The sequence below is a fragment of the Lithobates pipiens genome, unplaced genomic scaffold (assembly GCF_037356315.1).
Source record: "Lithobates pipiens isolate NorthernLeopardFrog02 unplaced genomic scaffold, aLitPip1_a1.2 Scaffold_1, whole genome shotgun sequence".
In the NCBI taxonomy this organism is placed as follows: domain Eukaryota; kingdom Metazoa; phylum Chordata; class Amphibia; order Anura; family Ranidae; genus Lithobates; species Lithobates pipiens.
The window spans coordinates 230,241,559-230,313,647 of record NW_027507685.1 but is presented as its reverse complement, the minus strand read 5'-3'; the positions used below and the strand labels follow the sequence as shown (position 1 = coordinate 230,313,647).

The window sequence follows — 72,089 nt, the reverse complement described above, 5'->3', positions numbered from 1 at the left end:
GGAAAACCTCTGCTTACTCCGAGGTCTGAGCCTAGCTGCTTCCTTGAAGAATTGTATGACAGGAAAGATGCCAAAACACCTGTGAAGGCTGATAAAGCTGACACTTGAACTGCGAGGGAGCTGACCGATAGAGCCAGAACTAAATCTGACTGGAAGCAGCCTAGAATATCTAAAGCGTCTAGATCACCACATGATCTGTCAGCAGCAGACATGTATTGAACAACTTTGACCAGATACTCCTGTCAACTTTGCATTCATTCTTTTAGTATTCAAGAGAGCAGAGATGACACTGGAAGAGCAGCCGAGGACCTCTAATCTCAAGAACCACAACCTCTATTCAGAGTCTTCATAGAAAACTCAAGGTTGACCAGGACTGAAAGAAATGCATAGGTCCTACTGCATTTCCAAAGATCCACCAGGGCATCTGCACCTGAAAAACTCTATAGAGACCATTTGTTGTGGACTCTGGAAAGAAAATACGCCGCTGAGCTGTAGTCTAAATTCTTCTGAGCCCAAGACATAATTGGCTCCCCTTCCTGTAATAGAGAACAAGCTGTGATTCCCCAGGCTGTCTTTTAACATAGGAGATCGCCGTAGTGTTGACTAACCTAAGAGCACTTACAGTCTCCCTTGTTATATGGTGAAAGGCCTAAAATCTGCTTCCTAGCTCCCGCTGCTGGAGAAACCCCTTGCCTTCCCCAGCTTGTACTTGATCCTCGGATCCGTAGGTGCCATAGTGCCAATCATTTTAGACACTGAAAGGCACGCAGGTGAAAAGAAGACCGGGCCAAGAGTATTTGGATCCAAGACATCGGGATCCAGAGCCAAGGCAAGGATCCAAAATTATATTGAACAGAGCCTCGAGGCCCCCAAGAGACTGAGTGGGCTCCAGGTGTCTCCTTGCCAGATTCAGCAGAGAGACGAATTTGAGGAGCATAGAAAAGACTTGGGCTCCAACTGTGGCCCGAGTTATGGTGCTATCCAGCTTGCCAAAAGATAAAGCTCCCTAAAAAGGAATGCTACACTACGCCTATTAGAGGCAGGAACAGCAACCCCCAGCCATAGCATTCACTTTGCCATAACTGACGAGAGCATATCCCGTGCCACTATGCGGCTGATGTCATTTGGAGCCTTATCATGGAAACCGATACCAGCTCTGAAATTGAACTACAGAGTTTCTGAAAAAGCTCCTGTATACTTTGTCCACATTCTCCACCCACTTTTCCATCCTTTTAGATATGGCCACAAGAGCCCAGGTGCCTTTCGAGCTATTTACTGCATCTTCCAAGGTAGAGCGACTTCAAGGCCTCAGGCCTCAGCCATTTAGAGAGGCAGCCTTTAGATGCTTCACATCCTTATATCTGAATGGATAGAGCAGCGTTTTGCCGGTGGTATTGCAGTGCTGCCCCATTGATTTCAATAGGGAGCAGCAGTAAAGTAATAGTGACTTTACTGCTCCTTCACTAAAGAAGCTGCTGGCTTTTTTTCTGACACCCTGCCAGCGCACCACTAGAGTGTGAAAGTCCTTGGGCTTTCACACTGGAGTGCATGGAGCAGCTGTATAAGGAAATTTTGCAGGTGCCATTTTTAACGCTATAGCGCCTGCAAAACGCTCCAGTGTTAAAGGGGTCTTAGGGAAACTGTTGCAAGCTGCCTACAGAGTACTGACTGCCGATTGAATTTCTCCACTGAAATGATGCCCCCACTGCCCAAGCGCTGGGCCCCTGGGCAGGAGAAACCCAGGGACGCCCAGCCAGAAGAAAAAGCAGCAGCTTGGAACGCAAATGCGCTCCATCTGCCATAGACTGGAAGATATTAGAGCCAGAGAAGAAACAGACAAACAGAAACACACAAACTGCTGCCATGGAATATGTAATATAAGAGTATACATCACCGCACACGGCAACTTCAATCCTGCTTCCGCGATCAGACCGGGCCAGGTAGTTTGAACACACCAGGCTTGGGGCAGATAGGGCCACCCACTAACAGCTGGTCTATCTGGCCATTGCACCGCTTGCCTGCCAATGGCCAGGCTTTAGCTCTTCCAGCGCCTCGTTCACTTGCCCACTCCATACCCTGCTAAAAGCCAAGGCTTATTGGAGTATTGTGTTCTCGCCGCCAGTCTTGATCGCAGAGAGAAAAAAACTTCAGGTAGATGAATAACCAACCTTAAGAGGAGCACAAAAAAGGAACACGGCTGCTGGCCTGGAGCAAAGATTTATGGGAGAGGGGTCCTATATGGGAGGAGCGGAGGCGAGGTTAACCCACACGTATGCTGCCATGGAGTCTGTCAGGAAAACTATATTCCTAAAGAAAAAAAAATCAAAATCCCATTTAAAATGACTCGCGGTTACAATTGCTGACACCCGGCTATTGAAAAAAAAGAACAAAACGACATGGGGTCCCCCCAGTCCATACCAGGTCCTTTGGGTCTGGTATGAATTTTTGAAGAGGAACCCCATGCCAAAATTAAAAAAAAAAACTGTGTGGACTCCCACCCAAAATCCATACCATGACCCTTAGCCGAGCATGCAGCCATGATGTCACATGACATCAGAAGAGGGGGGTGCTACCGGGTGACGTAGCTGGGTGACCCTGCCTATATAAGCACTGTCAGAACAAGTGCCGATTCGGCATACGGCAGGAGACCTCCCAGGAGGTAAAAGGACTTTTCAAAAAAGTTTCTTGTGGTTATTACTTTCTGCCACTTTTTTGGTGAATGGATAGGGGTACGAAGTATCCCATATCCATTCACATGGGGGGCTGAGATCTGGGGGCCACCTTGTTAAAGGGGACTTCCAGATTCCGTTAAGCCCCCCGCCCCCAGACACCGATAACCACAGCCCAGGGTTGTTGCAAAAAGGCCCTTGGGACATGGCGCTTTGGGGTGGTGGGGCGCTCACCCTTTTCTGACCTGCCAGGTTGCATGCTCGGATAAGGGTCTGGTATGGATTCTGGAGGGTTTTTTTTTATTCGGCTGTCAACGGGGAAACCGGTTGATAGCTAATGACTCATCAGTTATCAAGGATGCCGTAGCCGGCTTCCCAGCACCACTCATTTGCCAAATCTTCACTGCTCCTTTGCACAATCATGGTGCACAATGTACTGTGCAGCCCTCAGTGCATTGCAGGGTGTTCGTCAGGACGGACACCCTGTAACTTCGGCCAGACATACAGGCAAATGTTTGGCCTGAACTCATGCTCAGGCAAAATGTTCATCCATCCCTAATAACAAGTGGATAAGTGCAAGTGCAGCCTAAGTCTTCATTCACACTGGTGCGATTCGTCATGCAATCTGACAGTTCCAAATTGCATGGCAGGTTGAACCCCATTGTCGGCAATGGAACCGTTCAAACTGCCACGACTCATGTCACAGCGACTTTGAAAAAGGTTCCTGCACTACTTTTTTCCAATCATATTGCACCGTGCATTGCCTTCTGTTAAACAAAGTCACAATGAAATCGGAGGTGCAAAACGCTCTGATCTGCGGCTTTGAAATAGCACTGAAGCAGCGTGATTTCAAAGCCGTGTGAACCAGGGCTAATAGGGTTTCTGTTTCTATATTTAACTTTTTAGGAGAGGATCTTAGCTTTAGGTGTGTATTCTAATACAGGGTAAAAGGGCCAGCTGCCCCGGGCCCAATCGTTTTTGAGCCCAAAGCAACTTCCTCTTGAGCCTGCATAAGTGTTCGAACCAGTGGTTCAAAGGCGGCAGGCTCCATTTGCCAATGTTTAGCCTTACTGAACCTGAAGGAGGGAGGGCGGGGCTGTGGTGCGGTTTCTGAGAGTGGGCCTGGAGTCATCATCAGGTAGTGGCAGTGGCGAGGCGATCGCGGCCTTATCTGACACATACACTGGAGAATCCTGGGCACATTTTTTATTTATTTTTTGGTTAGAAGTAAAAGCAATTTATCTGTGTAGCCAACATTGGACTACAGATACTTTGTTCCACAGACCTCCCAAGTCATTCTTCACCTATTCCTGTGTCCCTCTAGTGCTGGGCTCCAATAACTGACATCATATCTTTGAGCCAAGCAGGGAGGATTGTGGGACTAGTAGTCTCTTGAGTAGATCTTCTGATGCTATGGAACGACCACTGGACTACACATCCCAGGGGGCCCTCTGCAACACCAACAGACCTCCGGGAGGAACTATGAAAGGACCAGCAGCTCTCTTCCTCCTGGGCCCCCCCAAGTGAGCACCTCTCTTTGGTCTGCAAGATGGCTGCGGCCTACCATGCAGCAATCCAGTGGCTCCAGCCCATCCCCGGATGGCCCCACTCTGCTTGCTGTTAGCGAGACATCACCGTGGCACCACCTTGTCAGACGGATACAACAACCGCCCGTGTCCAGCAGCTGATCAGTTATCTTTGTTCGTCTCACAGAAGGACATCTTATGCAGGATCGCTGTTTGGGAGGTTCCTATCCTGTCCTGCAGTCGGTGAGATAGCAGTCACCCATTGTTCACAATCTATACTTGGCTATCTTGTTTGGACACTGTGTACAGAGACACCTTGCCCATGGGAACATTTATTGCATAACATATGACGCTTTTTACTAGCCAGTTTAGGCTGTCCTGCTTACCTTAGCCTCACTGTGCCATATCTTGGTTATAATTGGATATAATTGAAACAAGCTACAACTGCTGGTAAAAATTACTGCAGGCCTGCACTCTGGACATTGCTGTTACTATTGATTAAATGGCCCTTATGCTATTCCTATTTTATATGGTTTCTCATTCGGTCTTAAAGGTTTAATAGGCCGGCCTGAGATTTCCCTTTAGCGTGGTATCATACTGCATTAACAAGTAGGTTCTTTATAATTCTCTATTTGATTCTCTAATTGGTATTCCACTTTACATATGTATATCCTACGTTTGTGTTATTGAACTATAATTAAGCTGTTTCTTTGGGGATTCCTCATCTAAGTCTTGGTTGCTATCCAGGACTCGGTTGAGCAATAATTCCCCTGTATACATATTCTTATGCCACGTACACACGATTGGAATTCTCGTCGGAAAAAGCTCTGATGGTTTTCCCGACGGAATTCGGCTCAAGCTGTCTTGCCTACACATGGTCACACCAAATTCCGATAGTTTATAACGCGGTGACGTACAACACTTACGACGGGACTAGAAAAAGGAAGTCCAATAGCCAGCAGCTTCTGTCTTGTAGTTCAGTCTGAAGCATGCGTGATTTTTGACGTGTCGGAATTGCATACACACGATCGGAATTTCCGATAGAAAGTTTTTCCGTCTGGAAAATTGAGAACATGCTAGCAATTTTTGGCTGGCGAAAATTCGGACAGCTAAATTCCGATGGAGCATACACACGGTCGCATTTTCCGATGAAAAGCTCTCATCTGTCTTTTTCTGGCCCAAATTCTGATTGTGTGTACGTGGCATTACTTACAGTAAAACCTAAAAGCAGGGGTGGACTGACAACTCATGGGGCCCCCGGGCAATAGGAGATTATGGGGCCCCCAGACAATCAGAGATTATGGGGCCACACAGTATACAATCACACAGTATACACAGACATGTTTCTATTGGCTGAGAAGGTACTGGAGAGGTGGGGCAGCTATAATCTCTGGATTTTTAGACCAAAAGGATGTCGGTAAGGGACATTTCAGAGACAGATGTGAAAAAAACACACATTTTTACATACTGTCCCTGGTTTTACTGAGGCTGGCAACCCTGATGGGGCCCCCTAGTGGCATGGGGCCCTCGGGCAGTGCCACAAGAACCTCTGCCAAACTGGGAACATGGGTCAAGTGTCCCTGTCGGAGGGCGGAGAGGAGGTTGGTGCCATTGTTGCAAACCACCATTCCTGGCAGAAGCTGGCATGGCATCAAGCACCTCTGAGTCTGCCCCTGCAGAGCTGACAGAATCTCTGCCCCAGTGTGGCTCCTGTTCCCTAAGCAGACCAACTCAAGTACCGCATGTCATCTTTTTGTGCTTTGCGTAGCCCATTGAACGCCTACAGAGCACTGCTGGTTCCGAGGACAAATCTGCAGAGAAGGAGGCCATAGAGGAAGAAGAAGAGGAGGTGGCGGAGAGAGGTGTGGCGGAATCACCACTACTAGCATTTGACTAGCATTTGACTTGTCAGCAATTGTCATTGTGTGGTCGCAGAACAAGCTCCAACAATACTGCACCCTGTCCTGCATCCTTCCCAGCTGCCAGCAGAGTTACCCAGTGTGCTGTGAAAGAAAGGTACCATGGACCACGAGTCAGCGGTAATATGCATGTTACCGCTGACCGCCCTGTCCAACAGGGCCAAGACATTGCCTTCCACATGCCGGTAGAGAGCCGGAATGGCCTTCTGTGAAAAGATATGGCGTTTGGGAACCTGCCACTGAGGTACCGCACATTCCACAAATTCATGAAAAGGGGGCAGAGTCTACTAGCTGAAAAGGCAGCAGTTGGAGTGCTAGTAATTTTAGCCAATTAAGCCAAGTAGTAATTTAAGCCAAGCTAGCATTCAGCCGCTGAGCATGTGGGTGGCTGGGACCAAATTTCTTTTGACGGTTTAGCAACTGGGGTAGCGAAGTTTGCCTGCTACAATCGGATTTTGGTGTAGCGATATCAGATTGGCCGCAAGTACTTGGCACACCTAATTCTACACCTTCATTCCTCTCAGTGCAGGTTTCTGAGAGGACTGAAGTTATAGTGGGGTTGGAGATTCCAGCTGATGAGTAGCAAGGAGAGGTCCGTCTTGTTATTTGGTGTGGGTCTTTTCAGTACTGTTGCCAACAGACTGCATGGGAGATCGACATATGTCTGGACAAGCATATGGTGTGCAAGCGGCTGCTGTTTTGGCCACGCTTGATACGCTTCAGACATATGTTGCAAACAGCAATGGTGCGATCTGCTCCACATGTATCAAAAAAGGCCCACACCAAAGAACTTTTATTTGTTCAAAGTTAAAAAAGCTATAAACAATAAGAGAAGAGCTTTTAAAAAATATAAAAATGAAGGAACACTAGTGTCATTTAAATGATGCAAAGATTCAAAACGAACGACAGATTGCAAAAGATAGTAGGACAAACCCCCAAAAATTATTCAAATGTATAAATAGTAAAAGGGTCAAGTCTGAGCATGTAGGTCCTTTACAAAATAATCTAGAGTGGGTGACTGGGGACAAAGAGAAGGCTAATTTATTAAATACTTTCTTCAGCTCTGTGTATACAAAAGAGCATGGGGGAGCTCTTGTCCATAATGGGGGTGGTATTGGCACAGCCCCGAATGATCCACAATGGCTCAAAAGTGATATGGTCCAGAAATATTTAGACAGAATAAAGGTGGATAAAGCACCTGGCCCTGATGGCATTCACCCACAGATCCTAAAAGAATTGAGCTCTTTCATTTCAGAGCCATTGTATCTAATTTTTAGGGACTCATTAATGACAGGAATAGTACCACTGGATTGGCACAGGGCGAACGTGGTGCCTATATTTAAAAAGGGATCAAAGTCTTTACCAAGTAACTATAGACCTGTTAGTTTAACTTCTATAGTCAGGAAGATACTGGAGAGATTAATAAAAGACCACATAGACGAGTTCTTTAAAAACATTTTAAGCAACAGACAGCAGTTGTCAAACAAACCTGATTTATTTTTATGAAGAGGTAAGTAAAACCTTGGACAGAGGGGTGGCTGTGGACGTGGTATACTTGGATTTTGCAAAAGCGTTCGACATACCGTATTTTTCCGTGTATAAGACGCCCCCATGTATAAGACGCCCCCCACTTTTGCAACCCAGAATTAAGAAATCCATATTTTAAACAGGTAAAACAGAACACAGTTTTATTTAGTAATTAAAGTTTACATACCAGTATATTATGCATCATATCACTTTATTCAACCTCTGTTGCATCTTCTTCATCACTAGTTCCAGACAGAATTTCTTCAACTTCTTTTGCATCACTGCTGTCTTCTGAGTCACTGTCTAAATATGTGAGATCATCCTCAGTTCCGTCCATTTCATTGCTGATTCCACATTTCTTGAAGGACTTCACAATCACCTCTTGTTTGACGCCATGCCATGAGTTTAGGACCCAATTGCAGACCTCGGTAATGGTTGGTTTTTTCACTCTTCCTGCCGGGGTCAAGTTATCACCTGCTTTTTGCATCCATCTGCTCCATTCTTCTCTCATCAGGACCTTAAATGGCTTGTTGATTGAAACATCTAGTGGCTGTAGCTGACCTGTAAGTCCACCAGGAATAACTGCTAGGTGTGTTCGCAAATCTGATGCAACCCTTTTAGTCTTTTCTGTTAAATGTGCTCGGAATTGATCAAAGACAAGCAGAGCTGGCTTCTTTAAGAGCCCTCCAGGTCTTCTGGACCAAACCTTTGCAAACCAAATGGCCATAATGTCTTCATTCATCCATCCCTTCTCTTGAACTTGCACAATAATGCCAGGTGGTATGGTCTCTTTAGGATAGGTTTTCCTCTTGAAAATAAGCATAGGAGGCAGTTTAGTACCATCTGCACAGCATGAAAGCACAGCAGTATAGTGTGTCTTTTCATGGCCACTTGTTTTTATTGGCACTGTTTTGATTCCTTTCACATCAACAGTTCTGTTGGAAGGCACATCAAAATTGAGAGGGACCTCATCCATGTTTGCAATCTGACTTGGTTCAAAATCATATTTTTTCCGAAGTTTTATGACATAGGAGTGAAACTGTTGGATTTTATCCTCGTAAACTGGTGGCATTTTCTGAGCTAACTTTGTTCGTGTTCTCATGGCCAGCCCTTCTCTCCTCATGAAATTGAAGCACCATTTTGCCTTTCCTGTAAAATCAACAATGTTCATTTCGCCTGCAAACATTCTTGCCTGACATTGAATAAGTTTGGTTGACACACATAAGCCACTCTGGCGCTGCTCCAAAATCCAAGTTTTAAGCCTCTGCTCCAAATTTGGCCATTTTGCTGGTTTTCCCCTTAAGGCCTTCTTCTTTTTTGGCATCTTAAGGAGTTGCTCTTCCTGTTTTCTCCACTGTCTGATCATACTCTCAGTGGGGGGAGGTCCAAACTGTCTCTCTGCAGCTCTATTCCCATGCTCTTTTGCATAGCTAACTACACTGAGTTTGAATTTTGCAGAATAAGACAGTCTCTTACTTTTATTGCCGGTATTCTGTGACATCTTGGGCTCAAAACACTCCGCTCTCTGCATCTGCGCAGTCTCCACGTCGAACGGGATCGCATCTGCGCACTCTCCACCTCCGCCTCTACCTCCAGCTGACGTCACTAGCATACAGCTCGTGATTGGAGGAAGCCGTTCGTAAGCTACGCACCATCTACGCACCCGTGCGGCTCTCTCCCAGGCTGACTGACCGTGTATAAGACGCTGCTCGAATTTCAGCCTAACAATTTAAGGATAAAGTAGCGTCTTATACACGGAAAAATACGGTAGTTCCCCACACACGGCCCATGTGTAAGGTAAAGTCTACAGGCCTGGAAATATCAGTTTGTAAATGGATAGAAAACTGGCTAAAAGACAGAATTCAGAGAGTAGTGGTTAATGATTCTTACTCTGAATGGTCTAAGGTTATCAGTGGTGTACCCCAAGGTTCAGTGCTGGGACCCTTACTTTTTAACATCGTTCATTGGGTCTGGAATCAAAAGTAACATTTCTGTCTTTGCAGATGACACCAAGCTATGCCTGCTATGTCTAATTGGGTGACTATGTGGCCCAATGAGATTTAATGTTGAGAACTGTAAAGTTATGCACTTGGGGGCTAAGAATATGCATGCATCATACATACTAGGGGGAGTACAACTGGGGGAATCCGTGGTGGAGAAGGATCTGAGGGTTTTGGTAGATCATAAGCTCAATAATAACATGCAATGCCAAGCTGTGGTTTCCAAACCGAGCAAAGTCCTTTCTTGTATTAAAAGAGGTGTGGAGTCCAGAGAGAGAGATATAATTTTGCTCCTGTTCAGATCATTAGTAAGACCTCACCTGGAATACGCAGTTCAGTTTTGGGCACCAGTTCTCAAAAAGGATATCGGGGAAATGGAGAAAGTGCAGAGAAGGGCAACCAAACTGATAAGAGGCATGGATGAGCTCAGCTATGAGGAAAGATTAGAGGAACTGAATTTAGGGGGGATATGATCAACATGTTAAAATATGTAAGGGGTCCATATAGTGAACTTCGTATTGAGTTATTCTCTTTATGGTCTACCCAGAGGACACGGGGGCACTCTTTACGTCTAGAGGAAAAGAGATTTCATCTTCAAATATGGAAAGGTTTCTTCACATTAAAAGTTGTGAAAATGTGGAATAGACTCCCGCCAGAGGTGGTTCTGGCCAGCTCAGTAGATTGCTTTAAGAAAGGCATGGATACTTTCCGAATGTACATAATATAACTGGGTACTGACATTTATAGGTAAAGTTGATACAGGGAAAATCCGATTGCCTCTTGGGGGATCAGGAAGGAATTTTTTCCCCTGCTGTAGAAAATTGGAGCATGCTCTGCTGGGAGTTTTTTTTTTCCTTCCTCTGGATCAACTGTGGGTATACAATTGGGTATATTGGATTGTACCTTATTTTTTATTTTATTTATTTATTGTTTTGAAGGTTGAACTGGATGGACTTGTGTCCTTTTTTACACCTGACTAACTATGTAACTATGTAAAATAGGTAGGGAGTCAGCAGCGCCCTGCACATGTGGAACATGACTGCCAGTTTCTTGCCCTTCATGGGAACCCCCTTCTCTCTGAGTATCCGACAGACCAAGTTTTCCAACTTGTCTATAAAATTTTCCGACAAGATGATCCGATCGGACTTTGTCGGATCATGTGTAGAGAATTCCGATCGGACAAAGTGCCACGCATGCTCAGATCAAATTCCTAAACCAAAGCTATTGGCTACTAGCCTGAACACAGTCCCGTCCTAACAAAATAACGGCATCACTTTAAGTACGATCGGATTTTCTGACAACTTTGTCCGACTGTGTGTATGCAACAGTTTCGGACAAAATCCGTCGGACAAAATCCGACGGATTTGGTTGTCGGAATGTCCGACCGCGTGTACAAGGGCCAAGTATAAATCTTTTCTCCTGAGGAGAAACACCTGGGCCAGACATGATTAGCAAAGAGCCCCTCATAATAAGCAGCCCCAGGAGGAAGTCAGCACAGCACAGGGATGGTGGGAGCCCCTCATAATAAGCAGCCCAGGAGGAAGTCAGCACAGTACAGGGATGGTGGGAGCCCCTCATAATAAGCAGCCCCAGGAGGAAGTCAGCACAGCACAGGGATGGTGAGAGCCCCTCATAATAAGCAGCCACAGGAGGATGTCAGCATAGCACAGGGATGGTGGGAGCCCCTCATAATAAGCAGCCCCAGGAGGAAGTCAGCACAGCACAGGGATGGTGGGAGCCCCTCATAAAAAGCAGCCCCAGGAGGAAGTCAGCACAGCACAGCACAGGGATGGTGGGAGCCCCTCATAATATGCACAGCAGAGGTACAGCCCCAGGAGGAAGTCAGCACAGCACAGGGATGGTGGGAGCCCCTCATAATAAGCAGCCCCAGTAGAAATATGACACCGCTCAACCTCTTCAAACAGGAGGGTACGGGCATATAGTACGGTGTGCTTTTTTTGGACAAGGAAGTGAGCCAAATGAAGAAAGAAGGTCTGTGTGCTCGATTAAAAAAATCGTTTATAGACATATACATGGTCTACTGGTCACATGTGTTGAATTCCTCCGAGATCCATGCCTCATTAATTTTTAGAAATGTGAGGTAGTTAACACTGTCGTGAGCTAGGCGAGTACACTTATCGGTTCCGATCCCCCCTGCTGCGCTGAACGTCCTTTCGGACAGGACACTGGACGAGGGGCAAGCCAAAAGTTCAATTGCAAATTGGGCAAGCTCTGGCCAGAGTTCAAGCCTGCCCACCCAGTAGTCCAGGGGTTCATCACTCCTCAGAGCGTCCACATCGGCCGTTAACCCGATGTAGTCGGACACCTGACGGTCTAGGCCAGGGATCCTCAAACTACGGCCCTCCAGCTGTTGCAAAACTATACATCCCATGAGGCATTGTAAAACTCTGACATTCACAGACATGACTAGGCATGATGGGAATTGTAGTTCCTGAACAACTGGATGGCCATAGTTTGAAGACCCATGGTCTAGGCGTTCCCTGATGCTGGATCCGGGTGACACCTGTCGATGGGTCGGCTGAAAGAATGACCTCATATCCGAAGTCACCAACACATCTTCAAACCGGCCTCTTCTTGCAGGCGCTGTTGGATTGGTACCCGCAACTCCTTCTCTGGGAGTGGGAATTGCTCCTCTGCCAGCGCACGCAAAAGCAGAATGCCGCATTTCTCGAAGCAAGTCCTGGAAGTGCTCCATTCTGACAGCCCTCTGTGACGGCGGTAACATTTCCACCATTTTGTGTTTGTATCGGGGGTCTAAGTACGTTGCCACCCAGTACTGGTCCTTGACCCTTATGCTTTTTATACGGGGGACCCTATTAAAACACTGGAGCATGAAGGCCCCCATTTGCACTAAACTAGAAGCGGTGTGGTGGCCTGGCTCCTGCTCATCATCCAGGATAATGTTGTCCTCTTCATTCTCCTCTCCCCATCCACGCACAACAACAGGGATCCCAGAAAGGTTTAAAGCATGCTCTTCTTGCTCCTCCTCATCCGCCCCGGCACCATCCTCCTCTGACTCCTCTTCAGACTCCTGTTGTTGACTTGTCTTAGATAGAGTAGTCCCCCTGGGAATTCATCCAGCATTGCGACTTTCTCATCTTCCCGCTCCTGCTCCTCCACAGCTTAATCAATGACACGACGCAATGCACGCTCCATAAAGAAGGCATAAGGTACCATGTCACTGATGGCGCCATGGCTGCGACTGACCAGTTTGGTGATCTCCTCAAATGGCAGCAGAAGTCTGCATGCGTCGCGCATGAGCAGCCACTGGCGCGGTGAAAAAAACCCCAGCTCCCCAGAACCTGTTCTGCCGCAGAATTCATACAGGTAGACGTTAACTGCACGTTTCTGCTGGAGCAGCCTATCAAGCATATAGAAGGTTGAGTTCCATCGCGGCGGGCAAACGCAAATAAGACGTCTGACCGGCAGATTTTGTCGCCGCTGAATGTCAGCAAGGCGAGCCATGGCCGTGTAAGATCTTCTGAAATGGGCCGAGATTTTCCTTGCCTGCCGCAAGATGTCCTGGACCCCAGGGTATTTGACAACGAATCGCTACACGACCAAGTTTAAGACGTGTGCCATGCATGGCACGTGCATGATTTCACCCTGTTTCAATGCGCTAAGCAGATTGGCACCGTTGTCACACACCACTTTACCAACTGTCAAATTGAGCGGTGTTAGCCACTGATTTGCCTGTGAACGCAAAGCTGAAAGGAGTGCCGGGCCAGTGTGGCTCTTGGCTTCCAGGCACAACAGACGCAGCACGGCATGGCAACGTCTCACCTGGCATGTCGAATAGGTTCTGGGGAGCTTGGGCGGCGCAGCGGAAGAGACGCTAGCAGCGCAAAAGGAGGAGTCAGCCGAGAAGGAGAGGGAGGAGGATGGAGTAGGAGGAGGAGGAGATTGCCTGCATGCAATCCGTGGCGGTAAAACCAAATCTACACGGGTGCCACGGGTTACATGCTTGACGGCCGTCAGAAGGTTCACCCAGTGGGCAGTAAAAGTGATATACCTTCCCTGCCCGTGTTTGCTAGACCACGTGTCTGTGGTCAGATGTATCTTGGCACCGACACTGTGTGTCAGAGATACATTCACTTCCCGCTGAACATGGCCATATAGCTCTGGGATGCCCTTCTCTGAGAAATACTTCCTTCCTGGGACCTTCCATTGTGGTGTTCCAATGGCCACAAATTTTCGAAAGGCCTCCGAGTCCACTAGTTTATATGGCAGTAGTTGGTGGGCTATGAGTTCTGACAAGCCAGCCGTCAACCGCTGGGCAAGAGGGTTATCCGGCGTCATCATTTTTTTACGCTCGAACATTAGGCCCACGGAAGCCTGCCTTTTTGCAGAAAAACGTGAGCTTGGCATGATGGAAGGTGGAGTGGAGGACAATTGTGAGGAGAGAGGAGAAGGAGAAGTAGAAGACGAGGCTGGACGGTGAGAGCCTGGAGTGTGGCTTTGTGTGTTCCGTTGCCCCCACTGGGCTCGGTGATGGCTGCTCATGTGCCTTCTTAAGGCAGTCGTCCCTAGGTGAGTGTTGGGCTTACCGCGACTAATGCGTTGACTGCAAAGATTGCAGATGGCAACGCTATTGTCAGCAGCAGACACGTTAAAAAAAGCCCACACTGGGGAGCCATGTGCCGGCGTCCTGGGAGCGCCAGATGTGACCGTACATGGTCGATGACTCACTCCTGATACAGTAGCAGTCTGCTTTGTCCCTCCTGTGCAATGTAAGTTATTCCTGCTTCTCCTCCCTATCTGCTGGTCCATATCTCCCTCTGAACTCCCCTCCTCTTCCTCTCTTGTGGGCACCCACGTGACATCACTAGACACGTCACCATCGACGTCACCTTCCCCACCGCTATAAGTAGAGATCTCGGAGTAGGCAGCAACACCGGGGACCAACCTCCTCCTTGGGCTGATCTGGGTATTGTCGTCAGACTGTTGAGTGGCGGTTGTTGCTACCTCCTCTTCCTGATCCAATGCCAAGAGTGGCTGCGCATCAGAAATGTCTTGATATGGATCGGAAAATAATTCCTTTGACTCAAGCGGAAGGTATGTGGTGGTGGTGGTGTTGTTGGTGGTAGTGTCTTTGGAGGTGCACATAGCAGAGAGTGAAAAAGAGGGTGCAGATCGAGAGGATGAGGAGGGTGCAGAAGAGTAAGGCTGAGTGAGCCACTCAACCAAGTCTGGTGCATCCTTTAAAGTAATTGAACGCACCTTCTGCAATTTCCCACTTTGGCTTAAGCCTGTTGCTCCTGCCCTACCCCTACCACCCCTGTGGAAGGGCCTGCCTCTTCCTCTGCCTGTCATTTTTTAAATGACCCTGTGACAAAACTCTCAGTCCCTATACTGATAAAGGACTACTGCAGCAGAAGGGCAGGCAGCAGTCAGCAGTAGTGCACCTCAACCCTATATATTGTGGACCTATACCAGTTCTTAAGGAATAGCAGACTGTACCTCACTCAACCCTATGTACTGTAGTACCCTATACCTTACCAGTCCTTATAAGGACCTTTGTGGAACTAGTAGGTTGTGAATGATTAGCAGACTGTATCTCAGTCCCTATACTCATAAAGGACTGCTGCAGCATAAGGGCAGGCAGCAGTCAACAGTAGTGCACCTCAACGCTATATATTGTGGACCCTTTACCAGTCCTTAAGGAATAGCAGACTGTACCTCACTCAACCCTATGTACTGTAGTACCCTATACCTTACCAGTCCTTATAGGGACCTTTGTGGAACTAGTAGGTTGTGAATGATTAGCAGACTGTACCTCATTCCCTATACTCATAAAGGACTGCTGCACCAGAAGGACAGGCAGCAGTCAGCAGTAGTGCACCTCAACCCTATATATTGTGGACCTATACCAGTCCTTAAGGAATAGCAGACTGTACCTCACTCAACCCTATGTACTGTAGTACCCTATACCTTACCAGTCCTTATAAGGACCTTTGTGGAACTAGTAGGTTGTGAATGATTAGCAGACTGTACCTCAGTCCTTATACTGATAAAGGACTGCTGCAGCAGAAGGGCAGGCAGCAATCAGCAGTAGTGCACCTCAACCCTATATATTGTGGACCTATACCAGTTCTTAAGGAATAGCAGACTGTACCTCACTCAACCCTATGTACTGTAGTACCCTATACCTTACCAGTCCTTATAAGGACCTTTGTGGAACTAGTAGGTTGTGAATGATTAGCAGACTGTACCTTAGTCCTTATACTGATAAAGGACTGCTGCAGCAGAAGGGCAGGCAGCAGTCAGCAGTAGTGCACCTCAACCCTATATATTGTGGACCCTTTACCAGTCCCTAAGGAATAGCAGACTGTACCTCACTCAACCCTATGTACTGTAGTACCCTATACCTTACCAGTCCTTCTAAGGACCTTTGTGGAACTAGTAGGTTGTGAATGATTAGCAGACTGTACCTCAGTCCCTATACTCATAAAGGACTGCTGCAGCAGAAGGCCAGGCAGCAGTCAGCAGTAGTGCACCTCAACCCTATATACTGTGGACCTATACCAGTCCTTAAGGAATAGCAGACTTTACCTCACTCAACCCTATATACTGTAGTACCCTATACCTTACCAGTCCTTATAAGGACCTTTGTGGAACTAGTAGGTTGTGAATGATTAGCAGACTGTACCTCAGTCCTTATACTGATAAAGGACTGCTGCAGCAGAAGGGCAGGCAGCAGTCAGCAGTAGTGCACCTCAACCCTATATATTGTGGACCTATTCCAGTCCTTAAGGAATAGCAGACTGTACCTCACTCAACCCTATGTACTGTAGTACCCTATACCTTACCAGTCCTTATAAGGACCTTTGTGGAACTAGTAGGTTGTGAATGATTAGCAGACTGTACCTCAGTCCCTATACTCATAAAGGACTGCTGCAGCAGAAGGGCAGGCAGCAGTCATCAGTAGTGCACCTCAACCCTATATATTGTGGACCTATACCAGTCCTTAAGGAATAGCAGACTGTACCTCACTCAACCCTATGTACTGTAGTACCCTATACCTTACCAGTCCTTATAAGGACCTTTGTGGAACTAGTAGGCTGTGAATGATTAGCAGACTGTACCTCAGTCCCTATACTCATAAAGGACTACTGCAGCAGAAGGGCAGCAGTCAAGTATAATATTCTTTCTATATTTGGAAGAAAGAATATTATACGTGTAGAAGCCTATTACCATACCAGTCCTGAAAAGAACCCTTGTGGACCTAATAGTAACAGCTACTGATTAAACTGACTGTCCCTCACTGCCACACACAGCTTCCTTCCTGTCCCTATTTAAACTGACAAAACACAGGCTGCTGGAACAATAACTTGAATAGCACTCAAAACTATATCCTGTACTACTTTATCCTTCCAAGCCTGAAAAGGACTTTTGTGGACCTAATAGTAACAGCTAATGATTAAACTGACTGTCCCTGCTTCACACAGCGTCCTGTCCCTTTCTCTACACTGACAAAAGACACTCAGGCTGCTGCAACAATCACTAGCACAGCACTGCCTCAAACCTATATCCTGAACTACACCTAACACCTATACCATGATACCAGTCCTTAAAATAACTTTTGTGGACCTAATAGCTAGCTATTTGGGTCACTGAAGTCTCTCCCTGCTCCACGCAGCAACCTCTACCTATAGTGACAGAAGAAAGAATGTAAAATGGCTGCCGAATCGGGTCTATTTATAAGTTAGGGGGAATGTCCAAGTGTCCATGTGCTGTAATGTCTCAATTGGCTGTCCTGTACCCCATGATGGATGTGTCATCATAGGTCAAAGTTCTTTTACACAGTAAACACGGAAGTCTGCCGGGCGAACGGCGGCAATAGTCCACCGATAGGGCGGACGGCGAACAGCCGAAATTCGCCATGAAACGACCGCCGGGCGAACCGTTCGGCCATCCCTAGTGCTTAGTATAGAATCATTTCATTCACACTAGTGGCCTGTGTGAATGTCCCCCTTTTATTGGTGGTCAGTGTAAATCCCTCCTTACATTGGCGGTTACTGTGAATTCTTCTATTACATCAGTGGTCAGTGTAAACCCCTATTACATTGGTGGCCAGTATTGAAATTCCTCTTTATATAGGTAATCGGTAGACATGTGCAGAGTAAAATATTTCGTTTCGGAATTTCGTTTTCGTCCGAAAACTTAATTTATTTAGTTACTCCCGAAATTCGTTTTTATTTATTTCGTTTTTCGTTCAAAAATTGCATTCGTCCGAAAATCCACATCAATTACGGTCGAATCTGTCTTTGAAGGCTTATGGTGTCTGTCGAATGTATAAAGAAGATTCGACGGAGCTAGTATATAGCATACTTTAGAACCCTATTAAAGTCTATGGGACTCCAACGTTCAAAATCTAAAGTGCTAATTTTAAAGGCTAATTTGCAAGTTACTGTCCTAAAAAGTGTTTGGGGACCCGGGTCCTGCCCCAGGGGACATGTATCAATACAAAAAAAAGTTTTAAAAACGGCCGTACTTTTGTACCCCCTTACCATTTCAAACAGGGGGGGGGCCGGGATCTGGGGGTCCCCTTGTTAAAGGGGGCTTCCAGATTCTGATAAGCCCCCCGCCCGCAGACCTCCACAACCACCGGCCACGGTTGTGGGGATGAGGCCCTTGTCCTCATCAACATGGGGTCAAGGTGCTTTGAGGGGTCACAGACCCCCAAAGCATCCTCCCAATGTTGAGGGCATGTGGCCTGGTACGGTTCAGGAGGGAGGGGGGGCCGCTCACTCGTCCCCCCCTCTTTTCCTGCGGCCTGCCAGGTTGCGTGCTCGGATAAAGGGTCTGGTATGGATTTTTAGGGGGAACCCCACGTCAATTTTTTTTTAAATTTGACGCGGGGTTCCCCTTAATATCCATACCAGACCTGAAGGGTCTGGTTATGGATATTTAGGGGGAACCCCACGTCAAATTTTTTCTTAAATTTGAGGCAGGGTTCCCCTTAATATCCATACCAGACCTGAAGGGCCTGGTAATTGAATTTGGGGGACCCCCACGCTTTTTATTTATTTATTTATTTATTTTTTTATCAATGACTTTCAATGAGTGTTCTCTGTATTACGGGAGCCGACAATTCATAATAGCTGCGAGTGATTTTAAAGGACTTTTTTTTCCTGCATAAATGACACTTTGTGCAGGGACAGTTCTAAGCACCAGAAACATGAGCCCCTTCACAGGCATACTATAGACAACCCCCCAGCTACGAAATTTAAAGGAATATTACACTTTTATTGTTTCACTTTAATCATTATTAAAATCACTGCTCCCGAAAAAACGGCCGTTTTTAAAACTTTTTTTTGCATTGATACATGTCCCCTGGGGCAGGATCCGTGTCCCCAAACACTTTTTAGGACAGTAACTTGCAGAATCTTTTCTCTCTGTCAAATCTTTTTTCTCTGTCGAATATTTTCTCTATATAATCTTGGACTAATAGAGGTAAGGTTAGGCACATTCGACCACAGGTTCTATAGACAGATTGTTATTGTCAGAGTCATGTTGAATCTCCTATTCTATATCGAACTGCTGTAACAATGAAAACGAAAATAAAGCATTTATTTATGTCGGATCTTTCGTTTTTCGGATTTTGTGCTTTCGTTATCGTTTTTCAAAACGAAAACGAAAATAGCTGAAATTCGGACGAAAATGCATTCGGACGAAAACGAATGCACATGTCTAGTAATCGGTAACAAAAATCCGCATTGCCATTGATCACACCCTCCCCTCAGTACTGCCACTGATCATGTGAGTCCTAGGATTCCTAGGAGTTTTCTGTCTATTAATGGGTCCCCTCACCTCCCCAGTCCATGGTGTGCAGGCAGTGGGGAGATGATGTGCTGTAACCTCTAGCAACAAATCAGTAAGCAGTAATGATGTGCAGTAACCTCTAGCAACCAATCAGCAAGCAGTATTGATGTACAGTAATCTCTAGCAACCAATCAACATGCAGAAATCATGTGTTGTAACCTCTAGCAACTAACCAGTGAGCCATAATGTGTGCTGTAACCTCTAGCAACTAGTCAGTGAGCGGTAATGATACACTGTAACCTTTGGCAACCTATCGCTACCTCTGCCTGATCTGATTCAGTAAACAGATTTTGAGTCTAGCTGCTATTTATTGTATGTCTCAGAGCAGAAGGAGAGCAAAACTGCAGGGGGGGGGGGGCATAAAAATTTTTGCCCAGGGTCCAATTAATATTAAAGACGGCCCTGGGAAGGATATAGGATCTGTTTGGAGAACTTGGGTCGATTATCATGCCTGATAAATGTGTTAATGTCAGTCTGTCATGCATGGTTTTTATGACACATATCTATACAGTGTGTAATAAATACCTATGTAAGAAAGGTAATAAACTGTTTAATTTTGTTCCGTTTTTATTGTTCCATGCAGTTTTCATTTTTCGTACCATACATTTATGTGTTCCACATGTAAACTTTACACATTTAAATGACTGTCATGTTAGAAAATGATTGGGAGGTAAATAAAATGAAGCTTATTTGGAGCAATCAAGTTTGTAATGCATCTTGATTTGTTCAAAATCCTTAAAAGTGGATCTTTACCCCACATTTTTCCTTTTACCCCGCTTACTGGTTGGTATTTTCAGCAAAGTTCAGATACTCACCCACCCAGTGGATCCAGTGTTGTCCGACTGAGATCATCTTGTCTTCTGCCACCACTCAGTCCCATGACATCATTGAGAGGGATATCAACTTGATCAGGAGGAACAGTCCAACCTCCTTCAAGAAAATTCTAGAAAGCACTGCTATACAGTTGGTGTCCAGTATTACTGGAGCATTGGGAGAATCAAATGTGTCAGGACAGACAGGAACCATGATTTCCATAGCAAGTACACCCTTGTTTTCTATATCTGGAGCCTGGACTAGCTCTGTGACATCAGCTGATAGTGGATTTCAGTCCGCAAAAGAGTTTTGGTCATACTTCTTTAAAGCTTATCAGATAATTTGACTCCTTAAAGCAGAGTTCCACCCACCTAAAAATCAGCAGCTACAAAAAGTGTAATAATCAGGCACTCCCACAGTCCAGCGATGCGGTCTCATGAACCCCGCTCCTCTCCCCCACCTCTCCAAGGTGCCAACATTCTAACTGTGGGCACCCGGCTGTGGCTTCACAGCTGGGCACACACTGTGCATGCATGAGACGTGCTGCATGCTGTGAATGGTCAGGCAATCATCTGGGACCTGTGACGTATCCCAGAAGATTGCAGGGAGGGAGGGGGAGAGGTGAACTTCCTTCCGGCGCCGTGGAGCCCGGGGAGGAAGTGGGAGCTGGGTGCCCCATATAAACTGGGTATCCGCTCCCCCCCTCCCCCAAAAAAAATGACATGCCAAATGTTGCACTTCAGTAGTCGCCATCACTTAAAGTGGAAGTTACATTTTTGGGTGGAACTCCGCTTTAATTACAGGAGCTCAGAAATGCTTCCCATCACAATGGGACAAAAATATGGCAAAAGGATCACTGCGGCTAAAGCTTCCACCACTCTTCCAATAAAATACATAGTTTCCGTGTATTGCACAGTAATCATATTGAAAGAGAAAAGCTCCACGTGGTATGGTTCTGTAAAATTACTCAATTTATTTATGTAAAATAATATTTACAGTAAAAGTAAAAACAGGAATAAAATATAAAAATCTTCCATGTTTTATGCCTATTTTTACTTTCACTTGTGAGTGGAAGAGCAGAGGAGGTTTTAGCCCAGTGATTCTCTAGATCCTGGGTGTCCAAACTTTTTTCAAAGAGGGCCAGATTTGATGACGTGAACATGTGTGAGGGCCAACCATTTTGCGTGACATTCTTTGAACTATTAAAATTCGATCTAAGTGTGTTAGTTCGAGCACTAATACACTGCCCAACAAGAATTCTCTTGCCTTTGTGGCTGTGCGTGGTGAAGAGATGAACTCAGGTGTATTATTTAGATATACTGTATTTATTGGCGTATAACACGCACCTTCACTTTAAGAGGGAAGTTTCAAGAAAAAAAAAAACTTAAAATTTTAAAACTGTGAAGCAAAATAAGGGTCAGTGGCCATCTGCAGACCCACAATTGCCAGGAATGCAGCACCCACCATTGCCAGGAATTCACTCAGCATTGCCAGGAATGCACTCACTATTGCTAGGAATTCACTCACCATTGCCAGGAATGCACCCACCATTGCCAATTAGCTCACCATTGCCAGGGATGCACTCACCATTACCATCATTGCAGCCTTGGAGGGGACATGGAGGGGGCAGGACAAGCGCCAAAGGCATCCTACAGGAGAATCTCTTGTTTACACAGCACCCTCTTTAAGAGAAAGTCCCACCTCCTTTGATGGACAGAATAGTCGTCCAATGGCAGCGCTGGAGATGGGACTTCCTATCACAGAGGCTGCCGTATAAACAGGAAATACTCCTCCTGTGTGCACGGCACTCGTCCCGCCTCCTCCCTCCGAGGCAACCAGCCTATCTATCTTTTGTGACCCGGTGCTGGGAGATCGTCGGGGGCCACAAAAGATATACATGTTTAAATAACCAGGCGGGCCGTTCAAGACCGGATCGCGGGCCAGACTTTGGACATGCCTGCTCTAGATGTATACTATAGCAAATGATTACTTTTTGATTTCAGATCCACCTTAGCCACTTTCAGAAAGCCCCATGTAAAAATACTGTGGCTGAGCTGCCGCTCTGCTTCAGATCAGTACATATACTTCCAGGTAGGGCGCACTTGCACCCGCCTCCCCATCTGTGCTGTGATTCAGTACAGCACAAGTTGGTCAGCAGGTCCCAGCCAATGATGAATGGCTGGTACCTGCCGATAGACTTAGCGAACCATGGAGCAGTACACACATTACACATTGTTTTGCACACAGTTTTGATGTAACAAAATACTTTATTTCCTGCTACTCCAGTTACCACACTGATGGTGTGGTCTTCACTATGGTCTCCTCTGACTACTTTTTAAAGGGTTTTTTCCCTCTCTTTGCCCTTGTACGTCCCAGCTCCAGACTTGCCTGCCACCATCAGCTCCCGGTTAGAACCTACTCTGTGGAGTTAGCTCCACATAATTGATGGCGCACACAGTGCCTCTATATTTTTGTTGTTCCAATTGATGTATACACACAAACCAAACTTGGCTGTCTCCTAAAGAAATGGATGTTCCTCCATGAAACGCATAGAGATTACATCTTTAAAAATATAACAACTTTAGCGCTTCTGTAATTATGTGTATACACCATTACCAGCAATGTATGCCTACTGGGATATGTTAACATGACAACATATATTATGTCAAAATTTGTTTGATTTGAAATGAAATATGAAATACATGTTGTATTTTTTAACATATTGTTACTTACTTTATTTGGGACCACTCTTTTTTACATTTGCCAAGGGGACAAAGTCCCCTTGGCAAATGTATTCCTTCTTTGATTCTACCATGTAGCAGAATACTATTTGGCCTAAATGTATTAATAAATTCGATATTTTTATTGCAAATGTTTTTACAGAAATTAAAAAATATTTTGTTTTCAAAATGTTTGTTCTTTTTGCATTTATATAATAAAAAAACAGGGTGATCAAATACCAACAAAAGAAAGCTCTATTTGTGTGGAAAAAGTATATACATTTAATCTGGGTACAGCGTTGCATGACCGCTTAATTGTGCTGCATAGAAAAAAATGCCCTGGTCATGAAGGGGGTAAAACCTTCTGGTGGTTAAGGGCATACTAAAATAGCAGGGATCGCCACATTCATAGTGCTTTTGCATTAGGGATACCATTTGTGTGTCTGATCTGCCAAGCTATTATCTGTGGTGGGATCCAAAAAAAGAAGAAAAAATTTGGAAAAAGTGGATCTATCAACATCAATATTGGATCCTGGTATTGGACTGTTAAACAGTGGAGTGCCATTTTAATTTGTCTTTATTTTTTAGGTACAAACACAGCAAATATAGATAATACAAATATTGAAAAATATATTTTAAATAACAAATGCATCAACTGTATAATAAACAATACACGTGAATAAATAGATACAAGAAACATGTACAAGAGACTGATGTGACATAAATAACATTGTCAGTGTCCATTAAAATGATACTAAACAATGGGGCAGATTTACTAAAACTTGTGCATTCAGAATCTGGTGCAGCTGTGCATGGTAGCCAATCAGCTTCTAACTTCAATTAAGCTTTGGCAATAAAAGCTGGAAAATGATTGGTTTCTGTGCAGAGCTGCACAAGATTTTGTAATCTCCAGTTTTAGTAAATAACCCCAATATCTTTATTCTCCAAAAATAATCAATTAACATCTACTACTTAATGGCCAAGTAAACCTTTTTTTTTTTCATTAAATTGTTTCTGTGTTTTTCTCTCTCCCTGTAACATCCTACTCTATGTACACTACAAATCCCATAGTTCATAGTCCACAGCCGGACCATGGGGATGGGATGTAGCCACCCTCTAACAGGAAGAGACAGATCACAGCAACAACGAAAAAAGAATCTGGAGATTTGGAGTTAAGAATACAAACTTGAATAAAAAATGTTTTAAACCAGAGTATAGTGTTATTTTTAACTTCTAAAATACCTTGTGTCTCTGTATAGTTTTTAAAAAATTTATTATATATATATAATTATACAGGCACACAGGGAAAGCCATATTTACTCATATGTTACATATTTTAACACATTTCTTTCTTTGTTGCGCAACACAATAGTTCTCCTTTACTGCTCCTTCTCATAATACTGTTACAGTAGTTTACTGAATGAAGTCCTTGTGTGGCTAATAAGAAGTTAGACAGGCCATACACAAGCAGAAAAACAAACAAAAATTCAAGTTGAAAGAGTGATTGTTCAATCTTTGAATAATTATTGTGCTCACAACGTCAGCTGATTTGTGCGCGGCTTTCAAAAATAGGCAAATGTGTTTGAATTTTTTTTAAGAACGAACAATTTTCTAATTGTTAATGGGGGACTTGTTTGAGAAAAAAAAAATTAAAATTAAAAGGACTGTAAGGCACAATGGCACATCTATGGTGGGGATGCCCAAAAATCAAAATTTATTGGGGTAAGATCTTGCAAAAGATAAGAGAAATAACTAAAATAAGCGTGAAGGCGGATCCTTGGATTGTACTTCTCCACGGAACAAAGAGTAACGAAAAACAATATCAAGAAACTATTATCCCACACCTCCTTAACGCAGCGAAGAAATTGATCCCTAAAAAGTGGCAGGAGGTGGAAAGTCCAACGATGTGGGAGTGGGTAGATGCAGTTGAAGAGGTATATAAGATGGAATAGTTGAGTAGTGGAGAAGATAATAAAAGAGAAGCAGTAATAAAAAAAAGGGAATGTTGGAAAGATTTTAAGAAGGATTGGAGTTACGCAGAATATTTAAGACCATAGTAGACCAATTTGGGAGGAGGATAGGAGGAGCAGGAAAATGCTGACATTTAGCTGGGGAAAAGAGGGGGGGGATGGGTAATGGGAAGGGAAATAATAAAGAGGTGTACGATGAATAAAAGATATGAATTTAATAAGGGAAAAATATCTAATCTAATTGTTATTGATAATTTTTGATATATATTGAGATGCTACAATGATGTGAAGATAAAAGGAGACAGTGATGAATGAAAAGTTGATTTACGTCCCTCTAGAGAATTCGCTGACGTAGCAAAAAAATAAAAAAAATAAATAAAAAAAGGACTGTAAGGACAAAATTAAAAGAATTGTAAGGACAAGAAAGTTCACTGTCATGAACGTTTTTCACCATCACACAGTCTCATTGCAATGAAAATATATAATGCAATGCAATATACATTTATACATTCATGAATAGGATGCTTTGCTTTAAAATGTCATCATGAGTCAAAAAGAATGGATTCCTTCTTCCAGACGTAGTCACCTCATCTCATCTGATTTAAAGGGGATGTAAAGGCAGAAGGTTTTTTATCTTAATGTGATCTATGCATTAAAGCGGAGTTCCATCCAAAAGTGGAACTGCTGCTTTAAGCACTCCTCACCCCCTTACATGCCATGTCATTTTTCTGGGGGGGGGGGGGAGTGGATGCTTCGTTTTGAAGGGGACTTCCTGTCCCACTTTCTGGTTCCGGCTACAGACCGCCTAAGCGACTCCTCCTCTTCCCCTAGGCAGCCCTTCCCTCTTGGCAATCTTCTGGGACACGTGACAGGTCCCAGAAGATTGCCTGTCCACTGGGAGAGCGCAGCACGACTCATGCATGCGCCGTATGCCCACAGTATCAGTGGAGGCGGCGAGGAGAGGAGGGGAAAAACAAGCGGGGCTCCATGCGGCCGCATCACTGGACTGTGGAACAGGGGAGTGTCTGTTTATTAAAAGTCAGCATCTAAACTTTTTGTAGCTGCTGACTTTTAATAAAAAAAAAAAGCCTGGAACTCCGCTTTAAGATAAAAAGCCTTCTGTGTGCAGCAGCCCCCCTCAGCCCCCTAACACTTGCCTGAGGTCCCTCTCTGTCCAGCGATATGCACGAGTGTCTCAGCTATCCGATATTCTCCCTCCTGATTGGTTGAGACACAGCAGTGGTGCCACTGGCTGTCTCTGCTGTCAATCAAAGTCAGCTAGCCAATCATTGGAGACAGGGTGTGGGGCTGGGTTGGGGCTCCATGTCTGAATGCTGCTCAGCTCGGGTTCTACTATAGCAAGCTGCTTGCTGTGGGGGCACTCAACAGAAGGGAGGGGCTAGGAGCAGCGAAGAGGAACCCAAGAAGAGGTGGATCGGGGCTGATCTGTGCAAAACCAACTGCAACAGAGCAGGTAAGTATAACATGTTTATAATTTTTATGGGAAAAAAGAGACTTTTACAAGCACTTTAAAGACAAAGTTGGAGTGTACAGTAAGGGAGTATCTGCAAGGTCAAACTACATTGCATCACTCTTCCATCAAATTCAATTTCCAAAACAATCATGGCACAATATTATGGACAAACGAAATGACAATTTTGATTGACAGATCATTCACTTTTTTTACACAATTTTTTTACTTGTGTATGGCCTGCCTGAGCCAGAATCTTCATTAACATTAATTTACCATGTTTTTACTGAAAAAAAAATTACATATACATACATATATATATATATACACACACACACATACTAAGGCCAATTTAGACTTTTTCTTTAGGCACCATAGAGCCTTCTTAAAACAGAAGGTATTTACATGTCGCATATCCATCACAAAATCAAACATAAGTTTAGTGGAAAGCTTTTTAGAAACAGAAAAGTGATAACAGAAAAAATACCAAATGTTCATACATGATTTTGTATTTTTGTTTTTTTGTGTTAATTTTTTTAAATCCCTTTTAGCCCACTAAGATATTACAAATAAAAGTAAGAGCTCATTTTAGCACACTTTACATGGCTCTGTGCCATGCCCAAGCAGGGCAAAGTAACAGGTCCACCTTAATGCCGGTCTCACTTTTTGAATCTACTCGCCTTCCCTTTAATTCCTTACTGTTCTATTCCCTGTTGGGATTGAAGTTCCAGAACTTCTAGTGGGATCATGTTACTCACTTTTTTTTCTACCATGTGATTAGCGCTGGCACCAACACCACCACATAGGTACAGAAAGGATGTGTCATTGTAAGCTCTGACTAAGAAAGAGTTGTAAGTTATACAGGAAAACTTTGCTTCTCTCCTTCCAGGGAATGAAGTGGTGGGACAATGAAGGGGAGAGAAGTATAAAATGTTGATCAGTGCATTTTTATAGCACTGATCAATGTAATAATGTCACTGGTCCCCAAAAAAGTGTAATTTGGGGGTCAGATTTGTCCGCCGCAATGTCGCAGTCCGGCTAAAAAACCCAAAACAAATCGCAGCTCGCCTCCATTGCCAGTAAAAACAATAAAACAAAATTAAAGTCCCTAAATCTATCCCATAGTTTGTAGACACAATAACTTTTGCGCAAACCAATCAATACAAGCATAACCTGCTTTTAAGTACACAATGGGGTTTATTTACTAAAGCTGGAAAGTGCAAAATCAGGCTCACTTCTGCATAGAAACCAATGAGCTTCCAGTTTTTTTTACCAAGGCTTAACTGAACAAGCCAAGGTTAGAAGGTGATTGGTTTCTATGCAGAAGTGAGCCTGATTTTGCACTTTCCAGCTTTAGTAAATAAACTCCATTGTGAACTTAAAAGTGGGGTATGCCTGTATACCCCTATTGCCTTTTTTCTTTTCCCGAAAATATGTAGAATATATATCGGCCTAAACTGATGAATACATTTTTTTTTTTATATTTTTCTTAATATGCTTTATAGCAGAAAGTTATTTTTTCCAAATAGTTGGTCTTTTTGTTTATAGTGCAAAAACTAAAGACCGCAAAGGTTATCAAATGCCACCAAAATAAAGCTCTGTTTGTGGGGAAGTTTTGTTTGGGTATAACGTTGCACGACCGCACAATTGTCAGTTAAAGCGACGCAGTGCCGTATCGCAAAAAATGGCCTGGTCATTAAGAGAGCAAATCCTTCCGGTTCTTAAGTGGTTAAAGTCACGCTAATAGGATGGGTCTAATACAGTGTATTAAGACCAGCTGCCAAATCATATGTGTTTTAGGTTGGATAAGAACATGAAAATTTACATGCAATCTCAATAAATACAAAATGATGCTTCTGGACATGATACATAAATAAATAAAATATATGGAAAACACTATATATTCCCTTTAAGCCTTTTATACATTCTAAACCAAACTACCTGTTAGAACAGGAAGCTGAAAGTGGTCAGCTTTGGTGGAGAAAAAGTGACACATTTTAACCAGTTTCCGCCTGCGCTATAGCCGAAAGATGGCTACAGCTAAGGCTTACTTTGCTGGGAGGGAGTACATGGACGCCCTCCGGCTTTCACACTGGAGTGAAAGGGGCCAGATTTTTTCAGCCGCTATACAGGCACTATTTTTAGTGCTGTAGCGCCTGAAAAAACGCCCCAGTGTGAAAGGGCCCTTAGACAAACTTACCATGCAGTCATGCCCATGGCCTCTAGGGTGCACCAGCTTGCCTCAGGAGTTGGCCACATATAGCCCAACGGGAAACTAACCTGCAAGCAGGACTAGAACATGCAAGATCAGCAATGGGATATCAATAAATTCTGGAGACCTTAGCCCTTGTACACACGGTCGGAGACTCCGACAACCAAATCCGTCGGATTTTGTCCGGCGGATTTTGTCCGACGGATTTTGTCCGAAACTGTTGTATACACACGGTCGGACAAAGTTGTCGGAAAATCCGACGTGATGACGTTATTTCGTTACGATGGGACTACGTTCAGGCTAGTAGCCAATAGCTTTGGTGTAGGTATTTGATCTGAGCATGCGTGGCACTTTGTCCGATCGGAATTCTCTACACATGATCGGAGTATGTCCAATCGGAGCATTTTGTCTGAAAATTTTACCAACAAGTTGGAAAACTTGGTCCGTCAGATACTCCGATGGAAACAGTCCGATGTAGACCACACACAGTCGGAATATCCCACAAAACGTTCCGAACGGACACATTCCGTCTGAATCTCCAACTGTGTGTACAAGGGCTTAGGCACAATTTCAAGATAATTATGGTTATGGGAAGAGGGATAGGTTAGCACAGTGGGGGTGCAAAAAGAATATGTGCTTTGTTTAAAAGTGCACTTATCTTTACAATTATGGGCTTCACTAGTTCAAGACTATTCCGTTCCTAACAAATGGATTTAAGTTTTTTCTGTGCTGACTCATGTTCTACAGCTATCTGAGTTCTTTGTGCTGTTTCTCAACTGAATTATTACAATGCAGATTTGCGGTGGATCTGAGGATTTGATTGACTAGATCAGTGTTTCTCAACCTTTTTACCTTCGGGGAACCCCTGGCAAAAAGTCTGAGATCTCGGGGAACCCCTGAAATGATGTTCAGATCTACAGCTTTATTTTCTGTACAGATGCTCAATTCTGGGTTTAACTGGAGATAAGCAGTGTACAGGGGGCAGCAGGGCAGAGCACAGGAGATCAGGACACAATACAGGTGGGACAGCAGGGCACATTATGGGGCACATTACATGGGGGCAGCAGGGCACATTATGGGGCATACAGAAGAACATGGGGGCAGCAGGGCACATTATGGGGCACACAGCAGAACATGGGGCAAATAAAGGGGCACACAGCAGAACATGGGGCACATCATGGGGCATACAACAGAACATGGGGCAAAAGGGGCATACAGCAGAGTACAGAGAACCTTACAGGACTCACAGCAGAGCATGGGGCTAACCATGGTGCACACAGCAGAACATGGGGAACATAATAAGGACACACAGCAGAACATGGAGTGCACAGTAGAAAATGGGGAACTTCATGGGGCACACAGCAGAACATGGGGCACATCAAGGGACACACAGCAAAGCACATTACAGGGCCCACAGCAGGGCAAGGGGCACATGGCACATTACAGGGCTCACAGCAGGGCACGAGGCACATTAAGGGACACACAGCAGGACATGGGGCACATCAAAGGGCACACAGCAGGACATGGGGCACATCATGGGGCATACAGCAGAACATGGGGCACAAGGGGCATACAGCAGGGAACAATACAGAACATGGGGAACATCAAGGGACACAAAGCAGGGCACGTGCCACATTACAGGGCTCACAGCAGGGCATTGGGCACATTAATGGAAAAATAGCAGGACACAGGGCACATTATGGGACTCTCAGCAGTACATGGGGCACACAGCAGAACATGGGGCACACAGAAGAAAATGGGGAACATCATGGGCCAAACAGCAGAAAGTGGGGCACATCATGGGGCACACAACAGAACATGGGGCACACAGCAGGACATAGGGCACATTATGGGGCTCACAGCAGGACACAGGGAATTTTATGGGGCTCACAGCAGGGCACAGGGCAGATTATGGAGCTCACAGCAGCACATGGCAGGGCATGGGGCACACGGCAGGGCATAGAGCACATTAAAGGCACACAGCAGGGTATTGGCACATCACAGGGCACATGGCAGGGCATGGGGCACATGGCAGGGCACATGGCAGAGCATGGGGCACATCACAGGACACATGGCAGGGCATGGGGCACATCACAGGGCATGGGGAACAGCGCACAGCACATGACCGGGCATGGTGCACATCACAGGGCATGGGGCACATCACATGGCATGGGGCACATCACGGGGCATGAGGCACATCATGGGGCATATCACAGGGCATGAGGCACATCACAGGGCGTGGGGCACATCACAAGGCGTGGGGCACATCTCAGGGCATAGGGCACATCTCAGGGCATGGGGCACATCTCAGGGCATGGGGCACATCTCAGGGCATGGGGCACATCACAGGGCATGGGGCACATAAGCTCACACTCACAGCAGGGCATGGGGCACACGGGTACACTGTTGTAGCCATTTCAAATGCAGAGTAGTGTGGGAAGCTGCCCCTTTGCTCCCCGTTGGCCCCTCCTCTCTTCTCGTCTATCACAAGTGAAGTCACAAGCTGTTAGGATGGATGGGAGGAAAGGAGGGGCCGTCGGAGAGCAGCACAATATGAAAGAGAACTTATTACAGATGCTTCCTGCGCTACTCTGCCTGTGTTAAAGGAGACCCGATCTACCCGTCAGCTGTCTGTGATTGATGGGTAGATCGCCGCAGAACCCCTGGGGACTTCTTGTGAAACACTAGGGTTCCGCGTAACCCCGGTTGAGAAACACTGGGCTAGATTGTCCCTCTGTGTGTGCTCTGTGGTACCAGTTCCTATATGCTGCACACCTGGGAAGTGGTGCTTCCTAACTGTAGTGTCTTGAGTGCTTAGTGTTAACAGTGCAATAAGTTAGACATGGGTTACAAAAGGGTTAACCGCATTAGCTGTTGCCCGCTTTTTGTGCCTTAATGCATGACCGTAAACTGCCTAAAGTTTAGACAATTAGCGAGTGTAGTTCTTAGCAGTGTTAATTTCATCGACTAAAATATTTTCGTCTACTAAATTAACACTATTTTAGTCTACTAAAATAATACTATGTTAGTCAACTAAAATACGATTAAAACAATTCCGGTGACTAAAATCCAACTAAAACAATTCAGATGACTAAAGTATGACTAAAACTAAAATGACATTTTAGTCAAAAGACTATGACTAAAACTAAACTGAACTTATATCACAACGGCTAAATTTGTGCCTGTAATGCATGTTCAAACCATAAAATAATAAACATGTTATTAGATTTTTACTCCAGGAGTATATAATGTTTGGCAGTAGACAAGTGCACTGCCGAAAAAAAAATTCGTTTTTGTTTTGTTTTTTGTTTTTTACATGTGATTCATTATGATCAAAATTCGGTATTTCGAATAAATTTGGAACTTCGGAAAAATTTGAAATCCAAAAATTCGGAATTTCGAAAAATCCGGAAATACGGAAGGTTCGAAAATAATAAGAAAATCAATAAATTCGATAATCCAAATAACTAACTAATAATAAATAACTATTAAATTATAGGTACTGTATTGGACTTTACAGAAAAATTTGCTGTTAATGAGCGTAACTAATATGAATTTATCCGAAGTTACAAATTAACGAATGCCACATCTAAATAAATGGAACGTAACATATTAATAATAATAAATAATAATAATAATAAACAATAATAAATAAAAATAATAAACAATAATAATAATAAATAATAATAAAAAAGTTTTATTATTATTATTACTATTATTATTTATTATTATTACTTTGTTACGTTTCAAAATACAACTAAAACTAAAATGCCATTTTAGTCAAAAGACTGTAACTAAAACTAAATTGAACTGTGATGTCAAAATGAACAGTGGTGAATAAACACTGGTTCTTAGCGTCCCCACTAGGGTGCCACCCGTGCACAAGTTGTATTAAATAAAATCCTACAGAACAATGGTGGAATTGGTGGCATCTACTTGGAAAAGAACAACTTTTTTCCTCTTGTAGTTTTTGTAATGTTCCACCTATAATATACCATTATGAAGAGTCAGATGTGCTGGTTGTTGGAGGCGGCATAAAGGCTGTCATCTGAAACACAACATCTGTAAAACAGTGAAACGATTAAATATTTGGGAAGATCATGGTATAATTATTTCTATGCAAAGATTTCAGTATATACAGCACATGGAGACAACAGCCTTCCTACACACATACTGCAGTTTCCCCCATAGAAGGTTCTGTGTAGAGAGCAGATAACAGGGAGGCAGATAATATAGAGGATGACATAGATGTCAATCTTAAGATTTTCTTTAACCGATTGCCGACCGTCGCCTGTATATTTACGTCAGCAGGCACAGCTGGGCAATGAAACGTACCCGTACGTTACTTTGAATTTCCCGGCGTGCACGCGCAAGCGCCTGCCGAGGGCCCCGTGACCGTGCCCGCGGAACCCGCAGACTCGATGCCCACGGGGATACCCGCGATTGTGTCATGGAACTGAAGAACGGGGAGATGCCGATATAAAGACAGCATCTCCCCGTTCTGCTTAGTGACAGGACACCGATCGTCTGCTCCCTGTCATCAGGAGCAGCGATCAGTGTCGTGTCACTGCTAGCCCATCCCCCAGAAAGTTAGAAACACTCCCCAGGACACACTTAACCCCTCCCCGCCCCCTAGTGGCTAACCCTTTCACTGCCAGTGACATTTTTACAGTAATCAATGCGATTTTATAGCACTGATCGCTGTATTAATGCCAATGGTCCCAAAAATGTGTCAAAAGTGGCCGATGTGTCTGCAATAATGTCGCAGTCACTACTAGTTACTAGTAAAACAAAACATTATTAATAAAAATGCCATAAATCTAGCCCCCTATTTTGTAGACGCTATAACTTTTGCGCAAACCAATCAATAAATGCTTATTTTTTTTACCAAAAATATGTCGAAGAATACGTATCGGCCTAAACTGAGGAAAAAAATGTTTTTTTATATTTTTTTTTCGGGGATATTTATTATAGCAAAAAAATTAAAAATAATACGTATTTTTCCAAATGAACACTCTTGGTTTGTTTATAGCGCAATAAGACTGGATTCACATCTATGCAGTTTTAGTGTTTTTTGCATTTTGCAGATTTGCACTACAGAACGTGGTCCATAGGAATCCATGTTAAATGGACTGTAGTGCAAATCTGAAAAATGCAAAAAGCACTAAAACTGCATAGGTGTGAATCCAGCCTCAAATAAAAACCGCAGAGGTGATCAAATACCACCAAAAGAAAGCTCTATTTGTGGGGAAAAAAAGATGCCAAATTTGTTTGGGTGCATCTTGTGAACAGCCTCATTCAGCTGTTCAAACTGTCTGTTTTTATCTGAAACAAATACAAGGGGAAATTAGACTAAAAAAAACTACATACAAAATCTTCACAGACATTTTCTGAAAGATTCAGACCTCTAGAACATTCCGGCTGTGATTATTATAGGGGTTTTAACCAGGGCTGCTGATAAGGCAGTACAGCCAGCCCTCCTGTACTGGGCCCGGGCCTCATCAGTTAAACAGGGTCGGCCGAGCACATGTTGAGCAGGAGGTCTGGCTGTACTGTTTTATTGCAGATACTGATCATATTCTGCCTCCCCCTGTAGCGCTGCCAGCTTACCCTCTTCTTTACCCCCACACATCAACCCCTTTTATCTGCTGTCCGGACCTCCTGTGTGCCCCTTTCCCCTGCAGCGCTGCTGGATCCCCTCCTCTTCTATTATGCTGGCAGCTGCTGTGGGAACACAGGGGGATGTTTCAAGATGGAAAGTGGGAGAAGGGGCCAGTAAATATGTAATTTACAGGCCCCTTCATTTTGTGAATGAACACAGTGAGTGATCAGAACCAATCCCTCCGGTGTCCATTCCTTACTGAAGTATAGTAAACTGTTTACTATGCTTCAGTTTGTGAATGAGCGGGAAGCCTCAGTCCTCAGTCACTTTCAGATGGGGGGAGGGGGCGGGTATGTCAGGTAAGATGTATAAGGGCCCCCTGATTTCTAACAGAAGCCCTGGTTTTAACTAATATAATGTTTCTAAAACAGTCAATGTCCCATTATAAATGGCCCTGAACACAAAGCTTTATGTTAGGTCCCTTTCACACGGGTGATCCAATCAGGTCTGCCTGTCAGTTTTTCAGGTGGACCTGATCAGATGGTCCATGTATCTATATGGACCGGTGGGTGTACACGGACTTGTGTTCATTTACACTCGCCTACTTCAAATCTGATCCGGTCCACTAATTGCAATCTGGTGTAAATTGACACTAGTCAGTTTATACCCAACTTCTGACAGAGCAGAGTGGGCTCTGTCTGTGTCTGCTGTATATAAACTGAGTGGCCACCTACCTGTCATGCACCCGCTGTGCTCTGCTCAGCAGGGGGATCAGGGGACAGATCCCCTGCTGAGCAAAGCAGATTCCACCCCATGTTAAAGGGGTCTTAGATAGTGCAGCTACAGTACTTATATTCATCAAAAATGTGATGACTTCTGTTTGTAGATGACCCAATATAAAAAAATAATAATCAAGGTAGTTTTCATATAGATCATTAGTTTATAATTAGACAATACAATTTCCAGTAAAAAAAAAGTCATGAACACTTACTTTAAAATAGACCATTATCCCAATACAAACAGCAAGACCAATCACAACAAGAGGAACCACGACAACGACACGGATTCGGAAGTGTTCTGAGAGAGGAACTATAGGGAAAACATAAGATAGTGTTTATACTGGAAGTCCACACCAAAAGGTACTCATAGGTGTTCTGATTAACACATTGACGTTTGTTGAAACTGAACTCTAGACACATTTAAAAGACTCAAAAGAAAGAAGTTCTGTATTCATTAAACTCTTCCCTTCTAGAGCAGTGGTTCCATTGAGACCAGGTCTTAGTAAACGCTTCCAAAACCCCCCATTGCCCCAACAGTAAAATGTTTATACTAATACAATTAAAAAAACAATCTGTACTGAAATGCTGTAGGGTTTTGGATGGAGCTGCGTGTCATAAATGATGGATGAGGTTTTTGGAGGGAGCTGGAGGTAACTGTGGGGGGGGGGGGGGGGGTCTCTGTTGGGGGCTGTAGGTCTCTACTAGGGATGAGCTTCGAGTTTGACTCGAACATTACCTGTTCGCCTGTTCGGCGAAGAGTGAACAATTTGGGGTGTTCGCAGCAAATTTGAAAAGCCATGGAACACCCTGTACAAGTCTATGGGAGAAATCTAAAGTGCTAATTTTAAAGACTAATATGCAAGTTACTTGACGCCGGGTTCCCCTTAATATCCATGCCAGACCTGAAGGGCCTGGTAACTGAATTTGGGGGAATCCCACGCTTTTTTTTTTTAATCAATGACTTTCATTGAGTGTTCTTTGTATTACAGGAGCCGACAATTTATTATAGCCGCAAGTGATTTTAAATTACTTTTTTTTCCTGCAGAAATGACACTTTGTGCAGGGACAGTTCTAAGTACGGGAAACATGCGCCCCTTCACAGGCATACTATAGACACCCCCCAGGTACGAAATTTAAAGGAATATTACACTTTTATTGTTTCACTTTAATCATTATTAAAATCACTGCTCCCGAAAAAACGGCCGTTTTTAAAACTTTTTTTTGCATTGATCCATGTCCCCTGGGGCAGGACCCGGGTCCCCAAACACTTTTTAGGACAGTAACTTGCATATTAGTCTTTAAAATTAGCACTTTAGATTTCTCCCATGTGGCCTGGTATGGTTCAGGAGGGGGGGCGCTCTCTCATCCCCCCCCTCTTTTCCTGCGGCCTGCCAGGTTGCGTGCTTGGATAAAGAGTCTGGTATGGATATTTAGGGGGAACCCCACGTCAATTTTTTTTTATTTGACACGGAGTTCCCCTTAATATCCATACCAGACCTGAAGGGCCTGGTAATTGAATTTGGGGGAACCCCACGCTTTTTTTTTATCAATGACTTTCAATGAGTGTTCTCTGTATTACAGGAGCCGACAATTCATTACAGCCGTGAGTGATTTTAAATGACTTTTATTTTCTGCAGAAATTACACTTTGTGCAGGGACAGTTCTAAGCACGGGAAACATGCGCCCCTTCACAGGCATACTATAGACACCCCCAGGTACGAATTTTAAAGGAATATTACACTTTTATTTTTTCGCTTTATTCATTATTAAAATCACTGCTCCCGAAAAAACTGATGTTTTTAAAACTTTTTTTTTGCATTGCTATATGTCCCGTGGGGCAGGACCCAGGTCCCCAAACACTTTTTAGGACAGTAACTTGCATATTAGCCTTTAAAATTAGCACTTTAGATTTCTCCCATAGACTTGTACAGGGTGTTTCACGGCTTTTCAAATTTGCCGCGAACACCCCAAATTGTTCACAGGCAATGTTCGAGTCGAACATGAGTTCGACCCAAACTCTAAGCTCATCCCTACACGGGAAACATGCGCCCCTTCACAGGCATACTATAGACACCCCCAGGTACGAAATTTAAAGGAATATTACACTTTTATTGTTTCAGTTTAATCATTATTAAAATCACTGCTCCCCAAAAAACGGCTGTTTTTGAAAACTTTTTTTTGCATTGATCCATGTCCCCTGGGGCAGGACCCAGGTCCCCAAACACTTTTTAGGACAGTAACTTGCATATTAGCCTTTAAAATTAGCACTTAAGATGTTGAATGTTCGAGTCCCATAGACTTTAATAGGGTTCTAAAGTTCACATGAAGGTTAGGTCTGTTCGCAAGTTCTGGTGCGAACTGAACTGGGGGGGTGTTCGGCTCATCCTTAGTCTCTACAGTATGCTGAAGGCTGTCCAGGGGCACTGGGGTAGACTGGTGAGCCCTGTAGGGACTGAGGGACACTGAGGGAGTTTGGGTGAACTCTGGTGGGCTGAAGGCTCTGCAGCAGGCTTGAGGGCACTGTGGGAAGTTGAGGGCAATGTGGGAGCTCTAAGCTGTCAGGGGAATGTGGGAAGTTGAGGGGCATGGCCAGAGCCGTTCACAAGGCAAACTAGGGTGCACTGCCGCACAGCCAGGGCCACCTGGCAGAGGCTGACTGGGTCGGCCACCACAGACATGCCTTGAAGCAGGTGCCGGCTCCAGCATAGTATCCATTAGAATGCATGTGCCTCCACTGTGGGGACACTCATATTTTAGTGTTAGGTGACGAGGCTCTGTGGCTTACGCATGGGTTTGCAAATGTGTGCTGCCTAAACCCCTGTTTTTAACATACTGTTTGGCAGGTTAATTTGGTTGTCTGCAAACTGGTGGTAAGTAGGCTTGGGTTTTTTCCTTGACATTCCCCAGGCTTTGTTGTTATCTGTTTCAGCCTTCCAATGCTACTTAATGCTATAGCCAGCTATAGATGAGGCCGGTGGCAAGTTTTTGGTATCATTATCACGTTGGTATTTGTATTGGTCCAGCAACGCACCAACACCTTTGCAGCCATAGTGTAATTTGCTGGGTGCTTGGTGTGCTCCTGTACCTATAAGAAGGGGTGGGCTCCCCTTTAGTCCATCTGCCCTCATTTATCCATTAGAATGCATGTGCCTCCACTGTGGGGACACTCATATTTTAGTGTTAGGACCACAGATATCAGGGAGCTGTGACGAGGCTCTGTGGCTTACGCATGCATTTGCAAATGCGTGCAGCTAAACCTCTGTTTTTAACGCACTGTTAGACGGGTTAATTTGGTTGTCTGCGAGCTGGTGGTAAGTAGGCTTGGGTTTTTCCTGGGCATTCCCCAGGCTTTGTTGTTGTCTAGCATAGTAGGAGGTGCAGACAGAAGTCGGGAGAGAAGGCTCCAGTGGCACACAGGAAGCATTGCCTGCAGGGGTCACACACCTCCTGGACTGTTTGGCTACTCTCCAAGTCCTGGCCGCTGCCCACCTGTTAGAACTATTGTTTGCTAGGCCCACCTAACATCCTAACAACCAATCAACTGCAGGGAGGCATTCAGAGGAGGAAGCTGTGACTTCCTCTACTAGCTGCTCCGCCTTCCAGCACTGCATTTCCTAGCTTCCGTTCCACATGAGGGGACCTGCCGGCGCCGGCACGGGAGTCTGGGACACTGAATGACTGATGATGATCATCATGTGAGTGAGGGTCCTGGGGGAAGGAAGCGGGGGAAGGAGTCCAGGCCGGGGTCAGTCTGTTGGACGAAGCATTGGAGAGGGCACAGGCTGTCAGTGAGGAGTGCAGGAGTGTCCTCAGCGATACCTAACCTGTTCTGCAGACAGGGATCACACTGAACAGGTCGCCTACTCTACAGAGATGTGAAGGGGGCTCTGATCACCAGCGGTATTGCAAAAAATGGCCTGGTCATTAAGGGGGTAAAATCTTCTGGGGCTGAAGTGATTAATTTAGTTTTTTTTAATAAATTTTGTTATTTTTTGTACTTTTTTACATTTTGTTTTAACATTTAATTTTCTTACTATCACAAGGGTGCTAATAAGGTCCCTATTTGATAGCATTGGGCAGGTGACAAGTACTCTATGAAGACATTGGGGGTCTATAATACTCTTAGTGCCTCCCCTGCCCTCCAGTGTGGTTAATCAAGTATAAATTGAAAAACGTATAGTATCGAGACTACTTGTTGTGGAACAACATTTAGAGAAAATAGAGGAATCTCTATATACAAAATGTATGTAGCCCTTGTGGGGTCCCATATACACCATGGAGGATAAACAGTTGTGTAAGCCATTTAGTGTTATAAAGGGAGACATGGAAGATGTTAAAAAGCTTCTAGAGGCTGGGTATTCTTTACCTTTATGCATTAAGGTAAATAAACACCCCACTAACTACCCCCCGTAAACACTTACATGAGCCTGTGGGGGATCCAGCGCTGTGCCAGACTGCAGTCTTCTCCCCCCTCTCTTCCACTTGTCACAGGGACTCAGGCAGCAGTAGGGGGCCATTGGCTCTTCCTGCTGCCAATCAAATGGTGTGAGGAGGGACCAGGGGGTCGGGACGAGCCACACTATGTCTGTCTTTGGAGCGGGGCTCCATAGACACACATAGCTCTGTACTCACTTGTGCTCCCATAGCAAGGGACTTGCTATGGGGGACACACAGAGAAGAGGAGGAGCCTGAATCACTATTGCACATGACAGGGAAGTATAATTATTTAAATTTTTAAAAATCTAGACTTTACAATCACTTTAAGTAGGATGGTTTGGCATTGTTCCTCAGCAATTTGCCCTAAATTCCATTCCCATTTAGCCCCAGATCTTAAAATAGTAATACATATCTCTGCTCCCAATACTGTAGTATATACAGTATGTGGGATATGACCTCTTTATAGGTCGATGAACTAAATACTGTTATAAAGAACTTAGCTCTGTGAAAATGTAGTTTAGTCCTCTGTTGCATCTGGTTGAAGTGTCTAGATTGTAGGTATTGAAAAAATAGTGCCCTTGAAACATTAAAAGCTTCTTGCATTGGTTGGAAGGATTTAATATTATTGTTATGCGGGACATGGTGCATATGATTGACTCCTTAAGTCTATTTTAATTTTCAAAAAGGTTTCCCCATACATCAGGGCCGTCTTCAATATTGATTGGACCCTGGGCAAAACTTTTCTTGGGGCCCTCCCTCCATGCAGTTTTGCGCTCCACTTGCTCTGAGACATACAATAAATAGCAGCTAGACTCAAAATCAGTTTACTGAATCAGATCAGGCAGCTATTGCAATTGGTTTCCAGAGGTTATATTGTATCATTAGCGCTCACTGACTGGTTGCTAGAGGTTACAGCACACATTACGGCTCACTGATTAGTTGCCAGAGGTTACAGAACATGAATTCTGCTTGTTGATTGGTTGCTAGAGATTACTGTGGATATAACCTCAGGGGGGCATGATATACATACGAATGCCGCCGGCTGCCCCTACTTACATATGAATGCCACCGCTATTTACATATGAATGCTGGTAATGTACATATAAACACAGGGTCTGCAGGTGAGTCATCTTTACACAGCAATAGGGTAGAGCTGGGCAGCATTAGTAGCAGCACTTCACACTGAGATATTGGGAAACAGCACAAGACTAAAACCTCAGGGGACGAGGGAATTTAAACCAGGGTAGTTGGCAAGTATGAGGCAGCTGCTTTGGCCCCACAACAATGACAGGGCCCAGGGCAGCTGCCCCTTTTGCCCTGCCTTAAAAACGGTCCTGCCATACATTAATAAACATCCTTATTAGTCAGAAACTCAACACTCCACTAAATGTTGGTTTCTGAGGATTCTTCTGCCTGTGAATCTAAGTTCTTCTTTGCAGAGACAGTTTTATTTTATGCATTAGTAACTGAGTAATTTTAATGACAGGGTTAGATGGTCATTTATGAGGGTATTTGAGCTCTGGTTACATTGAGATTTCGTTTTTTTAACTCAATGAGCTATGGTCTTATTGGTAGGACTGAGTATATAAAAACACGCTTTGATATAATGTTGTCTCTTTTAGTGTTCTCTGTTTCACTCACCCCAATTCACAATGAGAATCTCCTCCAGACTGCTGTGGTCCACATGACAGGAGTAAGTGTCTCCCTCCTTCGTTGGCACTTCCACACTGACTCTGATCTGATAGGTGCCATCAGGATGGGGGAGAATTTGACTCATTTCATCTGAAGAAACATTATCCTTCCCATTCCTCACCCACTTCACATCCACAGGTCGGGGGTGAAACCCGTACACCAGGCACTGAAGTCTTGTTATTCCGTTTGAAAGTTGCTGGCTCCACACCTTCACCTCTGGACGAACTGTGGAGAATATAAAAGCAAAGACAAATGAAATTGCTGGTGGAAAGGTCTATAAGAGGGTCGTGTGTGAGAAGCTATTTAATTTGATCTAATTTGATATTTTCTCTGCTGGTTTAACCACTTGTCGGCCTACCACAGCACACATCATGCAGGGGGGCAGCACATGCAGGCAAAATCACATACAAGTGCGTCATAGTGCCTGCTCCAGTTTAGGTTGCCCCCCACCGTGACTGCTGTGTTCACCGGACACTGCAGATTGCAGATCCCGGTACCCAGGGCCCAGTGACCATGTCACAATGTCAACAAAGCTGTTATGAATGAATACATTCATAACAGTTGTGTTTCCTATGCTGTGATTGGCCCACAGCTATCACATAGTACCTGGCCCAATCGCAGCACCCTGTACCATGTGATTAGTTGTAGCTAATCACAGCAGTGATCACAGCTGTTATGAATGTACCAACACTCAACACTTAGCCCTTGTACACGCGGTCGGACATTCTGACAACCAAATCCGTTGGATTTTGTCCGACGGATTTTGTCCGACGGATTTTGTCCGAAACTGTTGCATACACACGGTCAGACAAAGTTGTCGGAAAATCCGATTGTACATAACGTGATGGCGTTATTTCGTTAGGACGGGACTACTTTCAGGCTAGTAGCCAATAGCTTTGGTCTAGGAATTTGATCTGAGCATGCGTGGCACTTTGTCCGTCAGAGTAGGCTACACATGATCGGAGTATGTCCGATCGGAGCATGTTGCCGGAAAATTTTATAGACAAGTTGGAAAACTTGGTCCATCGGATATTCCGACGGAAACAGTTCGATGGAGACCACACACAGTCAGATTATCCGACAATACGGTCCTATGGGACACATTCCGTCTGAATCTCCGACCGTGTGTACAAGGGCTAACACATTTATAACAGTTGAAAACATTGCTGTTATAATGATCTTCAAAAAATTTTAAAATCTTTGATCACCCCTCAGAGCAGTACAGTGTGACTCTGATAAAAGTATGTACAATAATTGTAAAAAAAAAAAAAAAAGGTTGTCACCTGTCAGCTTCCCCCATCACCACCAGACAAGTCATGTGATGATGTTGTACTGCACAGGTGACAGGATGTTAAAAAAAAAAAAAAAACTGACTTTTTTAATTCAATTTCTTCATTTATAAAACAATTATGACAATAAATTACAACTTCAAAAACTCGCCATGCCTCTTACTAAATGCCTAAGACTGTCTACTTTCCAAAAAGGGGTAATTTGGGTAATATGTTCTTTCCTGGCATTTTAGGGCCTCAAGAAATGAAATTAATTAATTAATTAATATACATTTATTGGGATTTATTTTTTTACCAAAGACATGTATCAGAAAACATTTTGGTTTAAACTTAAGACAAAATTAGAATGTATTGGACATGTTTTATAAGAGAAGGTAGAAAATATTGTTTTTTTTTAACATTTTGGTCTTTTTCATAAATATCGCAAAAAAAAAAAAACACAAAAAAACCCAGTGGTGATCCAATACCACCAAAGGAAAGCTCTATTTGTGTGAAAAAAATTATGAAAGTTTAATTTGCTTACAGTATTGCATGACCACACAATTTCCAGGTAAAATAGCGCAGTGCTAAACAGCAAAATATGGGCTGGTCATGAAGGGATAAAACCTTCCTGAGGTGGTTAAATAATATTTTCTTCGGGGTGGATTTGATTTAAATCAAGTCGATTTAAATCACAATTTAAATCATGATTTAAATCATTAGTAAAAAGATTTGAGTTAAATCAACTTAATTTAAATCATAATTCTTTAAGAGCAACTGTCATCTCTGTCCCACAGTGGCTGCTCCTATTACTTGCTGTTGACTCCTCGACAGTCCCATTCACTTTAATAGGATGTGGCAGTGACACAACAAAGTGAGGGAGGTGGCAGCAGCAGGTGAGTGGATGCCCGCTAAGAGGCGCTGCCATGATGGATCTGAAATGACAGGTACTCTTTAAACGTAAGTTCTTGCTGGTAGTTAGGATCTTTAATATTTTCAAACAAAATGAAGGTTTCCTATTTAGAATAATAAGCTGTCGGGTTAGTAAACAGCGATATCAGAACCGATTCAATCATACAGTTTGCCGTGTACGTAGATTTGCAAAACAATGGGATAAAGGAATATTCATGAAATGTGTTTTATCTCATGGTTACTGTGACATTGTCACACTAAATGAATAATGCATCTTAAATAGAAAACTATATTTAGATATATTTGTACTCCAAAAGCATTTTAATAAAATCAATTGGATAAAAATCAAAAGAATCTGATTTAAATTAAAAATAATCAGATTTATTTTTAAATAATTGATTTTTACCCCCCCCCCCCTTTTTTTCTCATACATTTAGCATCTGAGCTGCTATGCCAGGCCCTCCCTTCCTCCTGCCCAATCACAGGAGCCTTGGTATTATGCATACGCATTCACAAAATACAAAGACTTCTGTGAATGGGCAGCAGAGGGGAGAGGAAAGAGGGACCTGCTCTGCTCTGTGTGTTTCTCACCTCTCGGATTCCCAAACCTGTGAAATGGAAATAATAAAGATACGCCCAGGAGATGTCATGCAGCTCCTTGGACTTAACTCTTATGGCGCATACACACAATCGGACATTCCGAAAATCGAAATCCTGGATTTATTTCTGACGGATGTTGGCTCAAACTTGTCTTGCATACACATGGTCGCACAAATGTTGTCGGACATTCCAAACGTCAAGAACGCGCCGACCGACAATACGTATGACGGCACTATAAAGAGGAAATGTGAAAAGGAGGGGATAGGTATGGCGCTGCTCTTATTAAGAGGTGACCTACAACCTCTAATTACTTGAGGGTTGCGCTGTCACGGGTGCTTTTAGTGCAAAAATTTACTAAAAGTGCAGAAAATAAATATTTGTATATTCACAAAAAATCCTACTGTGTAAACTTAGTGTAAACTTAGTGTAAACTTAGTACTTAGGATTGTAAAGTTAAATTTTTTTTTTTTTTTTAAACAACAAACATGTTATACTTACCTCCACTGTGCAGCTCGTTTTGCAGTGGCCCCGAACCTGCTCTTCTGGGGTCCCTCGGCGGCTGTCTCTGCTTCCTCCCGCAGGTACTTCTCACGTTCATGCGAGCTCCCTCGCATGGTGAGAAGCACCTGCGGGCGTGCTCCCGTGATACAGCCGGCGGCTATAGGCGCTCGCTGTATCACACGGCCCCGCCCCTCAGCGCTCCGCGTCGGTGGATGTGATTGACAGAAGCGCAAGCCAATGGCAGCGCTGCTTTCCATCCATCCACTCCAGCCAATCAGCGGCCAGGCTGAGTGGTGAAGAGGAAGTCGGGGAGGAGCGTGGGACTTTCGAGGGGTGAGGTAAGTAAAACGGGGGGGCTGGGGGCGCAGGCACTGTCAGATGTTTTTTCGCCTTAATGCATAGAATGCATTAAGGTGAAAAAATATTTACCTTTACAACCCCTTTAAGGAAGTTAGTAAGTTTACACAGTAAGATTTTTTGTGGATTTTTGTGAATATACAAATATTTATTTTCTGCACTTTTAGTCACTTTTTGCACTAAATGCATCCATGAGACACAACCCTCAAATATTTAGAGGTTGTAGGTCACCTCTTAATAAGAGCAGCACCATACCTATCCCCTCCTTTTCACATTTCTTCTAGATTTACCTTGGGATGAATTTATTGATAGAGGCTGCAGCTCCTCATTTTTCATTTTCACCATAAGAACGGGGGTCCAATTTTTTTCACTATAAAGAGGAAGTTCAATATCCAGTGCACCGCCCTTTGGGCTCCTTCTGCTAATCTCATGTTTATCTCGCGTTAGTAGAAGTTTGGTGAGAGACGATTTGCGCTTTTCAGCCTCATGCTTTTCAGATCGTTACTGCTCTTCAGTTTGTGCTTGTGGGTTCGTATCTGGATATCAGTTTGCGTAGTCAGTTTGCATCTGGTTTTCAGTGCGTATTTTTATATTACGTATTAAATTTACAGTGCGTTCTTGTCCGCTCATTTCTGATTTTCAGCTTGCTCTTCTCAGGCCTTTCTGATTTTCAGTGCGTTCTGTTAGTTCGTTCTGAACAGCTGACCATTTTGAAGCCATGTTGCGGGTACGTACTCATCGTAGAGTTCATGCTGTGCAGGGGCTTGGTGTTGGAGTTCTTGCTTTGACCCAAGTCCAGTCCATGAACGGGGCGAGGAGGAGTTCATGGACGAAGAATTGGTTGCTCCAGCGTGACCAATTCTCTCATATGCCTCGTTGAGGGAGATCCGGGAGAATAATCCTGATTTCAGGAATTATCTCCGGATGACGGACCCGTTTTTCATCGTTTGTTGGCTTTGCTGTCCCCTTATATTATGAAGCAGAACACCTGCATGCGGAAAGCCATCACTCCCAGAGGCTAGTCACCACGTTGCGGTACTTGGCAGCAGGGGGAAGTCTGCAGGACATCAAGTTCTCGACAGGCATCTCCCCCCAAGCTCTGGAGATCATTATTCCAGAGACCTGTTCTGCCATCATTCAGGTCCTGCAGAAGGACAATATTAAGGTATGATTTCTCCTTTAACATAACATTATGTGTATTTAATGTTTGCTAATGTATTATTATAGTTTCTTTTTTATCCTTTATGCATATTTGCCTTCACTAACCTCCCCAGAATGCTATCCTGGGCCCATACACACCTAGCTTAGTCACGTAATGTATTTTGTCCGCTCCATAGTAGTGCTTTACACTAAACACCCCCTAAAATGTATACAAATGTTATTTATGTCCTTAAATTCAGGCAGAGTGCAAGAGGCTTTTTTTGGGGGTCCCAAAATCATTTGGAACCCTCCCTCCCCCAACCGCTAAGTCAACCGATACCAATCCTCTATCTGCTGGCTTTGCCAAACCCATACACACTATACCTACCTCTTTTGTGGTCAGATTTCTGCATGAATTCACCAAAGCATGTTTGGTACCATTTCATGTTTGGTACCATTTCAAATGGTACTGTTTAAAGTTTTGTTCTCCTATTATCTTGATAGGTAATTTCAGAATGTAAAAATGTGCTTAAAATTGTACAGTGTGTATTTATAGTTTTGTATTATGACACTTCTTACCTGTCCAGTGGGCTGCCAATAGTGTAAGTAACACACATTATTTATGCATTCAACTCTCAATGAAGTGGAGAGGGTTACCTGTCCAAAACATCTCCCACCCCCCCCCCCCCCCCGTAAATTTTTTACAATGGGTCATCAGAGGGGGTGAGGAATCTGATAAGTGGACCTTAGATTTTTTTCTTTAAATACTCCTTCAAATAAATGTTATACTGATGTTGGCCAAGAATGTTTGTGTCTAATCTGCTTGCAATATAAGTATATGCAAAAGTATTTTTTTTTTCTTGTGTTACTCCAGTTTCCTTTAACACCACAGGAATGGCAGACTGTGGCTTCCCAATTTGCCCAGCGGTGGGGCTTTCCCAACTGCAGAGGGCCAATTAATGGGAAACACGTCCACATGGTCCCACCCCCCAACTCGGGGTCATACTATTACAACTATAAGGGGTTTAATAGTATTGTGATGTTGGCTGTGGTGTCGGCGACATATGAGTTTCTCTATGTGGACGTAGGTAAGAATGGCCGGATGTCAGATGGAGTTCTACAGACGGCTCCAGAGTGGTGGCTTGGGATTGCCACCTCCGGAAGACAACGTGGCTGGTCTGCCATTTGTCTCGCTGATGAAGTGTTTGGGCTGGGTGACCACCTGATGTGGCTGTTCCCGATGAGGATCCTTACCCCAGACCAGAGGGTTTTTAACTACCGGCTGGCCAGAGCCAGAAGAGTGGTGGAAAATGGTTTCAGGGAAAATGGCCAGCCGGTCATATTCCTTACGACAATCAATATGATTGTTGCAAATTATAAAGCACACTGGCTGTTATTTACTAAAGGAAACTCTACTTTGCACTACAAGTGCACTTGAAAGTGCACTTGTAGTGCAAAGTGGATTTGCCTTTAGTAAACATCAACTTACTCAAAAAACTGCTATTGGGCATTGAAAGAAGAAGCCACACATTGTTGAGTAGAATTTTTTTTACTCTGTGCACATTCACATGTGATGTCACACCTGTGAAAGACAAATTTTGAAGATGCACACAAATTGAAAGTCAAAATGGGGATTTCTCTCCTGATCCCATGGCTAAGGTTAACATGTGCTAGCTACCATCATGGGGTATCTAGCACATGTTAACCTTAGCCATGGGATCAGGAGAGAAATCCTCTTCCTCTCAGCTACTTGAGTTGCGAGGAAAGGGTTGCACCCACAAAACGCATACATTGATATCCCGCGATGGCAGATAGCACATGCTGACACACTGTGTGCATCTTCAAAATGTGGCTTTCAAAATTTTTTGAAAAATTAAGAAAAATATAAACAATTAGTAAAATTTTTTAGTTTTATATTCTGCCTAAAATATCAATGATGTTTTTGAGTCTTTTTTCCACTTCATTGATGTCTTCCTTGATCTTCTGTAAATCCCTATTGCACACTATGATCTCCCCGATGAGGATGTGTGCACTTGCACTTGTGAAATCTGTTTCTTCTTCCACAACATCCACATCACCTAAAATAAAAAAACACACCATGTATTATAAATATACAGGCATACATCTATTACCTGAAGCTGTCGTTTCAGACACTCACCTGTTGTGGTCACTATTTCACCCACTTCATAAACCTCTCCTTCCTCCACATCCTCAGGTTGTGGTGTGCTGAGTTACCCTTCTTTGGGAGGTTGCGGGTCCCTGGTGTCCTCAGATATCCCAAGTCTTTTCTCCCCTATTTAAATAAAAAAAGGTATACTTAGCACACAGATATTTGAGAGCAGTAATAGGAATATGAAACATTGCTTGGAAGTGTGGTACAATTGTCTGTTTTGGCAGAGTTCCAAGCTGAATACATGATTTTATCCCTTTCTTAAAGCTGGAATACTTTTTTTTTTGGTAAAGTATCACACATGTAAAGACCTTCTAGTATCCACTGGAGAACCCTTGTTCTGGTGTCCCACACTAGTGCTCCTGTGTCAAGATGTGTAAATAGCTGCTGAGTGTCCTCTCCTTACACTGAATCAAATTTGCATTTCCTTCTAGTTACAAACCCATCTAGACAACAATGTCATAAACTTCTTTGAATACAAATAGGCATGACCAAATGTAGTTAACCTGCATCTGCCAAAAACACTGTATTAGCGGGTGAACGATCGATGTTTACAAAGAACGATTACTGTGCACACAAACATGAAAGTTGCCATTTTAAACTGTACAACAGTAAAGAAAAGCACATGGAGCATCACTAAAGTAATAATAATAATATGAACACATGACAACTACTTACTTTTTAGAAGCAGTTTCCTGATCCTTCTATACTGATCGTGCTCCCTCAATTTCTGGTCTGGCCAGCGTTTCCTCAATTGATCCTTGGATCGTGGTACCCCAAAATTCCTGTGTAGACTTCTCCCATCATAGTCGGCCCTCTTCAAGATGTCCACCATCTCCACCATCTCTACAAAGGACATATTTGAGGCCTTAAATCTCCTCCGGGATCAGGATATTCATAGCTCCGGCCTTTCGTTGCTGCTGTCTGCATGCACTGCGTTCTTTCTCTGCCATGTGCTCTCCCACTGCGCCGAAAGAGAAGGGGCGGGGAATATACTAGATAGAAGGTCAGGGGTGGGCGGAGCTTCAGGCATGTGCAGCGTATAAAAACGCGGGTGTCGTACATCCGATCTGTGAGCGGAGGAAGGAGTAGCGGAAGCACTGATCGTTCTAAGGATGGTACAATTTTAACTTGGGGCATCAGTGGCCTATACTGCTTAGAGATTGAGGCCTATATTGGGACAAGATTAGGAGAGATTAGACTGACATTAGGGTTTGTCTTGTATTGTGTCTTGCAGATAAAATGGATCGATTCAAAGATCATGATTTTCTCCCCCAATTCATTTATTTGTACAGAGAGCTGCCCTGTCTGTGGCAGACAAAACACCCCTTTTATACAAATCGACTAAAGAGGCAGGCAGCACTGGATAAATTGCTAGAATTTGTAAAGCCGCAAATCCCTACGGCAGCCATCCCCTATTTGAAGTGCAAAATTGGTGGCCTGAGGAGCACTTATAACAGGGGAGTGCAAGAAGGTCCAGGATTCCATGAGATCAGGAGCAGCAGCAGATAGCATTTATGTACCCAGGCTGTGGCACTATGACAGACTGCGATTTCTGTCAGACCAGACTGAAATCAGGCCATCACTCTCAACCCTTCCTTCCACTCTTCCTTCCACCCCAGCTGAGGCTTCCGACATACAACCTGGGCCTTCCACCCAGGAAGAAGATGTGGAGGAGCCCAACTTAAGTCAGGTATAGCATTGTTAAACAGATTTCTCAAAATTGTTTGTGATTGATGAACAATAAACTAAAACTATGTCCCTTTTTCATACATAGGAAAGCCTTAGCCAGGATGAGACTGTGGAAAGTGGCAGCCAGGAGGTGGCAGGGGAAAGTGGCAGCCAGGAGGTGGCAGGGGAAAGTGGCAGCCAGGAGGTAGCAGCCTGACCGAAACCTAGGTCCCACCCCTTCGCCTTCAACAAAAAAGGCCCAGGAAAGGGAGGAGCATGGAGGGGTCAGCACTTGGGTTAATTTGGTAGGCTTCTGCGGCCCTCAGAACCCCCCCATTCTTCTTGAGGCCTATGGCTGCCAACAAATGCAGGAAATGGAGGTGGGCCAATGCCTCATTTGTGAAGAAGTGATATATCTGGCCCTAAATAATGGTTTGAGGGGTGAACTCACAAGCAAAACCCACCTGTGCGAGTTGGGCCATCCTACTCCTCCTCCTCCACCTCCTGCCACAAATACAACACCAGAGCCACAGCCTGGAAGTAAACGTGGAAGGAAGCATGGAAGGAAGACAAGAAAGTGATGGTCTGACAAAAGACGCAGGCTGTTGTATGACCATAGCCTGAGGGCATATGTGTCATCTGCTGCTGTTCCTAATCTCTCTGAGTCCTGGACCGGATTGTGCTCCCTATTAAATGGACTCCTCAGGCTACCAATTTTGCATATCAAATAGTTGATGTGTGCCCTGGGTTACAAAGGCTTCGCTAATTTCACCAGTTTATCCAGTGTTGCCTTCCTCTTTATTTTGTTATGACCCCCTTAATAAATGTCTATTGTTTTGCACAAATCATTGGCTATGTGTTTGAATTAAAAAAGGACAGTTTGTTTGTGAGTAGGCAGGCACATATCTAAAATACAAGGTCAAATTAACAAGGGACACCAATATCAAACAACCACTTTGAGGTTAAAAAATACAAGATCATAATGGTTTTGTGGTAAAAAAAAAAAAAAAAAAAATATTGTTCAGGAGATCACGAGAAATAATAAAGAAATCAGTTTGTCAGTACTCTGTGTGAATATCAGCAGCAAAACAACTTCATTATTCTAGCATTATAAAGAAGAGAATGCGTTGCATTGAAAGATTTAAAAATTTTCAGCGTGATGAATGTGCTATCTCCATTACAAACGCTAGTTTTACCAGACCGAGCACTTCCATCTCGTACTTGATTCAGAGTATGAGTGGAATTTTGTGCGTCGGAATTGTCTACACACGCTCGGAATTAATGAGAACGGATTTTGTTGTCAGAAAATTTGAGAACCAGATCTCAAATTTTTGTTGTCAGAAATTATGACACAAAAAATGTCCGATGGAGCCTACACATGGTTGGAATTTCCGACAACAAGCTCCTATCGAACATTTGTTGTCGGAATGTCCGATTGTGTATATGCGGCATTAGTTTGTCTTCTCTTCCTGGAATTCAGCTTTAACATTGGTTATATTTCTTTGTAACGTTTTGTCCTGCATACAGTCAGTAAACGACAAGTGAACAAATTAGAAGATATTTTATTTTTAGTGCACAGGTTTTTACAAAGCTGCACAACAGTTTCAAGCCCCCCAGTTTTTCATCAGGTGAAATATATGGAGCGCGATGGAGCTTTTGGAAGCTTGTAACTGTTGTACACCTTTGTACAAACCTATGCAGTGAAAATAAAATATCTTTTACTTTGGGTAAGAAAAAGGAGTGCATGATACTACTGGTTGTTTGCATGTGACCGACTAAAGCCTGTTGGTCCCATGCACAAGGACATGCACTTTTCCTCTTTTGCAAATATATACAGTATACAGTGCAGTTACCCCTTTTCTCCAGATCTTCTCTCCCATGTTCAAGGAACTTTTTCAAATAATGTATACATTCATTATCCAGATATCTGCTCTGTAAATCCCCCCATTTTTTCCCAGGACTGTTCCATTCCTGTGCGGTGAGCTCAGCCTCATGCATGGTGTGTATCCAGATCTCCCTTTCTTTATCCAGGTAGATGAAATCTCTCCCATCGTATCTAATATACGTAGTCCCTGAGGTGCTGTTATCTCTCAGCTCACATGTCGATATCCATTGGCAATAGTGGATCCCTGTACAGTGAACATGAAGATGGTCCATGAGAGAAACACATGTAATTGTGCATCACATTGAATATACTGTTTATATATAGCATGACAAGACCAAGACCATACTCAACTCCATCTCAACCTATTCTACCAAGTGTCCACAATCAACTTTGGCCCCTCTATATCCTATCTTTTTTTTTATAGCACCAACAATTTACTAAGAATTTTACACACTATACATTCACATCAGTCCCTGCCCTCAAGGAGCTCATAATCCAAGATCCCTACCTCATATACATGCAAACTCACACTGAGGCCATTTTGGACAGGAGCCATTTAACCTATGAACATGTCTTTAGGAGACTGCATCGGGGGTACTTGAAGGAACCCATACAAGCAAAGGGAGAATATTCAAACTCCATGCAGGTAACATTCTGACTGCTATACAAACTGGGCATTTAGTGTTGCAAGGCAGAAGTGCTAACAAATAGGCCACTATTCATCAGATCCTCTGTCTCCTCTTCCTTCACCCCTGCTTCATGATCAGCTGCAGGAATCCAGATTTTGCTCAGGGTAGTAGAGCACTTATTGTTAGTCCTAATGAGCAGGGCCCTCTGATTCCTCCTGTATTAAATTGTATTGTAACTGTACTGTCTGCCCTCATGTTGTAAAGCATTGTGCAAACTGTTGGCACCATATAAATCCTGTATATTAATAATAATAATAATAATAATATTGTACCCTCATATTAGTATGTGTTTAATGATCATGTACAGCCAGAGGACTAACTTTGCCAGGCACTGTGATCTCAGGTCTGAATGGAAAGGAGGTTGCTATAGAATGCCGGTGTTCTGGCAGATAGTGTCCTGCCATCATATAGCGCCCACCCCGTACTGCGCATGCGCAGTACGGGGCAGAAGAAGCTTAGAAAAATCTCAGAAGCTGAACAGTGCCTTCGCCGTGAGTGTAGGTGGTAGCCCCACCATCCAAGCAGACATAGGGTTGGGAAAATTAGAGGGCCCCTCGTGGGCGAGCTTCGCTCACCACGCTCCGGGCTCAGCCTCACTGCGCTCGGCTCTTTTATGTTCCAACTCTATGTCCACTTGGATGGTGGGGATAGAACCTGGACTCACGGCACAGGCACTGTTCATCCTCGCCTATTTTCGGAATCTGTGTTGCTGTGTACTGCGCATGCGCAGTACACAGCGGACACTATCTGATGGGGGACCTTATATGATGGGACACCGGCTATGTGTCACTGACTGCAGGTCCCTCTGTGATTGATGTTGGAATGGTCTAGTAATGATTCCAGATCAGTGAATCCAACTGTACAGTGTAACATCTGTCTCCCCCAGTGCTGACCTAAGACATTGTACTGCCTGGTTCCAAGAATGAAATGCCCCCCCCCCCCAAAAAAACAATCATGCCCACCAAAATGCCCCACATCCAATATTTCATATCATGATAACTAACGTCGACCTGTCATGGCTCTATACATGTATATAGGAGTATAAAGAGGACCTGTCATGGGGGGGTGCAGAGTGGTCAGGGGGGCTGCACAGTAGTCAGAGGGGCAGTTAGATGGGGAGGGGGACAGTGGGATGGGCAGTGGGATGGACAGGGGGACAGTGGGATGGGCAGTGGGATGCACAGGAGAACAGTGGGGTGGACAGAGGGACAATGTGGTGGACAGGGGGACAGTGAGAAGGACAGGGGGACATTGAGAAGGACAGGGGGACAGTGGGATGGACAGGGGGACAGTGGGATGGACAGGGGGACAGTGGGATGGACAGTGGGACAGTGGGATGGACAGTGGGACGGACAGGGGGACAGTGGGATGGACAGTGGGACAGTGGGATGGACAGGGGGACAGTGGGATGGACAGTGGGACAGTGGGAGGAATAGGACAGTGGGGTGGACAGGGGGACCGTGGGATGGACAAGTGGACCGTGGGATGGACAGGGAGTGACAGTGGGATGGACAGGGGGACAGTGGGATGGACAGGGGGACAGTGGGATGGACAGGGGGACAGTGGGATGGACAGGGGGACAGTGGGATGGACAGGGGGACAGTGGGAGGGACAGGGGGACAGTGGGAGGGACAGGGGGACAGTGGGAGGGACAGGGGGACAGTGGGACGGACAGGGGGACAGTGGGACGGACAGGGGGACAGTGGGACGGACAGAGGGACGGACAGAGGGACGGACAGAGGGACGGACAGAGGGACGGACAGAGGGACGGACAGAGACACAGTGGGACGGACAGAGACACAGTGGGACGGACAGAGGGACAGTGGGACGGACAGAGGGACGGACAGAGACACAGTGGGACGGACAGAGACACAGTGGGACGGACAGAGACACAGTGGGACGGACAGAGACACAGTGGGACGGACAGAGACACAGTGGGATGGACAGAGACACAGTGGGACGGACAGAGACACAGTGGGATGGATAGAGGGACCATGGGATGGACAGGAGGACAGTGGGATGGACAGTGGGGTGGACAGGGGGACAATGGGATGCACAGGAGAACAGTGTGATGCACAGGAGAACAGCGGGATGGACAGGGGGACAGCGGGATGGACAGGGGGACAGCGGGATGGACAGAGACACAGTGGGATGGATAGAGGGCCCATGGTATGGACAGTGGGATGGACAGGGGGACAGTGGGGTGGACAGGGGGACAGTGGGGTGGATAGAGGGACCATGGGATGGACAGGAGGATAGTGGGATGAACAAGAGGATAGTGGGATGAACAAGAGGATAGTGGGATGAACAAGAGGATAGTGGGATGGACAGGGCGACAGTGGGGTGGACAGGGCGACAGTGGGGTGGACAGGGCGACAGTGGGGTGGACAGGGCGACAGTGGGGTGGACAGGGCGACAGTGGGGTGGACAGGGCGACAGTGGGGTGGACAGGGCGACAGTGGCTAGGACAGGGCGACAGTGGCTAGGACAGGGCGACAGTGGCTAGGACAGGGCGACAGTGGCTAGGACAGGGCGACAGTGGCTAGGACAGGGCGACAGTGGCTAGGACAGGGCGACAGTGGCTAGGACAGGGCGACAGTGGCTAGGACAGGGCGACAGTGGCTAGGACAGGGCGACAGTGGCTAGGACAGGGCGACAGTGGCTAGGACAGGGCGACAGTGGCTAGGACAGGGCGACAGTGGGGTGGACAGGGCGACAGTGGGGTGGACAGGGCGACAGTGGGGTGGACAGGGCGACAGTGGCTAGGACAGGACGACAGTGGCTAGGACAGGGCGACAGTGGCTAGGACAGGGCGACAGTGGGGTGGACAGGGCGACAGTGGGGTGGACAGGGCGACAGTGGGGTGGACAGGGCGACAGTGGGGTGGACAGGGCGACAGTGGGGTGGACAGGGCGACAGTGGAGTGGACAGGGCGACAGTGGAGTGGACAGGGCGACAGTGGAGTGGACAGGGCGACAGTGGAGTGGACAGGGCGACAGTGGAGTGGACAGGGCGACAGTGGAGTGGACAGGGCGACAGTGGGATGGACAGGGCGACAGTGGGATGGACAGGGCGACCGTGGGATGGATAGAGGGACCGTGGGATGGACAGGGGGGTGGACAGGGGGGTGCACAGTGGGATGGACAGGGGGACAGTGGGATGGACAGTAAGACATTGGGACAGGGGGATGGATAGGAGGACAGTGGGATGAACAGAGGGACAGTGGGAGGAACAGGGGGGCAGTGGGAGGAACAGGGGGGCAGTGGGAGGAACAGGGGGGCAGTGGGAGGAACAGGGGGGCAGTGGGAGGAACAGGGGGGCAGTGGGAGGAACAGGGGAACAGTGGGATGGACAGGGGAACAGTTGGATGGACAGGGGAACAGTTGGATGGACAGGGGAACAGTTGGATGGACAGGGGAACAGTTGGATGGACAGGGGAACAGTTGGATGGACAGGGGAACAGTTGGATGGACAGGGGAACAGTTGGATGGACAGGGGAACAGTTGGATGGACAGAGGTACAGTGGGATGGACAGGGATACAGTGGGATGGACAGGGCACAGTGGGATGGACAGGGGCACAGTGGGATGGACAGGGGCACAGTGGGAGGAATAGGAGGACAGTGGAATGGACAGAGGGACAGTGGGATGGATAGGGGGACAGTGGGATAAATATGGAGGACAGTGGGATGGATAGAGGGACAGTGAGATGAACAGGGGGACAGTGGAGTGGACAGAGGGAACAGTGGGATGGACAGGGGAACAGTTGGATGGACAGAAGGACAGTGGGATGGACAGTCGGGTGGACAGAGGGACAGTGGGGTGGACAGAGGGACAGTGGGCTGGACGGGGGGACAGTGGGGTGGACGGGGGGACAGTGGGGTGGACGGGGGGACAGTGGGGTGGACGGGGGGACAGTGGGGTGGACGGGGGGACAGTGGGGTGGACGGGGGGACAGTGGGGTGGACGGGGGGACAGTGGGATGGACGGGGGGACAGTGGGATGGACGGGGGGACAGTGGGATGGACGGGGGGACAGTGGGATGGACGGGGGGACAGTGGGATGGACGGGGGGACAGTGGGATGGACGGGGGGACAGTGGGATGGACGGGGGGACAGTGGGATGGACGGGGGGACAGTGGGATGGATGGGGGGACAGTGGGATGGACAGGGGATAGTGGCATGCACAAGAGAACAGTGGGATGGACAGAGGGACAGTGGGATGGACCATTCTGTAAGCTGTGGGTTGCACTTGCTCCCTGTACACTGGCTGCTCCTTCTGCTGGGCTCCTGCAAGAAGCGCTGCATTGACAGGGGTGAGGGGGTCAGGCCGGAGTTCTGCCAAGAAAGGACCCCCATCGGATAGTGTCCGCCCATCGCTTGCACAGTACGGAAGACAAGGAGACGCCGAAAGTTTCTGAAGTTGAACAGCTGATCATAAGCTGTACACGACGCCTGCACACTTAATAGTCACCGCTTTGTAACAGGGCCCCTCGCGGGCTCACTTCGCTTGCCATGCTCTGCATATTCTAGCTCTATGTCCACTTGGATGGTGGGGCTTGAACCTGGACGCAGACGCCATTTAGAGCTGACGATCAGCTGTTCACCTTCGGAGACTTCGGTGTCTCCTTTGTCCTCCATACTGCGCAAGCGCAGTATATGGCAGACACTATCCGATGGGGGACAGTATTCGACAAGACACCAGCCGCTGCTTTGCTCTGCATGCAGAGAGGGACTGGGGGAGCTGAGATTAGGGGGCGGAGCTGAGGTGGACCGAGCATTGGCAAGCGTCATTGCTTGCTAGGACACTGGTCATAACTACCAATGACTTCAAAGTAGATAATGCGAAAAGGAGGGGGCGGCAGGCGCAGGGCGGGAGAGAAGAAAGTTGGACATAGAAGCACTGGCAGGCTGGCGGAAATTTGCGATTCCCTGAAAGTGCCGCCTGGAGCCATCGCTCCATCGGGTCCCATGGTAGGGCCGGCCCTGGTCTCACCTCTAGTCTGATTGAAGCGTGTCATAGTTTTCTTCACCATCTCTTTAAATAAATCTTCCAATTGTTTAGAAATCAGCGTCTGACGGTCCCAGTACTTTTGATCTTCCTTCTTCATCCAGTTAGCCACCGGAATATCTCGGCCAATGTCACTCATATACCGCATAATCTGTATATCATCTATGTATCCAACTATCGAAAATTCTGGCTGGCCAAATTCTGAGGATGAGGTCGCTGTGCAATAATACTGCAATATGTGACTGTCTGAGAGAGACATAGAGACTGTTAAATATCACCACACAGTTTAACTGTCTAAGAGGGAGACATAGAGACTGTTAAATATCACCACACAGTTTAACTGTCTAAGAGGGAGACATAGAGACTGTTATATATCACCATACAGAGAGAGAGAGAGAGAGAGAGAGAGAGAGAGAGAGAGAGAGAGAGAGAGAGAGAGAGAGAGAGAGAGAGAGAGAGAGAGAGAGAGAGAGAGAGAGAGAGAGAGAGAGAGAGAGATATACAGACTGTTATAAATCACAGCACAGTGTGACTGTCTGAGAGAGAGTGACATACAGACTGTTATACATCACAGCACAGTGTGACTATGTGTTATACATCACCAGTGCCAATCAAATGCTGCCTAGTCAGTGCCAATTAAATGCAGCTATACCAGTGCCAATGAAATGCAGCCTGATCACATAGCTGCTGGGGCTGGGCTGCTTGTCCTGGGGTTCTGGGGTCTGGCTGCTGGGGCCAGGGGTCTGGCTGCTGGAGCTGGGCTTCTGGTCCTGGAGTCTTGCTGCTGGGGCCTAGGATCTGGCTTCTGGGGCCAGGGGTCTGGCTGCTGGAGCTGGGATGCTGCTCCTGGGGTCTGGCTGCTGGGGCCAGAGGTCTGGCTGCTGGAGCTGGGCTGCTGGTCCTGGGGTCTGACTGCTTGGGCCTGGGGTCCGGCTGCTGGGACCAGGGGTCTGGCTGCTGGGGCCAGGGCTCTGGCTGCTGGAGCTGGGCTGCTGGTCCTGGGGTCTGGCTGTTGGAACCAAGGGTCCGGCTGCTGGGGCCATGGGTATGGCTCCTGGGGCCAGGGGTATGGCTGCTGGGGCCAGGGGTATGGCTGCTGGGGCCAGGGGTATGGCTGCTGGGGCCAGGGGTATGGCTGCTGGGGCCAGGGGTATGGCTGCTGGAGCTGGGCTGCTGGTCCTGGGGTCTGGCTGCTAAGGCAAGGGATCTAGCTGCTGGGGCAAGGGATCTGGCTGCTGGGCCTAAGGGCCTGTCTGCTGGGGCCAAGGGTCCAGCTTCTGGAGCCAAGAGTCCGACTCCTGGGATCAAGGGTCCAGCTGCTGGGACAAGGGGTCTGGCTGCTGAAGCTGGGCTGCTGGTCTTGGGGTCTGGCTGCTGGAGCCAAGGGTCTGGACAGTTTGGGTTCAGACTCCCTGAAACCCGGACATATTATTCAAACTAGACTGTGGCCCCCCAACTTAGGCGTGCCTGGGCACACCCTAATCATCCAGCACGGTTCCCTCTGCTGCATGGGTTGCACACACCTACAGTATGCTTCCCAACTAACCAAGTGCGACAACCGCCAAGTGCATAGGCCACCTTCCTCCCTTCTCTCTCCTGCCTCTGAGCGAGTGAGTGCAATGGTAAGGGGCACTCAGATGTAAGGGGTGCTCTGTGGACTCTGATGTAAGGGTGGCTTTGGGAACCATGATTTAAGGGAGAATGCTAACAATTCTGATGTAAGTGGGTGAAACCCCCTTATATCAGAGTTCCACGTTTCCCCTTAAAAAAAAAAAAACTGCCATGTGCCGCTAAAGTGTTTGGGTTTGGCTTGAAGAAAAGGTGGCAACCCTAGCCCAGCCCGGAGATCGCCCTGCGATCGCGGCTGTCCGGGAGCCCGCAGCCAAATGCGGGAGACTCCCATGGCTCACAGGAGACTTGGGATGTCTGGACTGCACAGTGTGACAGTCTGGGAGAGAGAGAGAGACACACACAGACTGTTATATATCACCGCACAGTGTGACTGTCTAAGAGAGAGAGACATAGAGACTGTTATATATCACCACACATGGTGACTGTCTAAGAGAGAGAGACATACAGACTGTTATATATCAACGTACAGTGTGACTGTCTAAGAGAAAGAGACAGAGACTGTTATATATCCGCACAGTGTGACTGTCAGAGAGCGAAAGAGACATAGAGACTGCTATATATCACCGCACAGTGTGACTGTCAGAGAGCGAGAGACATACAGACTGTTATATATCACCGTACAGTGTGACTGTCTAAGAGAGAGACATACAGACTGTTATTTGTAGTCAGAGTCTTCAAGCGGGAAATGCGATACTCCTAAGAACCAAGGCCTGAGGTGTGCCTTGGCCTAGCTGGTCAGTATGCCTGAGAAGAGGGCATACCCTGAATGTAAGAATAAGAACAAAATACTATGAGAATGTATGAAACTGGGGAACGGGTGGGTGGGAACTCAGAAACCCTAACGACACTGGCCCTGACAGAGGAGGAGGTTTAAATAGCTCTCTCAGGCACCTCCTACAAATACAGGCTGGCCTGCGGCCAGCCTTCAACTTGTAGTCAGAGTCTTCAAGCGGGAAATGTGATACTCCTAAGAACCAAGGCCTGAGGTGTGCCTTGGCCTAGCTGGTCAGTATGCCTGAGAAGAGGACAAAAAGACACAAAATGTAGGTGAAGAAGGTGAAGAAACCTGAACCAAGGAGTCCCCATGGCATAAAAGACATACCCAAGCCCCCCCTACTTGGAACATGCTGGGGATCGGAAAAGATGACTGGACTGATGTCCCTAAGTGGAACTCCAGGCAATAAGTTCAAACAAGATCAGAGCCAAGAGTGGAACCCAAAACCATTATGATACCCCCCCAAGGACTGTCACGGGGACATGGCTTAACAAATACCCTGAGAGAGACTATACATCCCTGGGCAGTAACCAGGGCCTCAACACAACAGGACATCAACTGAAGGAAACATTTTTTGATGGCTTCTGACCCAAGGGTGAGCCCAGTGGTGAAAAGACATCAGCACCAATCAACTAGCCCCCAACAACGGCCGGGCTGAAGGAAGTGATATCAAGCATGGATGATATCGGTATAGATGCCAAGACGGCCCAACCTGAAACACAAACTAGAGAAATGACAGACAACCAGACATGAGAACAACAATACCCCCCTGCCTAACTAGGAATGAAACATGAGCAGAAAAGTCAAGACCACTGCACGTAAAAGAACCTGATGGACAGACCCCCCCCACCCACATGTAAGTGGTAAGTGAGCCCAAGTAACCTGAAGTGCAGAGACAGGTAATTAACTGAAACTCAGGGCTAGTGTACCCACAGGCAATGGTGGGTAGTCGTATATATGTGGTGAATGAACATGCAACGTATGACGTATGGTATACGGACGAGAAGATTGCGGACAACAATCAATAAATATAGACGTGACAGATCCTGACGTGTGAGCCCTAGCTACCTGACCCAGGAACAAACATGACACAGACACAATGGGACATGACAATCAACAAGGACGAACGACTACCAGAGTATGCCATGAGTGAACAACACCCCTCTGAGACTGAACACCAAGTCTAAAATACCATGACAGGCATGCTGGCAGCAAACACAAAAACAGAAAACGCTGAGACAGAAACACAACATGCCATGAAGAAAAAAACCATGACAGAAAACGCTGAAACTTAATGCTGATGCAGAAACGTAGTGACAGAACCAGAGGCAAAACGCAATGACAGCAACAACCAAGACTGAAACGCAGAGACTTGAATGAAAAGCCAGAAATCCTGATTCAGAATGCCATGACAGAAATCCTGGTTCAGAACGCCACAGCAGTCCAGAGGCAGCACGCTATGACAGCAGTTCAGGGTCAGAACGCTATTACAGCAGTCCAAGGGCAGAAAGCTACGACAGACATGCCGGGGCAGAACACTATGACAGGCATCCAGGGGCAGAAACGCTATGCCAGACATGCTGGACAGAAACACTATGACTGAAAAACTGGACAGTCCGCTGTGACGGAAATGCAGCACAGAACGCTGTGACGGAAATGCAGCACAGAACGCTGTGACGGAAATGCAGCACAGAACGCTGTGACAGAAATGCAGCACAGAACGCTGTGACGGAAATGCAGCACAGAACGCTGTGACGGAAATGCAGCACAGAACGCTGTGACGGAAATGCAGCACAGAACTCTGTGACGGAAATGCAGCACAGAACTCTGTGACGGAAATGCAGCACAGAACTCTGTGACGGAAATGCAGCACAGAACGCTGTGACGGAAATGCAGCACAGAACGCTGTGACGGAAAAGCCGCACAGAACGCTGTGACGGAAATGCAGCACAGAACGCAGTGACGGAAAAGCCGCACAGAACGCTGTGACGGAAAAGCTGCACAGAAACGCTGTGACGGAAATGCAGGACAGAACACTTGAGACAGCAACGCCGAGACAGAAATGCCATGACAGAAATGCTAGACTGAGAGCTGTGACAGAAATGTCACATGAAGCTCAGGCGGGTGGGGAGACCCGCCACGAGGAGCTCAGGTGGGTGGGGAGACCCGCCGCGTGGAGCTCAGGTGGGTGGGGGGAGGAAACCCACCACATAGAGCACGGGGGGGCCACCACGTGGAGCTCAGGAGGCCCACCACGTGTAGCTCAGGAGGGGGGGAGACCCGGGAGACCCACCACGTGGAGCTCAGGAGGGGGGGGAGACCCACCACGTGGAGCTCAGGAGGGGGGGAGACCCACCACGTGGAGCTCAGGAGGGGGGGACCCCCGGGAGACCCACCACGTGGAGCTCAGGAGGGGGGGGAGACCCACCACGTGGAGCTCAGGAGGGGGGGAGACCCACCACGTGGAGCTCAGGAGGGGGGGGAGACCCACCACATGGAGCTCAGGAGGGGGGGGGAGACCCACCACATGGAGCTCAGGAGGGGGGGGGGGAGACCCACCACGTGGAGCTCAGGAGGGGGGGGGGAGACCCACCACGTGGAGCTCAGGGGGGAGAAGAGACCCACCACGTGGAGCTCAGGGGGGAGAAGAGACCCACCACGTGGAGCTCAGGGGGGAGAAGAGACCCACCACGTGGAGCTCAGGGGGGAGAAGAGACCCACCACGTGGAGCTCAGGGGGGAGAAGAGACCCACCACGTGGAGCTCAGGGGGGAGAAGAGACCCACCACGTGGAGCTCAGGGGGGGAGAGACCCACCACGTGGAGCTCAGGGGGGGGGGGAGAGACCCACCACGTGGAGCTCAGGAGGGGGGAGAGACCCACCACGTGGCACTCAGGAGGGGGGGAGAGACCCACCTTGTGGCGCTCAGGAGGGGGGGTGGGGAGACCCCCCACGTGGAGCTCAGGAGGCGGGGTGGGGAGACCCACCACGTGGAGCTCAGAAGGGGGGGTGGGGAGACCCACCACGTGGAGCTCAGAAGGGGGGGTGGGGAGACCCACCACGTGGAGCTCAGGGGGGGTGGGGAGACCCACCACGTGGAGCTCAGGGGGGGTGGGGGGACACATCACGTGGAGCTCAGGGGGGGTGGTGGGGGGACACACCACGTGGAGCTCAGGGGGGGTGGGGGGACCCATCACGCGGAGCTCAAAAGGGGGGGGGGAGCGGCCCACCACGTGGTGCTCAGGAGGGGGATGAACTTTAATAGGGGCAATAAAGAGTGGAAATACATAAGTTGTCCTTCTATGCTTCCAAAGCACAAGCTGGCATGGGGGGCACCAGATGTAGCCAAAAAATACAACAAGGGGGACTCTCCTGGCATCAGTCTAAAAGCCTTGGAAAAAATACATACGCAGAACTTACAGTACATTCAGTGACAAACTGGCTAAACAGTCAAACATTCAGCAGATAAGGATATAAGGTAGCTCAATGTATAGGCAAATCTCAACATATGTTTCCACCCTGACCTGTCCTGCCCGGGACAGCGCAGAGCGGACATGCACACCCCTCTGCTCCCTAGCAGCCACACACCGACTCCCGGGGAGAGTGTGGGTGAAGAGCGGCCGATCACCCCCCTCCCCCCGGCGGCAATACCGGGCGGGCTGCCCGCAGGAGAGCTGAGGGGAGACTGTGGGCGGCAGGCATGGCCAGGCTGGAACACGTGTGAGAGGAGAGGGGGAGCCGGCGGCGGCCGAACACCTCCCCGTGTGAGGGGGGGGAGGGGATCCGGCAAAGGCCGAACACCTCCCCTCCCCCCGCCAGGAATCGGCCGGTACTCTGCACGTGTGAGGGGGGGAAGGGGAGCCAGCAGCGGCTGAACACCTCCCCCTCCCCCCGCCAGGAATCAGGCGGTACACTGCACATGTGAGGGGGGAAGGGGAGCCGGCAGAAATTGCGTACTGCGTATGCGCAAAGCGTTCCAAACACTCACGCCGTGCGTTCCAACATAGTTTTGGCAATACAGTTCAGCGAAACCATCACATAATGTTACGGAAGTGACGTTACAGACAACACAAACACTGGGCCGTGCGTTACAACACTAATACTTCCCTTGTTACCTAGTATCATTTTTTACCAACCATGCTAGGCTACATGCGGTGTTAGATTCTGCATTGCTGGGACTTGTAGTGCCTATCCTGAGCTACATGCTTTAATGTTCAGTGTCCTCATCTTTATCCCCCTGCTTCAATGTTCAGTGTCCTCATCCTTATCCCCGTGCTTCAATGTCCTCATCCTTATCCCCCTGCTTCAATGTTCAGTGTCCTCATCCCTATCCCCCTGCTTAAATGTTCAGTGTCCTCATCCTTATCCCCATGCTTCAATGTTCAGTGTCCTCATCCCTATCCCCGAGCTTCAATGTTCAGTGTCCTCATCCCTATCCCCCTGCTTCAATGTTCAGTGTCCTCGTCCCTATCCCCCTGCTTCATTGTTCAGTGTCCTCGTCCCTATCCCCCTGCTTCAATGTTCAGTGTCCTCATCCCTATCCCCCTGCTTCAATGTTCAGTGTCCTCATCCTTATCCCCATGCTTCAATGTTCAGTGTCCTCATCCCTATCCCCCTGCTTCAATGTTCAGCATCCTCATCCCTATCCCCATGCTTCAATGTTCAGTGTCCTCATCCCTATCCCCGAGCTTCAATGTTCAGTGTCCTCATCCCTATCCCTGTGCTTCAATGTTCAGTGTCCTCATCCTTATCCCCGTGCTTCAATGTTCAGTGTCCTCATCCTTATCCCCGTGCTTCAATGTTCAGTGTCCTCATCCTTATCCCCGTGCTTCAATGTTCAGTGTCCTCATCCCTATCCCCCTGCTTCAATGTTCAGTGTCCTCATCCTTATCCCAGTGCTTCAATGTTCAGTGTCCTCATCCCTATCCCCCTGCTTCAATGTTCAGTGTCCTCATTCCTATCCCCGGGCTTCAATGTTCAGTGTCCTCATCCTGATCCCCATGCTTCAATGTTCAGTGTCCTCATCCCTATCCCCCTGCTTCAATGTTCAGTGTCATCATCCTTATCCCCCTGCTTCGATGAGGACACTGAACATTGAAGCATGGGGATCAGGATGAGGACACTGAACATTGAAGCTCGGGGATAGGGATGAGGACACTGAACATTGAAGCACGAGGATAGGGATGAGGACACTGAACATTGAAGCTCGGGGATAGGGATGAGGACACTGAACATTGAAGCACGGGGATAAGGATGAGGACACTGAACATTGAAGCTTGGGGATAGGGATGAGGACACTGAACATTGAAGCACAGGGATAAGGATGAGGACACTGAACATTGAAGCTCGGGGATAGGGATGAGGACACTGAACATTGAAGCCCGGGGATAGGGATGAGGACACTGAACATTGAAGCCCGGGGATAGGGATGAGGACACTGAACATTGAAGCATGGGGGTAAGAATGAGGACACTGAACATTGAAGCCCGGGGATAGGGATGAGGACACTGAACATTGAATCACAGGGATAAGGATGAGGACACTGAACATTGAAGCTCGGGGATAGGGATGAGGACACTGAACATTGAATCACAGGGATAAGGATGAGGACACTGAACATTGAAGCTCGGGGATAGGGATGAGGACACTGAACATTGAAGCATGGGGATAAGAATGAGGACACTGAACATTGAAGCCCCGGGGATAGGGATGAGGACACTGAACATTGAAGCCCGGGGATAGGGATGAGGACACTGAACATTGAAGCCCCGGGGATAGGGATGAGGACACTGAACATTGAAGCCCGGGGATAGGGATGAGGACACTGAACATTGAAGCTCGGGGATAGGGATAAGGACACTGAACATTGAAGCAGGGGGATAAGGATGAGGACACTGAACATTGAAGCATGGGGATAAGGATAGGCACTACAAGTCCCAGCAATGCAGAACCTAACACCACATGTAGCCTAGCATGGTTGGTAAATAATGATACTAGGTAACAAGGGAAGTATTAGTGTTGTAACGCACGGCCCAGTGTTTGTGTTGTCTGTAACGTCACTTCCGTAACATTATGTGATGGTTTCGCTGAACTGTATTGCTGAAACTATGTTGGAACGCACGGCGCGAGTGTTTGGAACGCTTTGCGTATGCACAGTACGCAATTTCTGGCGGCAACGTCACTTCTGCACCATTCTGTGATAGGCAGCAAAATATGACACTACACCGGCGGCGGCCGAACACCTCCCCCTCCCCCCCAGGAGAACCGGTGGGCGCTCTGCATGTGTGAGGGGAGAGGGGGAGCCGATCACCTCCCCCTCTCCCCCGAGGATCCTGCGGGCGGCCAACCAAACAGAAAGGCTCTATACAGCTTCCTGGTGACAGTCGTGTATGGGAGCGGAGCCTAACGGCAGCCGATCACCCCTTCCCCCCCACCCAGGGAGAATCAGCCGGCCGCCACGTGGGTTTGTGGAGAGAGGAGCTGGCGGCCGGCTCCCTAGTGGAGCTAGAAAACATGGGGAGTGGGCGGGCAGGGAGAGTGATAATGAAATGACAGATGCACCCCGCTCCCCCCTGGTATGAACGCGGGCGGGCGGCATGTTATCCAGAGGGACCGGAGGGTGGTGAAGGATGGCTGGACTGCCCCCCCCCCCACCACACGCACAGCTGGAACATGTGCTGCAAGGCAGACGGCAGAGCGGCCACCACCCAGGTGAAAACCCAGAGATGTGAGGGGGGGGACGTCGCCCACAACCCAGAAACAGCAAGCACAAACCACAGACAGGCTCCGCTGCCGCCCGCTCAGAAACCCTAACGACACTGGCCCTGACAGAGGAGGAGGTTTAAATAGCCCTCTCAGGCTCAGCCTTCAACATATCACCGCACAGTGTGACTGTCCAAGAGAGAGACATAGAGACTGTTATATATCACCGCACCGTGTGACTGTCCAAGAGAGAGACATAGAGACTGTTATATATCACCGCACAGTGTGCCTGTCTAAGAGAGAGAGACATAGAGACTGTTATATCTTGTAGTTTGTCAATATTCTGTGACTGATCCGCATACTCACCACCGCACACTCCTGACATCACAGTAATCAGGATAATGGGGATAAGGGGGGTCATCTTCACTCTCCAAGGGTAATATATTTTAGGCCCAGCTGAACACTCCCAGCGTGTCAGGGAAAAGCCTGCATTGTGGCGGCCATTCTGAGGCAGATGGGTGTGGTGTGTGTGTGTGTGGGTGTTTTCAATTAGAAACGAAACTGAACAGAATACAGTATGCAGAATATTTGCACTAAGAATAGATCGAGGGCTCGGCTGCTCTCTTGTAAGGGTTCACACTGCTGCAAATTCTCTTGCGAATTCTCGCCGTTGCAATCGCTCAAATTCGCAAGTCATTTTAATAACATTGTTTTCCATGAGTGCCGTTCACATCAATGCGTTGCGAATCTAAGCTGCGTAAAAAAAGGGTCCTGTCCGAGTTTGATCCGTGTGCGATGCGAATTCAGCTCCATAGACTGCAAAGTTTGCAGTAGAATCGCAAGAACACATAAAGAATTCGCAATACAAACTCGAAAAGCAATCGCAACAAAATCGCGCTAAATTCGCACAGCAGCAGTGTGAACCGGCCCTTATTAAAGCTGAGTATATACTGGGAGTTTTTATTTTATTCATGCAGCAGGTTGAACAAAAAAAACTTGCAGATCCCTGAATCCACACAAGCGATGTTAAAACAGGGTTCTCCCCCGCTATGCTATTGTAGTCTGACAGCGGGGACTCTCCTCCATTAGAACACACTGATCAGCACTGCATGAGCATCCAATGGTATTGGCTGATAGAATGCTGGTTTTCCAGCAGGGTCACTTGACAGAAGCTGGTCTAACAATAAGCTTCTGTTGACGCTCATTTCTGAGGTTAGGCACTGATGTTGGACGAGAAGGCCTGACAGTCTCTACTCTAATCATCCCAAAGGTGTTCTATCGGGTTGAGGTCAGAACTGGGGTTCCCCCACCCTAGACTCGCTCATCCATGTCTTTATGGACCTTGCTTTGTGCTCTGGTCCAAATAATTTGGTGAATGAATGAATAAATGAATGAGTGAATGAATGAGTGACTTGCATAGCCCTACCTATGCAAACTCAATCGCCTCAGGGTGCTTTTTGCCACTGGTGTCCATCTGCGGTATAGCGTGGCCCTTTATCCCGCAGGGTATCGACGCACTTAAAAATACATACACATACTAGGGCCAATTTTTTTAGATAGGATCTAATTAACCTACCAGCATGTCTTTGGAGTGTAGGAGGAAAATCAGAGTACCCAGAGGAAACCCACGCAGGCACAGGGAGAACATGCAAACTCCAGGCAGATAGTGTCACTTTGGTGGAGGGGAGATTATAATGTAAGGATTAAGGTATGTGGAAACAAAATGGTTGACAGTATGTCTTACTAAATACTTGTCTGTCTTTATCCTTCTCAGTAAAATAAGGACTCATCATCTTTAGTCACGTACGCATAAGAAGAGGCCACATCAGCCCTAAAAAGCAGTCTATGCCCAGAAGATTGTCTTATCAGCTGATAACACCTGGAGAATTGCCTTTTCTTTGCAAATTGTTGTTTTTTTTACATTGCTGATGCTTGCCCTTTTCTGTCTATAAAAGAGAAGTAATAAAGAGCCTCAGAGTCAGAGTTAAGCACGGACTTCTGAGCAGAAATACTGAATACCTCCGTGTCTCTTTGCTTAGATAAGAACTCTAACTAACAATTGGGAAACGGTAACATAACCTGACAAATAGGTGACTTGTTGAGGTCACACCTAACATTTCTGGCGCCCGAACAGGGACCCGCAGAAAGAGGCCGGGCACATCAAGAACCACAGACAAATCCTGCGCAGGTAAGAAAAGCTTTATTTTCTTATAAACTCTGTGCTTCTTAGATTTGTGCCCACCTGATCTGTCTGAATTGTTCTTCAGGTAAACACCAACCTCTGTAGTAAGCGGGTCTTGAACTTAATATTTTGGCTTATGTTACCGTTGTTTCTTGTCTGTCTACTTGTCATCTGTCTGTTGTGACTGAGATAAGCCCTGTTTGTATGGTGTGAATTGAAACATATATCATCCCAATGGGTAACGGAATGCGCCCTTAACTCGTAAGAGTACTTTGGGGGTCCGACACTTAAGTTTGATATACGCTTTTTGATTCATGAGCCTAAAAACGGGTTGAAAGTATAAGTCCTGACTGCCTCAATAAAGCAGGAATAAGAAACGATTGCTGAGAGATTCCATGGTAATGGGAAGGGAATAAGGTCTCCACAAAGCCCGGAGATCTAGTTATATGTGTTTGGCCACCAAAAGGAATGCTTGTATATGTTGTAGCTGTCAGTCTGGTCATAATATTTGTCAGTTGGCTAGCATATAAGGTAATTCGATTTCAGAAATCTCATCCAGGAGAGGTTTTTAGTATTTTGGCACCCTAGGAGGAGAAGGCAACGAGACACTTAGTAAGTGATCCAAACGCCACCTAGGCAGGACTGTCAAAATGGGCCAGACACATGGTATACCCCAGGAGGAATCTCAGAAATGTTATGCTGTTAAAGACATAATTACAATATTGTATGGGAAGGACAAGGCACAGGGCACGAATAGGGTTCTCAAGAAATTTGGAATGGATGGAGAAAATGGGCTAAGTGTAGAAGGTTGGGAGAATATAAAGAGAGACAGACAGGGGGAGGTCCTGCAGAACAGATGGGTATCACAAATACAATGTTTAATTAAGGTTTCCAACAGGGCTGAAGAGGAGGGATGGGAGTATTGTCAGGAAAAGGGTGGATGGGATATGAAGGTCCGACACAAAAGTCTTCCTTCTGCTCCCGGCGATAGGGTAAATACGGGAGATACTCCACCTCCTTATAACACCACCACACCAGGTAATGAAAGACCAAAACTTTATCCTTCCTTAAGAGGAAGAGGGTGGGTATGCCGAGTATGCGGTACCCAGAACCCAGACTGGGCACAGGAATGTGTGCATTGCGGCGCTCAAAGACCAGAGCCCGTAGCTCCAGTCCATAGTCGGACTAGGGTAATACAAGTAAATAATCCAAATGCGGGTCAAGCAGGACAGCCACCTACAGTGACCCGACAAGTCGTTCTGAGGACATGGACACCTTGGTCGGCTGACACTCTTATGGCATTAATACAGAATGCTCCTGATCCCGTAGCAAAACCTGCCGCATTCTGTAGATTCGTGACACAATTACTAGACACACATGAAGCAACTTGGCAAGATGGGGAAGATTTGTGTAGACATAAAATGACACTAACGATGTTTAATCAATTTATGAATGAAATTGCTCCACATAGACCACAAGGGGATCCAGCGGCAGATCCACCAGGAATACACCCCCGTCATATAGACTCTAGACCCCTGTTTATTGCTCAGTTACGAGAATTTTGCCAAGGGAAACAGCAGGAAAGGGGTTCGACAGCGCCCATAAAACAGGCCCCAGGTCAGACTGTTACAGAATTTTACCTCAACATGGAAAGCATGATGGCTGACGAAGGTCTAGATTTAGCCTTACCCGTCACCATTAGGGCTTTCAATCGACAGTTTATGGAAGGACTAGTACCCCAAATAGGTGACAAACTGAAGGCATGTACTCCCGAATGGAGAGCCATACGGGACAGAGGAACATTGTTGCAGAAAGCACAAGGCATAGAGGCTGATTTAGCAGAAACTAAACCCAGAAGGACACCGGGAGTTAACACTGTTGCCCGGGTCAATGAAGGAGGGAATTCCTCCCGTAAACCTCTTACCTGTTATTACTGCAACAAGGTGGGACATATAAAAAGAGACTGTAGGAAAAGGATAAAAGACGAACAGGAAGGAAACACGGACAGAGACACGAGGGACTACAGACAGAGGCGTACCAATGATAGGGACGATCCGACCGCATGACTTGCCCCAGTCCTAGCTGAATCAGAGAACAAAATGCTCCACATGTTGATGAAGGTGGAAGGTAAACATATTCCTTGTTTGGTTGACACAGGAGCGTCACGCAGTCTGTTGTCTGATTCAGTAGTCCCTCCACACATGACGTCCCGTGACACCATACCCATAAGTGGTTACGACGGACTCCTGACTGATGCCCCGCTGACTAAACCTTTAAAAGTAAAGATAGGAAATCACATGTTTTTGTCACGCTTTTTGATTTCCAGAGGAGCTCCCACTAATTTATTAGGAGCAGACATTCTTCAGAAAATAGGAGCGAACATTACTTATCACCCAGATGGCATGGTCACCCTAGCAATAGGAGATGACCCAGAGGGTATAGAAATCTGTAGTAAAATACAATGCTTGGAAGAAGAACCAGAACCGTCCAATACGCCCTCACCGGAAATAGACCAAATTCTGTCTAGCCTTCCGGAAGGGTTATGGGAAACACATCCAGCAGACGTTGGGCTTCTGCCCATACCCCCGGTTACTCTACAGCTGATTCCAGGAGCAGTTCTCCCTCAGCAGAAACAGTACCCACTCAGTGCGCCCCAGGAAGCAGCTATAGAACTACAAGTGGAGGCTCTACTTAAAAGTGGAGCATTAAAAGAAATACAATCACCAGCCAATACCCCATTGTATCCAGTTAAGAAAAAGACATTGGGGGATGGCCCAATAAGGTATAGGATGGTACAGGACTTAAGGGCAATAAACAAAATATTGGCCCCAATAACGCCATTAGTACCGAACCCGCATACCTTACTGTCAGAAATACCATCAGATAGCTCCTCATTTACAGTTGTAGACTTGGCAAATGCTTTCTTTTCTGTACCCCTGGCGGAGGAATGTCAACCATGGTTCGCGTTCCGCCTTCGAAACCGTCAGCTAACCTGGACACGCCTACCGCAAGGAATGGCGCATTCGCCAACTCTATACTCACAAGCCCTGCAGACAGTGTTAGGAGAATGGCTACCACCTGACACTTGTGTATTGTTGCAATATGTAGATGACCTATTGTTATGTTGTCCGGATAACGATACTTGTTTAAAAGCCACTCTATCATTGTTACAATTCCTGGCTGAAAAAGGGTGCAAGGTGAATAGAACTAAGTTACAGGTATGTCAGAAAAAGGTTGTCTTTTTGGGCCACTGTATATCCCAGGGTACTCGACACCTCACTGAAGACCGAGTCCAGGCCATAAGACAAATGAATGTCCCACGCAACTTTAAGCAACTTCGTATGTTTCTGGGAATGGTGTCATATTGTAGACAATGGATACCACATGCCAGTTCTCTGATGCAGCCATTATATGA

At 46.4% G+C, this 72,089-nt stretch overlaps 1 protein-coding gene and 1 long non-coding RNA gene across 2 annotated transcripts; one reads left to right on the top strand and one right to left on the bottom strand.

Moving 5' to 3' along the window:
- Positions 1–23,641: 23,641 nt before the first annotated feature.
- On the bottom strand, positions 23,642–67,039 carry LOC143984175 (class I histocompatibility antigen, F10 alpha chain-like). The gene is made up of 6 exons (XM_077484475.1): positions 66,859–67,039; positions 57,370–57,630; positions 51,656–51,931; positions 41,133–41,408; positions 35,267–35,364; positions 23,642–32,735 (listed from the first exon to the last, which is right to left on the bottom strand). Exons 1-6 carry the CDS (start codon positions 66,911–66,913, stop codon positions 32,718–32,720), a joined length of 984 nt encoding a protein of 327 aa, XP_077340601.1. The 5' UTR covers positions 66,914–67,039; the 3' UTR covers positions 23,642–32,717.
- LOC143984181 (uncharacterized) lies at positions 66,021–68,508 on the top strand. The gene is made up of 2 exons (XR_013274716.1): positions 66,021–66,501; positions 68,267–68,508. It is a non-coding gene; the product is annotated as an uncharacterized LOC143984181 (long non-coding RNA).
- The last annotated feature ends 3,581 nt before the right edge of the window (positions 68,509–72,089 follow it).

Coding starts and splice junctions, on each gene's coding strand:
- LOC143984175 (XM_077484475.1), bottom strand. CDS start 66,913: ATGACCCCCCTTATCCCCATTATCCTGATTACTGTGATGTCAGGAGTG. Junction 57,631..66,858: donor GATGTCAGGAGTGTGCGGTG/GTGAGTATGCGG, acceptor TGTCTCTCTCAG/ACAGTCACATATTGCAGTAT. Junction 51,932..57,369: donor ACGCTTCAATCAGACTAGAG/GTGAGACCAGGG, acceptor TTCACTGTACAG/GGATCCACTATTGCCAATGG.